Below are 70,981 nucleotides of genomic sequence, written 5' to 3'. Positions count from 1 at the left end.
CCCACTGTCAGTATAGCACAAAAAATAATTATTAAAGTCCCTTGCCCACTATCGAAATAAAATACAGCCAGAGAGCTAAAAACACAGCCAGCCCATTGAGAGCCGACCGAAGCTGGGTAAGACCAATAATTCAAAACAGATGAATGGTACAGCAAATACTATGGGCTCAGTATCCCAGGCTGACCCGACCTTTGAAACTTGCTGAAAGTTATCCTTGAAATTCCCCAGAACTCCTTGAATAACTTCTGTAAAAAGGCTTATTTATCACAAAGTCATAAATAATATTTGCTAGGTATTTGCTTCATTTATCTAGAAAATGAATTAGGTTAGAAGACATAAGTTCAGGGGCTGAGCAGGGTGGGGGTGGGGCAGCCAGGGTTGTGGCGTGACTGCTCACAGTTCTGGGAAGGAACAAGGAGAAGCTGCAGAGTTCCATCTTCCATGCATGGGGGTTGGGGGTGTAAAGATAGGGCTGTTCAAGGAATCTGGTTCAATACAGCAGATTTTAATTTCATTGATTCTATACAGAGGTGGCTGTAGACGGCTGTCAAGAGACATAGCTCTGGTAAATAATTCAAGCGATACTTTTACAATTACCAAATGGTTTCTGTGCAAGAATCCCAAAGTCCCTACCCAAAGAGTTATAGATGTTTTGTGATTGGCTTCTGTGAAAGCTGGAGGTGTCATTCATTCATTCATTCATTCATTCAACAAATCTATCCAAAGGCCTTGTCTTGGTTCTGTAGGGGATATAGAAATACAAAAGACTGGGGCTCCTGGGGGCTCAGGTGGTTAAGTGTCCGACTTTGGCTGAGGTCATGATCTAATGTTTCGTGAGTTTGAGCCCTGAATCGGGCTCTGTGCTGACAGTGCAGAGCCTGCTTGCAATTCTCTCTCTGCCCCTCCCGCCTCTCTAAAAAAAAAAAAATATATATATATATATGTAAATATATATAATATATATTTAATATATAAATAATATATTATATAAATATATAAATTATATATATATATACATATATATATATATATAGGACTTAAGTTACATCTTTCAAGGAATCTTTGTCAGCAGAGAGACAGGAAAATACATGTGTAAGTGACTAAATACATGATGAAAGAAAGGAAGGAGCGAATGAACAAAGAGTGAGTGATGTAGGTCTAACACTCAAAATACCTAAAAATCCATTGAGATCCTCAGCCAGGCCTGGAGAAAGTTCTGGAGTTTTGAGAGGAAGCATAAGAAAGACACACAGCAGGGTGTCTGGGTGGCTCAGTTGGTTAAGCCTTCATTTCTTGGGCTCAGGTCATGAGCTGGGTTCATGAGCTTGAGCCCTGCTTCTCTCTCTCTCCCTCCTTCTCTGCCCTTCATGGGATTCTCTCTCTCTCTGACCCTCACTCACTTGTGCTCTCTCTTTCTCAAAAAAGAAGGAAGGAAAGAAAGAAAGAAAGAAAGAAAGAAAGAAAGAAAGAAAGAAAGAAAGCTTTTTAAGGTACAAAATCATTAAGGAACATTCTGTTTAAAGAGAAAAGTCTTATGGGTGCAGTGAGAGGAAACTGAACTAAAAACCCAAAAGCCCTAACTCCTCAAATTTTCTTTCTTCTCTAATCATAATGTAATTGGTTAATTTCCTCACTTTGTTATTTCAACAAATATCTAGGATACAATGTAGAAAGTGATAAAGCATCTTAGGATAGGTATAGAGAGAGCTGTAGAAACTCAGAAGGTAGAGAGATAACTTCCAGCTCATAGAGAGTGGGATGGTAAGAGGGGGCAGGATGAGAGGATTTCTGGAGGAGGCCCCTTTGAGCAGAATCTTGAAGTAGGATTCTGAGTAGGACAGAAGTGAATCCTTCTGGGCTGAAGGGAGTGTGAGGGGATTAAATATAGACATGTACAAGCCTTGGCCCCACATAGGCTATGAATTTAAAAAGTTGGTGGTGAATAGGGAGAGGTGGAGAAACTAGGGCTGGAAGACTCTGAACGATAGTGTTATAAGATGTAAGGAAGATTGTGTTCATAGAAATGAAGAGAAAGGGATGATCCATAGCTATTATGGAGGGTGATAGAAGTTTACAACTAATTGTGTGGGGATTGGGGATAGGAAGGAAAATGAAGGAATCCTCAAACAATAATGTTAAGATCATTTCCCATCTTGAGTGTGTGATGCTATTAAAGATAAACCTCAGTTTGAGCCTGCATGCTAGGAATTGGGGAAGGGTAGGGAAGTTAGGAAGAAGTGCCTGCTTGGATGGTATCATGAAAGGTAACCAACAATATCTTAAGCTGCTGACAAATGGGGACAAAGAAAGACACTGGGGTGTTTGCAGGGGAAGGGGAAGGAGCCAGTAGGGAGAGAGGCTGAATGTAAGGGAGTGTATGTGTATGCTACACATAGTTGAGGTGTAAGAAAAAGGATACGTGAACCTGCAGAAGGAAGGAATGAGATATGATGAGTGAATGTCCAGAAAGATTTTGGTAGGGAGAAGGGGAAGTTGAGAGTGCCAGTCCTCATCCTGATGAAGTCAGTGGGCAGAAAGATCTTAGGAAGTGGTGGATGCTGCCCACAGGTTGGCAGGGAGTGGGGGTCAAAACCTGTGTAATGTTTTGCCTCTGTTTTTATTCTGTACATAAGGGCAACAGGTTCATCTGGGGCTGTGGCTCTGCCAATTGTCCCCTGGAGTATGGAACTTTGAATTAGGCGATGGAGTTGTTTGTCTTTACCAGGAAGCAGGGCTTTGTGATAGGATGATGGCTAAATATTGAGAAGGCAGGTTTCTGTTTGGCCAAGAAGCTCTGCCTTGGGGTGCTCTGAAGATCCTGTCTTGTGTTTCTGTTTTTCTTCATGGCTTTCCTGTGTTAAATACCAGTGAACATCTGCTTTCTGCCTGGCTTAGGATTCTTGGTGGTGATGGATGACATCACTCAGGTGCTTCTTGTGGTTCCCATTCTTACTCTACAGCTGTAGAGCTACAAGGAAGCTTAGAGGTCAGTGGTTCTCAACCTGTCAATCCAGAAAACCACATCCAGGTCTAGTCTCCCGGCAGCTCCCAGCCAGAGAAGCCCTCCAGGTTCATGAGGGGAGCAGAGTGGTTCAACCGGACTGGTGCTTCTCCTCTCCAGCACAGATGGTGATGCTGGGCTTCAGAGAAAGAGTAGGGGAAGTGTGCCCCCAAAAAGGTCTGGAACTACTCATTTGGGGCAACCTCCAACTGGCAAAGTCATAAGTCTAGGGTTCCTGCATAGCACAGAGTAAAAGCTCAATAAATATTTGTTGAAATAACAAAGTGAGGAAATTAACCAATTACATTATGATTAGAGAAGAAAGAAAATTTGAGGAGTTAGGGCTTTTGGGTTTTTAGTTCAGTTTCCTCTCACTGCACCCATAAGACTTTTCTCTTTAAACAGAATGTTCCTTAATGATTTTGTACCTTAAAAAGCTTTCTTTCTTTCTTTCTTTCTTTCTTTCTTTCTTTCTTTCTTTCTTTCTTTCTTTCTTTCTTTCTTTCCTTCCTTCTTTTTTGAGAAAGAGAGAGCACAAGTGAGTGAGGGTCAGAGAGAGAGAGAATCCCATGAAGGGCAGAGAAGGAGGGAGAGAGAGAGAAGCAGGGCTCAAGCTCATGAACCCAGCTCATGACCTGAGCCCAAGAAATGAAGGCTTAACCAACTGAGCCACCCAGACACCCTGCTGTGTGTCTTTCTTATGCTTCCTCTCAAAACTCCAGAACTTTCTCCAGGCCTGGCTGAGGATCTCAATGGATTTTTAGGTATTTTGAGTGTTAGACCTACATCACTCACTCTTTGTTCATTCGCTTCTTCCTTTATACACATCCAGTAAATATTGATTGGCCATCTATGATAAATCATGTAAAGAGGAGATATTCTTGATGCTCTTGTAAGAGGAATGAATTAGTAAAAGATAGTCTGCCTAGTGTTTCCTTTAACCATTGAGGTAATTTGCAATAATGGCCACAAGGTTATCTCCTCCCTGGGTTTATAGCCTCTTGCATCTTAGCTCGGACTCTTTTCCCACTCAAAGTCTGGGCTTTGTCACTTGACTTGCTTTGTCTTCTGTGAAACCAGCAGAGGCTGAAAAGCGTATGTGCAGTGGGACTTGTCTTCTCTTGCTGTTTTTGGAGCCCTGGTACTGCCATTCATTGGAGAAACCTGGGCTAGCTCTGGTGATGTGAGCCATGTGGCACAGCTGCCTCTGTTGTCCCAGCCCACCTGCCCACAACCAGACATATGAGCAACACCACCTAACTTTTACACTCATTTGTTTTATGGCAATAGCTAACTGATAAAGCACTCCTCCTCATTATCCTTGAAGAGACTATGAGTAGTGAAGACCTAGTATCTTTCCAGCCAAAAATTCATTCAAGCACCGAGGCATGCCATAATTACAGCCCCGAAATAATTCTGCAGGGGGCAGCTATAGATCTTTTTTTTTTTTTCCTATCATGTTCATACTTTCCTGAAAACCACTTGCTCTCTTACAATCTCTGGGCATGAAATCAACAATAAATGCTTATTGGATTCCCAGTCACAGATAAGACAAGATGCAAGGTGGAAGCAGGCATTACCAGATTCTCAGATCTGATGGGAGTGGCTACACCAGAGGCAGGGATGAGTATTTAAGGGAGCACATTCTGAGACCCTTATCAGGGAGCAGAGGAGACCTGTTGCTTCAACGAAGGAGCTTTACAGAGACTCCATTCTGGCCAACTCAGGGCACCTCTGTGGGTCACTCTGCCCACCCCCCCCACCCCCCCAGGAACTTTTATCCTTAAAGGGCCAGACACTACTATCCAGCTAAAGACACCGAGGGAAAATATCTCTGTTTGCCCCTTCAGGAGTCTTCACTGGGTGAGAGCAGGCTCTCAGCCTCCAGGGCATGAGGGCCCAGCTGAGGAGTCTGTGCTTTGTTGTACAGAGAGAACAGTTCCAGAGGGTGAGGCTGATGCCTGCTTGTGAAGTGCTGTGTGACGCTGTGGTCCCTGCATTAGTGAAGGAGAGACGTACAGGGGTAGGAAAGGGTCAACACTGTGCTTGGTACTGGAGAGAATGTAAAGCGGATAAGGAAATGATGTTGACACATAAATAAATGGTATTGATGATGATGATAGCAATACTGTGATAATAGGAGCCTCAGTTGGAATTATCATATAACCAGCTCTGTTAGTATACGTGCTAGCGCTCACAGCACTTCAAAGCTGGGTTTGCACATGTCCTGCCTTGGGTCAGCCTACATCAAGGAAATGTGGAATTTATGTTCGGCGCCCCTTTCTCTGGGTTCTCCCTCCTCCATCCTTCAGTCACCCCAGTCACCCTGACAAGCCCCTTGAATGTCCACCGCCCCTGTCCTCAAATCGCAGTGTCCCTATCCTCTGTCATAATCCTTATGGGCTCTGTTCTCTACCAGCAGACAGTTCAGTCCAGATAAAGGCAGGCCCGCTAATCTGTTGGCTCACGTGGTCCCTGTCCCGGATAACATAACTCATTACCATAGATACTTTGCAGGGTTTGTGGAGAAGGCCCCGGAGAAGCAAGGCTTGGGCTGGAATTCAGTTTGTACCTGGGGGTCATGGAGAAGAACCTGAACAGACGGGGTCTCATTAGCTCTCCAAAGGTCACAAAGGTGGCCATTTAGGCTTCTTCCGTGTGTCTGACACTGTCCCCTGGGGGTAGGCAGTCTGATCTGATGCAGCTGAAAAGTCACAGGCCTTGGCCTCTTGTAAGCTCTGTGACTTAACAGTTTGCTTATATCTCTGGACCTCAGTATTGCTCAACTTGAAAAATGGGAAGATCACATCTACTGTGCAGACTTGCTGTGAGCATTAGAAAGAATAGACGAAAAATGTTGACCCACTGTGGATCTCCTAGAGGCAGCCCTGGGAATTGGGGGGGTCTTATTTAAAAACTTGGGGTACGAAGATGCAGAGCACCTCAAGGTACAAGGCTGCAGACCTGACTCTGGAGCCGGAACCTGTGGGCTCAAATGCTGGTTCCTCTACTCACTAGATGTTCTATGAGAAAGATACTCTTCGGGGCCCCCATTTTCTCTTCTGTAAGGGGCAGTGGCAGTCCCTATGTCATAGGGATTACATGAGGTATTTCAGGCATGTGATGGAGCTGGCACTGTGCCCAAGGGAAGGGGATGCTCAGAGGGGACAGGCACTGGGGGTGAGGTGAGGACTTATGGCCTGGCTATTTGCCTCCCTCCTTCTCAAGTTCCTTTGGAGCTGCTGCTCTGGGCAGGGGCACTGAGGAGCATGCTGGGGGGCCTGGGTTCCTCCGCACCTGCCCCATACTCTTCAGCTCCATGAGGCAATGTCTGGGATGTTCTCAGGGTCTGATGGGTCCAAATAGATCTCCTCAGGAGCCAGAGCAACAGCCTGAGGCCTGAGAACTGCCGGGACACCTCTCCAGGAGCAGTGACCAACGCTCAGAGAGAGGTTTGGGATGCAGAGGAAGGCCAGGGGACTCGCCAGTTGCTTGGCTCCTACTGTGTGCCCGCGGCTGCACTAGACAGTTTAGTAAACAATATCTCCATGTATCCTCACAGCCACCCACTGGGGGGGCTCATCGCTGCTGTATAGATGAAGAACCCAGCACACGCTACATCCACTGTAGCAACCAGAATCCTTTCTTGGGTGGTGTGGTCTTGCAGTGGCCTGGGGGTGGCTTTAGTCAGTTACCAGGGAGAGGAAAATAGGCGGTATGAAACTTGGTTACCTGGGATCCTCTGGGGTGCGGTTTTGTGAATCGGGTCAATCAATCAACAAATACAGGCAACCTCCGACTTGCAGAACAGGTCGAGGGCAGCCTAGAATTGAGAATTGCTGTGTTTGCTGATTTGGGGCAGAGTCACTAGCACTGCCTTTAGTAAAATTGCTACTGAGACCCCGGATGTTTAAGCACCCCTCCTATCTTTTTTCCTGGAAGTCTTTTTCTTTAATTAAAAAAAAATTTTTTTTAATTTTATATATAGAGAGAGTGCAGGAGAGGGGCCAGAGGGACACAGAGAGAGTCTTAAGCATGCTCCACGTATGTGGAGCCCAACTTGGGACTTGATCCCACGACTGTGGGATCATGACCTGAGCCAAAATCAAGAGTCTGATACTCAATCAACTGAGCCACCCCTTCCCGGAACTCTTTTTGATTACAATTCTAATGTCAGTTTGTTTTCTTGGATTGTGTCTCTTTTTCCTCCAGAAAGGGTACAAAGATCTGAACAGACAAACAAACAAAAACCGAAATATACAACCAAAACCTGAGTGAAATGCGAATCTCAGCGATTGTAGTTCTGGTTAACTGAAGCACCACTGTTGAATGTGGCTTTTCTTGTTGGTCCTGGGCATTGGCTTTTGTGTGTCTGTGCAGCATGGAGAATTTGTCACTGCCAGTGACAACCAGGGACTTGCTGGCTGAGGCGATTGTGTCTCCTGCTGTGTGTGGTCACAGTTAGCTTCCGGGGTGTCTGGGTTGTGGGATAAAGAGGCCCAGCACGTTGGTCTGTCCCTCAGTGATTTCCTGTGGGGGCAGTGGCCCTTGAAGAAGAGGATTTCACGGGGCAGGGCCACCCTTGCTCTGCCTTTGCATATTTTTTCCTCAATGAGCCCAGACCTGTGTGATGAATACCACAGAAAGGAGGCCCCAGGCAGAGGAAGAGGGGAACTTTTCACCATCCCGTCTTCAGTAGCCAGGCCTCTGGGTACTAAATAGGATGCTGGTGGATCCCCAGGGCAAAGGGACTTTAGTTTATTCATTTATTCCTTGTTTCTTCCTTTTTTCCTCTTCCTTCCTCTTGCCCTCCTTCCCTCCATTCTTCTTTCCGTCCTTCCTCCCTTCTTTCCTTCTCTTCTTCCTTCCTTCTTTCCTTCCATCCATGCAACCAGCCAACTATCCATGCTATTGTGCAACAATTGTGGGGAAAACAGGTAAGACCAGGCCCTTGCTCTTTAAGAGCCTCCAATCTGGAAAGACGAATGAGAAAAACATACACACAAAGCAAGGTAGAAATACAGCAGGGCCACATAGCAGAGTATCAATTGCCATAAGCATCAAGAAAGAAGTCTAACTGATGGGGGTCAGCAAGGTGGGTGATTGAGTTGAACTTGGAGGAGGGGATAGATGAGGCGATTTCAAATGATGGAGGGGACAGGATTAGATTCTCAAGAAACAGGAACAGAAAAGGGAAAGGTTGGAAGGTGGGAAGCCCGTGGGTGTTCAGGGAAAGGTGAGCTTGTTTGGTTTGGCCAGGGAGCAGGAGTGAGTGGGAGGTAGAGCCGGAGGGATAGTTGTGCGCCAGTGCAGAGGGCCCTGAAGTTAGGCCTGGTGCAGTAGGCATACAGAATCCACTCTAGGCTTGTGGATAAGGATGTACCATGTACAGAGTGGTGCTTTGGGATGGCAGAGACAACGGCATCAGGAGATATTCTTTAAGGCTCTCCTGAGATGTGCAATGGGTGAGACCACACTACGCTCACTCCTTGACCTTGTGACCAGCCAGCCACTCCCCTTCCCAGTCGACATTCTCCCTTCCTGTCCCAGCACTTTGGCAGTGGCCAGTCAGTGCCACACATGTTTAGGTGTGAATCCAATGAGAAGGCACTGCCTGCCAGGCATGACGAGATGAGTCAGAGATGGGCAGCCTGTATGGACAAGAAACGCTGGCCAGAAAAACTTTTCAAAGTCTCTAGCAGGAAGGGTTTGAGCCAATTCAACTTTTCCAGTGACAAAGAGAGGCACCTCTTGGTGGGTGTGACTGTTCCAGTCATGTCTGTCCTTTTCAATGAGAGGTTAGCTTACTTCTTATGGTATGTTTTAATGAGTTAAATAGTTGTCCATAATAATTATCCCTCTCCTCCAATGCTTTAAATGGGCTCCATTAAGCATGCTTTTGGTTTAAGGAATACAAGTCTCCCAGCATATAAATTCTGTATCTTGGGAGGTTAACACACTGAGAAATGTTGAGCCCTAAGACCTCAATCCAAATGGATTCCTTAGGTTAGCGAATCTGGATGCTACCAGCTTCTGAGTGATTGGCACCCAGAACTGAATGGATATGGATATTTTTTTTAAAACAAACATTTAACAAGCATCTACTATGTGCAAAGGTCTAAGCTGGAGCTAGGGCTGGGGGCATAAAGATAATCGCACGGTAGTCACTGTGCTGGGGACACTAAGAGGGGCCTGTGAGTCAGTGAAGAAGAACAAACATCGCTAACATTTTGCAGGTGATGGGGATTATTTGGCAGGCATTATTATGCTTTTAAATGCACTATCTCATTTGAGGCGCCTGGGTGGCTCAGTAGGTTAAGTAGCCGACTTTGGCTCAGGTCATGATATCACGGTTTGTGGGTTTGAGCCCCCATCGGGCTCTGTGCTGACAGCTCAGAGGCTGGAACGTACTTCAGATTCTGTGTCTCCCTCTCTCTCTGCTCCTCCCTCACTCGTGCTCTGTCTCTCTGTCTCTCTCAAAAATAAATAAACATTAAAAAAATTAAATATAAATGCACTATCTCATTTAAATGCATTAACACATCCCTATAAGATCGCTAGTAGGATTTATTACCATTTTAGGCTGAGGAAGCATGCTCAAAAACATATGTAAATAGTGTGAAGAATCAAATGATGGAGGGCTCGGGAGGAAGAGAGCAAAACAGATGGGAGATGGCAGATCCCAAGCGTGGAATCAGGGAGGGTGGTTCGCCATAGGACGGACTTGATCACCTAGCATCCCCAAGCTGGCATGGTGCTTGGTGCATGAGAGGTACTCAGTCCCTGCTTGCTAGATTTGCTCTTCTTTTCTCAACAGTAAATTTAGGGAGCTGGACCAAAAGAAGCAACTGTGGAGGCCTGCTAGGTTTGTAGGGTTAACTGAATGAGACTGGACCCAGGTCTCCTGCCCAGATGGGACCTGCCAGCTCTTAGACATAATCGAGGATCAATGTAATTCTTCCACTTGGATGCCATGATAAATTTTGATGCAGCCTCAAAGCTGGGTTGAGAATAAATGCCCCTCTTGGTGGATTCTGGGAGGATGCTACCATGAGAGTGCATGTGTGTGTATTTGTGTGTGTGTGTGTGTGTGTGTGTGTGTGTGTGTGTATGTGTGTGTGTGCACACATATGCTCAACCCAGCTTTCTTAGCCCCATGCAAACATGGAGGGCTTCCTTTACTTGGAAGGTCTGTGACAGCCCAGCCTTCCATTCACAGGTTGGAGAAAGGGCATTAATCTTCTTGACATGGCATTGGTAGGGGGAGGGGTGTTGGGGGCTGGAATTCCTCAAACTGGGACATCCCTGTGAGCAGAGAGATCATTGTCTTCCTTGGCTGTGTGAATAAGCTTTAGTTCATAAGCCCAGGGCATAAAAATGTCAGGAGGGCTAGAAGAAAATCAAGTAGCATCATAAAAAGCAAATATCATTTCCCCTTTTTCTTCTTACTGCTCTTGTGGGAGTGGAGCAGACGTGGAGGGGACTCTGTGCTTGTGGAGGGACTTTGAAGTGTTTTCTGGGAACAGACTCCCATGTTCTCAGCAGGAGGTTCCACAGTGGGCAGGGTGTGAGGGGAAATTCATGTGGCAGAGAGGGCAGGTCTGGTGAAGTTTAAACTTGTGAGCAGAACATAATTTGTACAGCCAAAGCTTTTTCACACTCCTGGCAAGCTGGTGAGGCCATCACCTCTCTCTCAGGGAGTCCTCTTTCCCTGAATGTTCCTCCCATGTGATTCCTCTGTGTTAAGCTGGGCTCCACAGCCACAGAGTGGGGGGTTAACCAAGAAGAATCCAGAGGCTAAACAGGCCCACAGAGGTTGTTCCTCCGGAATGAGGTCCCATACATCTGGAATGAGAAGGGCAGGGTTGGGAGTGAGGAAAAGTGAAGATGGTCAGGCACCCAGATACATCAGTTACAGAAACTTAGGACAAAGGGGTAGGTGACGATTACATGATCTGCCTGCACCCCTCACTGTCTCATGAGTAGGCTGTGTTCTTTCCTCACTCCAGCCTTCCCCCGCCTGGAACACTCTGCAACCTCTTCTCCAGCTGGCCCTCCTGAAACCTCTAGCCAAGTCCAACTAAGAGTCACCCCACATAACTCCATGCCTACCTGTTCCCGGATTGTTTCACATGTCATAGTCCTTGCCTCTGAGGCCTTTACCCTCTTGTGGAGGAGTTGGGTCTGTCCTATACTCGCAATTTAGGTCTCAAGGGAAATGTCACTTCCTCTGAGAGACCTTCCCTGATCTGAGCCCTCCAGATAGAATCGTCCTGTTTGAATTTTTCCATATCACTTCACATTTTCTTGACACCTTGTTTTTGTGTGTGTGTGTGTGTGTGTGTGTGTGTGTGTGTGTTTATTCTCTCACTCCACTTAGAAAATAAGGCAAGAATGCAACTTTTCTGCCTCCTTCACCACTATGGCTTTGGCTCCTGGCACACTGTAGACCTTCCAAAAAAGTCCGCATTGAATAAACTAACAAAAGAATGCATCCTCTTTCTCCCTAGGAGGATAACCAGCATGTGTCTGCTAATAGAGTGGATAAGTGACTCACAAGAAAGAGCTAATGGTGGCATGGTGAGGAAAGCAAAGGAGGGAGCAGAACAGAGGGGTCCAGGAGCAGATCTAAGACTAGGACTTGGGGTTCTTAAATCCATCCTGTGCACGACTCTGGGTAGGTGGCTGGATGACACTCCCAGTGCGCCTTCCTATGATTCTAGAGCTCCGGAGGTGAGAATGTGTGAACACTCTGCTTGGCCATCGGACCTGCCTGGGCAGTCTGAGCCCTGCATACAGGGAAGTGCTGGTGTGCCTGGGGCTGCCAGCCTCTTTATGGAGCCACTGGAGCAGGCCTCGTTAGTGAGGAGAGGAAAAGGGAACAAAGAGCAACCTTCCCAATTATTAATAAGGCAGCAACCCCATCCATCTTAATGAGACAGGGCGGAAAAAATCAGCGGCCAGGCAGCCAGTACACAATAGGATACAATAGAGACCCTGCTTTCTTTTTTAAAAAGAGAAAAGAAAGAGAGACAGACAGAAAGGAAAGAGCTGTGCAGATTGGAAAGCCGTTCCAAACACCCACCTCCATGCACTTTGTAGAAGGTGTCACCCTGCTCTGCAGCAACAGCTACCTGAAAAAAATGCAGAGGGTATGGTGGTCCTCCGCTGCTCCCTCCCTTTGGCTGGCGGGGATGGGACAACTTCTCTGGCAAGCAGGGAGTTGAGTGGCACCCATCCTAGCAAGAGCCTTTGCTCCCTGGGTGCAGTGTGGCCAGGATGAAAGTGAAGGTCTCTGGCCTGGTGACACAGGACCTGATACGTTAAATGGGGGCTCAAGAAGGTTTGTTAACCTTTTCAGTTAGTAGCTTCCCACCTCCATCTCCTACTTTCATGTCCTGTCAAAGATTTTCTGCGCCCTGGATCTCAGTCTTCTACTTGCCAAATGTGTGGCTTCTGGCAAATTGTTTAACATGTCACCCTCTGTTTCTTCCAAACTGTCTTGCCTCCTGGGCTCATTGAGATTTTATTGTGCTAACATACCTACAAATGATGGCCAAAATGGCTGATACAAAGAAGGCATTCAGTGACTCTTGACGGAATCAGAATATGATTCTCATTTCAGCTTGTGGACGGGAGAGTGAGGTCTTCTCCAGGAGGCTAGAAACATTTTGAGGGTGGGTCTGTCTCCTGTTTATTTTGCTTCCCCCAGCTGAGCCCAGGGCCCAGCACAGGGTAGCTGAATGAATGACGGAAAGGCAGGAACTATAACCACTTTATCAAGATGAGACGCTGATCAAATGTTGGTCATTCCCTGCAAGGTGGAGAATTGTCCTTTGTTCTGGAGATATTCCCTAAGTGTGGAAGCCCTGCCAGCCCCAGGGATCCCTCCCTCCCCACACAGCAGGTCCCCATGTTGCCAGGTCCAGCTGGGAGCACCAGCAATGATGTTCCACTTCTGGCTGATACTCTCTACCTGCATCAGGGATGGGCCTGGGAAGACGGAGGCACCATGCATGGTCTGAGGTCTAATCAGAGCCCCAAGAGGTGGGTGGCACAGAGACTGGGCTGGAGCCCTGAAGCACACAGCTGGGGCTGCACAGAAGGAGAGAAGCTGGTCCCTCCTGGCTGTCTCTGCTTAGGTTGAGGCTTCATTGGTGCTATTCCATGGGGACATCTAAAGCATTGTGGGGCAAGTGGAGGGCAGAGGAGCCATTGGTGAGGCTAGTGACATGCTATACAAGGTGTCTCAGATCTGCACCCTACACCAGGGTACAGAGGTGGGGCAGGAAAGCTTCTGAGGAGAACAAGGCTCTTCACTCACAAGCTGATGCCCTCCAGTAAAGCCAAGGTTGGATCGCAATTAGAGCGAGGATTCCTGCCAGTGACTGTGGAGCTCTGCCAGGACCCTCATTAGTTTGGCGGGAAATCCTTGCAAGCCTTCCTGGATCCTACCACATGCCCAGACACGTTCCCCGACGTTCAAACCACCAGGCTCTCTACCTCCTCTCTTTCATTGGATGACACATGGTTTGTCCAGCATTTCCTCAGAACAAACACCCCCAGGCCTCTGCACACTCGGGTGCTCTCTGTGGTACTCAAGGAGGCATTTTTACTATCCCTCCCGTCTTGGGACAGGGTCCAGTGCAAACGGGATAAGTGTGTTTTGTGTGGCAAGTTATTACAGGATGAATTCCAGCGGTCCGGAAAGGATGGCTGCCAAGAGCTCCCCTGGTATATGACCTTCAAAGTCTCCCCTCCTGGCATGACTGTCTCATGGGTGGATTATGCCAGGGAGCCCTTGTTCCACACTCAGTATGGTTGCAGGGTGGAGGGACCCAAGACAAGTGGCTTGGCATCCACAGATAACCCACTATATGACCTCAAGCAGACTGTTTAACTTCTCTGAGCCTGTTTCTGACCTTCTTATGCCCCATGTTCATAGTTAGAGGAAGTGGAGGAAGCTCAGAATGTCTTCTCTTAGGATGATGCATGGTGCAATGATCAGATGCCCAGACTGGACCTGTGCTGCCCTGGGAGAATGAGGGGCCCAAGATTGCAAGATTCAGATGGGGCAAGATGACAAGGAGCAGTTGAAGAGGGTATGTATAAGAGGGAGGTAGAATGCACATCAAGTACAGACCTTTGCACATAGTAGGCACTCATTAAATATATGTTGATTGATTGCTGGCCCAAGAGTTCTGATTCCATACTTCGCTTCTGTGTGGTCCGGAAGAAAGATGTAGAATATGACTGCAAACGCATCCTGACCTGGACAATGGGGGCAATTATCCAGAAATGTGAGCCATCGCTCACCCCCCCTCCCACACTAAGTCTTTTGCAATAATTGTCTGACATTTCAAATGAGGCAGGATTTTTAAGAACCTATGTAATTGAAACTGGTATTAGAGACTCACATTGTTCCTTGTGCTATCATTTATGCTATCCACCTGTCTTCTCTTCTTTAAAATTAATATTTATATTTTTACCTTTTTTTCAAAAATTATGATTATTGTAGAAATTTTGGAAAATGAGGAAAAACAAAAAGAAGACAGTTTAAACTGCCCATAATTCCAACAAGCAGAGATAATTAATGTTTCAGTGTACCTATTTCCAGGCTTTTTAGCTTTTTTCCTTCCTTCCCTGCCTCCCTGTCTCCTCTTTCTACTATTCTTTCCACAAAATCTTTCCACAAAAAGGCTTTTTAGCTTTTTTCCTTCCTTCCCTGCCTCCCTGCCTCCTCTTTCTACTATTCTTTCCACAAAATCTCAATGATACTACATATATGTTTTTATTCTATATTCTCTGTCATTCATTCATTCATTCACTCATTCATTCATTCATCATTCAGCAAGCCTTTATGAATCGAGTGCTTATCAGGAATACCAGGGCACTACTCTATAGGATACATTGTGAACAAAACTGATGCAAATCTCTGTCCTTGGGAAGCTTACATTTTGATAGTGGTGGTGGTGAGACAGACAATAAAATAAATGAGCAAAACATGTGCTTTGTTAGAAAATCATAAGAAGTAGGTAGGGAAATAAAGTAGGAGAAGGGACTAGGGTTTGGTGGAAAAGGGAATAGGGAGAAGCTGGGTGCAATTTAACTAGGAAAGACCACCCTGAGTGGCTGATGTCTGAGTCTGAACCAGCAGGGCAATATTCTCTCCGAAGATCCCCCATTTTCAGGTTCCAAACTTCAGCATGACTTTTTCAGGTGTATAAAAAATCTAGGCAAAATTCGTGTATCAGTAATGCAATAGCTAAGGAGAAAAATGCCAAGAAAAGTGCTCAAAGCCTATGACCAAGTCCTGGGTCTTCTCCTCGGGGTGATCTGAGTATGTCCAGGGCAGGAAAGAGCACACTGTGGGGGAAAGAGGGTTTGGTTTGGGGGGGGCGTTGCTGGTACCTGCTGGTCACAGCTATGCCAACATGTCAGCTCTCTGTCGCCTCCCCTCTTGGACAAACCTGTTTAGGAATAAAAAAAAAAAATCACATCACAACAGCTCCATTTTGGGTGCTGGCATTGTTTTTTTCACAGTGATTTTTGCCAACGGTCATAATTACCACTAACATTTCTATTGCACTCTACAGTTTTCCAAGCTCTGGTGTTTCTGGAGTTCCTGATGCAGTATGGGACAGTAAAGTGAAGGAAGTGTGGTCAGAGTTTGTGTTTCCCATGAAATTTGAAAGTTTGAATGGGTCTAGAGCCTCTCAGCTCCTCTTCTTCATAAATTAAGGACCTGAGGCTCAGAGAAGTGAAGAGATTGAAAACATCACTCAGGACCTCAGGCTGGAAAACTTTTTAGCTCAATGTTGCGTCCATGAAAACAGGTGTCTCACATAGGGTTGATGTTATACGGCATCATTCCCTTCTAGCAGCCAAGTTGATTTTTCTGATGTAAAATTCCAAACGATCAAGATTGTTTTGGAATCAGCCACCGGTACCAGGGGCCTCAAATTAAAAATGAAACCTGTCTTGCCTGTTTTAAGTAGCAGTTTCTTTGCCTCCTTCTGGGCCCATGTGGGCTCTGTCTAGGGATGGGCCTGGGTGGCTGGTGTCAGCCTCAAGTATCATTCCTGGGTTGCTTTGAGTGGTGGTGGTGGGGGGCAGGGGGGGCGGGGGGGTGTCCCAGGAAGTCACCTGGTGCTGGTGCCCCAGTGCCCATTAGCCAACCCCATATGAAGTCCTGAATATGGACTTTGTCTGGTGAGCTCCACTGAACTCCGAATGGACTAAAGCCAGTCATTTGGCAAAAATCAGCTCAGTTGCCGCCATTGTCCTTAAAGAGGCAGTGCTGAATGGGCTGTGGACTAATGTATTCTATTATGCCCCTCAGGCTGGCCTCTGAGTGTTGGGGAGAGGGCTGCATTCCACACGCGCTCCCTCCCTCCCCTGCACTCTGCTCTCCAGCCCTGCACTGGCCCTAGGGAGGAGCTGCTCAGACAGCCCTGGGGCCCTGGGTATCTCACCTCCCAGGAAGAGCGCTTGATAATCAGCTGTGGGGGAAGGTGCCCCATCTGTAACCCCTGCAGTAGTAGGAAAGGGTGTTGAGAGTGGCCAAGAGTCCAGTAAGAGAGCCAGGAATGGGCATGGAAAGGCTTGGCTGCTGAGAGGAGCAGGCATGTTGCCCCACATCCCTCCCCCACATCCACCCATCATGCAGCCTGTGTCTGCTGCCCCCTTTCTCCTGAAGCCAGTTGACTATCAGGAACATCTTTAATCTGGAGAACATGATGGCTCATGGGATATATTTCAAGCAGCCTGCAGATCTTTCATTCCAGGGTCAGTTATGCCCAAACCAGGAGAAATATGATGTGTGAAAGACAAGGGGAGAGGATTTGGAGACAAAGAGCCTGGGCTCACACATTTATCATATATGCCCTTTTAAGCACAAAAGAGAGGCTTATATGAGTCTTGGGACACTACCTCTTGCTCCTTGTGTTTTGCAAATCTAGGTCTCTATCCAGGATTTCCCTTCACCTTGGAGAGCTGGAGGGGACCTCAGCCAGAGGAGTGAGGACAGAAGCCAGCGTGTGGCCAGCTGGTTTAGGTGTCCTCCCTAACCAGATGGAAGTTTGGAAGTGTGAACTTCCTGGCTCCAGGACTGGGTGAGCTCGTTCTTCAGAGCCTTCTCTCCTTTCTGGACTTTCACACTCTTCCTGCCCAGCACCCTAGTTAATCTGCCACAGGTGTACTTATTCTCACTGACAATAGCTACCCCATCTTTGGAAAGCTATCAGAAGGCTGAGAGCCTACTTGTTTAGTATAGTTTGGGTGGGGCTGGGGCTGAGGAGGTGGACAAAATGATGGGGAGAGAGAGAACTGTCAGCCAGTCTGACAGAGTCGTTAGACCTGAGAACTATGGGGACCTGCATATGCTTAATGCCACAGTGAGGTAGGTTCCTGGTCACTTGTTCTGGGGCCATGGCCCTAGTTGGCTGCTCTGAATTGCTGGGCAGTGAGTGGGCAGATGAATGCTCCCAGATGAAGTATGCTGTCCTGACTGAATGTGACATCTCAGCCCGAGCTCTTCACACCCTCTCCCGAACCCTCTCTTCTGCACTCAATCCTGCTTGATTGCTTTGATGTGTGTCTTTCCTACCTCTATGCTTTTTGGGTTTTGGGAATACAATAAAACCTTGGTTTGCGAGCATGATTCATTCCAGAAATATGCCTGTAGTCCAAAGCACTCATGTATTGAAGTGAATTTTAAGAACCATTGGCTCATTTGTGATCATGTGACATTCAGTGTCATGTACTACTTGCATTGCAAGACATTGCTAGTTTATCAAGTTAGAATTTATTAGAAATGTTTGCTCGCCTTGTGGAACATTCACAGAACAAGTTACTCGCAATCCAAGGTTTTACTGTACATCTTAGATGGCTTCTCTTTCTCATGTGACTCAGTCCAGGCAGAGGTTATGGTCAGGAGAAAAGAGAGAATAGAATAAACTCCAATCTGAAATCCCTGCTAATTGCAAGGAGGCAATTTCCTTGGAGAGGGGATGGAAATAAAAAATCTGGGAATGTGGGAATGTGGGTGAGTTAAAATGGTGTAGGATGTAGAACACTTCATCCTCCAGAAAGAGTAATTTATTCTCCTGTCAAGGCGCCAATGATAATGGCAATAAAAGAAAACATAAGTGATGGTGGTAAGGATTATGTGGCAATTTAGGAAGGAGCCAGTTATATATTTATGGACCAAAATGGCTGGAAACCCTTCACACCCGAGGAGTTAATGCAGAACTTGGGAAGTGCTCCAAGGCTGAGTGGCTCTACTTGGGAAGTTGTTATTTATGGAGCTTTAAACGGGGTATTCAGTAATTTGGTGGTCTAGACTATAGTTAAAAATAAAGAACAAAGCGTTTGATGGACAAATTATGCTTTCTTGAGGGGTGGGGGCTATGGCTTTCTTATAACACTCTGAGTGTTAGAAGGATTGATAAAAGGCAATGTTTGTATAGTGACAGATATTAAATATGATAGAGTGTGGAACTGCTGGAAGATTACAGAAGCCTCCAGATATACAGCTGCTTAAAATACAGTGCGTGGGAAGAACACAGGGTCTGTTCGCTCCTGGCTGCTGTAGTCAGCTTCAGAGGGGCCAAGGGATGGCCCTTCTTTGCTGCCTAATCTTTACTTGCTAACACCTCTGCAGTGTGGCTTCCTGAAGAAAGAGGGTTGCCTGTCCACCCTTTCTGTTGGAAAACCTAATTTCGTTATTAAAGAGCTGTCTGAGGGGCACCTGGCTGGCTCAGTTGGTTGAACGACCCACTTCAGCTCAGGTCATGATCTCATGGTTTGTGAGTTCGAGCTCTGTGCCAGGCTCTGTGTTGATGGAACAGAGTATGCTTCGGATTCTCTGTCTCTCTCTCTCTCTTTGCCCCTCCCCCGCTTGTGCGCGCTCTCTCCCTCCCTCTCTCTCTCTCTCTCTCTCAAAAACAAATAAACATTAAAAAAAAAGAGAGAGAGAATTGTCTGAATGCTCTATACTTGCGGTGGCTGAGGAGCTTGTCTGTGACTTAGTTTCCTATTCAGAAAAGTGGGCCCTTCGAGTGGGATGCTAAATCTAGGGATACAGACACGTGCGATTCATGTTGTGAGACAAATCCCCCGACGCTTTGAAATAGAGTGCTTTGCAGCTATAGGAATCAAAACAAGAGAAAAGCAGGCATCTGGAAGAGTTTCTTAGGATGGTGCTTCTCAGTCTTAACTATGCATACAACTCACCTAGGAATCTTGTTAGAATGCAAATTCTGATTGGACATGTCTGGGGTGGAGCCTGAGATTTTGTGTTTGCTACAAGTTCCCAGAAGATACCGATGCTGTCAGTCTGGGGACCAAACTTTGAATAGTAGAGTCCTAGGAGACAAGCAAAAATTAGAACTTGAAGCCTTTGAGTTTTCTGTCTGCTTGGAGAGTCCCTAAACTATGGATCTGTGCTAGTTAGGTTTATTTCCAGCTGTAAGAAAGAGAAAACCAAAATGATTTTGTATTCGAAAAAGTGAGAGAGAGATTGTAGGTCTCACCTGACAAGCATTCCAGGGCAGGCCTTTGGGTCATTCCTTACAGACCAGGTTCTTTCCATCTTCCTGCTCCTCCACCATAGCGTGTGGGCATTTATCTTCATGTGTGTGGTCTCATGGTTGCCAGCTTGCTGCTGTATCTCTTGGGATCCCACCTGAATTCTGGGCAGGAAGAAGAGGGAAGGGTCAAGGTGCATGCCTTCTAAGGCCGACTATTTTAAAATGCTTTCCAGGGTGCCCCACTTACCAACCTGCACTTAATTCTCAATGCTTAGAGCTGGGTTATAAGACCGATCTCATTTGGTGACCCTAGGCCCGCTGCACACCTAGTGTGTGGCAGGCACTGGGCTAAGTCCTGGAGATACGTGGCCAGAACAGATATAGTTTCTGTCCTCAGGAAGCTTCTAGAGGAACTCTGGACATGTAAACAGGCAAGGGGTGTTTGAGGAGAGGTGCTCAGATAGCCTTGGTACCCAGGGGCAGACACATGCCTCCCTTGACCCCTTCTAGCTGAGAGGCTCTGAAGAGTGGCTGGCCAAGAGAAGGTGGAGAGCTGAGTCTTGGACAGGGGCAGGGCATCAGAATTACCTTAGGCACAGAGACACAAGGCAGCATGGTGCATTCTGGGAACTGCATATCCACTCACACCACTGTTGGCATTGTCCCAGTGTCCCAGTGGGATCCAGCCAGTACACACCTGTAGGGCTGCACAGGTGATTTTCATCAGACATACAATCTTACCAGTCATGCCATCCTAGATTTTAAATAATTTAAATATCACCGCTGGAATCATCATGGAACTCTGAAAACGTCTAGGCTCTAGAGAGGACCATAAGTAGGACTCCTGCCTTAGCAGGACACCCTAAATTAGCTTTTGTATAGTCTCCTCTTTCCATCTTTCTCTCAAGGTTATATAGTGAGCCCTTTATCTCTTGGCATGGTCTTTTCTCCCTTGGAGTCTTTCTTTTGGGCATCCACATGATGGCAGGCCAGCTATGCATGCTTTATGGGCAGCTGCCAGCACAGAACACTGGGGTCACCTCTGCAACCCTGGCCAGGCCAGGGCACCCATTCTTGCAGCATTCCCCCCCCCCCCCAACTTCTGACGCCTGTATGTACTCACTACTCTATCCAATTCTTTTTCTGTCCTGGGATCCCATAGGAAAACACCCCATGTACTTGTCCAGACCTTCAGACCTCTATCTCCATCCTCCCTCTCTTTCAATGCCATCTTTTCCTTCTAGCTGGCCTCTTGGAAGAGTCCAATAAATGAATTCATGATAAGACATTAAGGACAGCCGAAGGCTCTGCAGGCTTCTCTTCCTAAGGATGAACACTGAGCAAAGGCAATTCAGCCTAATGCAGAGTCAACAGAATTGGAATCCAAAGATCTGTGTTCATGACTTGAGTCTGTATGGCACCAGAGTGCAGTGGTGGGTGGACTGGTGGAAAGGGGCCCATCACTTGGAGCCGCTGGGTCTTTTATAAAATGGGAATAATGAGCTTCTCTGCCAGCTGTGAGGCTTTGTGTGAGGTTCGAAGGTGATAAGGCAGGAAGGGTGCAAACGGAGAAAGCCTGAAGGAAGACAGCTTACTCTACTGGGTGGGCACTGTGCCTTAGCCAGCGGAGGCCAGCCTGGTACAAGAGGCTGCCCCCTGCCCGGATGGAGGCCCCGGGTGATCACTTTCCCAGCCAGCCCTGGACTGGAGCTGGGAGTGAAGCTCTCCGGAGGAGGGGAGGAGAGCAGGAGTGTGATGATGGCTCTCTCCCACTCTTCCCCCTTAGCCCCTCATTCATATCCCAGCTGCTGTTGAGAAAGGTGGTGGAGCTGACTGGTGTGCCCGCCAGGAAGGATTAAGTCAATACACACAGGGCTCCTTGGGGAATGTGTCCCGCCTCTGGGCCACTGCCCTCCCTGGAGAAATCTGGGCAGATTTCTGGGCTTGCAGTCATAGAAGCATGTGCCAGTTCGCCTTCAAAGGGAGAGGGGGAGGGGTCCCTAAAGACTCATTTTTCCTTCCCAGTGAAGCCTTGAGCTCTGAAGCCAGAACCTCGCACCACGTGTTACAGAGCCAGAGCCCCTACCAGTGTCTCCTGCCCACTCCACTCCCAGGTGTTGTCAGAGGCTTCTGGAAACCTGGCTTTCCAGGTACCAGCCCTTGTTTTTAAGAGGATTGCCTTAAGAGGCTGGGGCTCAGTGTTCACTGCAGCGTCAGTCCCTGCAGGACTTACTGGAAGCTCTGCCCTCTTCCTGAAACAGCCCACTGCATTCATCAGCCCACCCGCTGGCTGCCCATCATTTAGAGCAGCCTACTCTGTGTATGCCCTGGGGAGAGAGAGGTGAGTCTGCGAGCATCTGTGCAGCAGGTCAGCTCTGGACGTGGACCAGAGGAGGGTCAATACAAAAGCCCCACACCCTCTTTACAGTCTTTGTGTAAGGGCTCATGATCATTTCCTTTAGAATTCAGATCTAGGGAAGATTTTTCTTTCCTGCAGACAAGGACAGCCACGTGAGTTATTCATGCTTGCTTTTTACCTTGGTTCTTGGGAAACGCAGTGCAAAATCAATGCTCAGGCATAATATCTCCCTTAGATTGGGTATTTCACATACCTGCCTCCTTCTACTATATATTGATGCACTTTTTGTGATGGTGGGCTTCACCAAGCACTGGCTGTGTGCCTGGAACAGTGATAGATGCTGGGGACGCCCATGTGAGACAAAATATGACAAGATTCTGGCCTTCCAAGGGCTCACAGTCATGTAGTAGATACCCCAAAGCAAACGGTTTGAAAACATCCACGTGAGTGCTATAACAAAGTGTGCACAAGTGCGCTGGGTGCAGGGCAGAGAGAGCAGTTCATCCGACTAAGGGTGGAGAAGGCAGGTGATGGACTGAGAGGAGGTCAGGCAAGGCTGCTGGGAGGAGGCGATGCCCGAAGGACGCGTAGTGGGTTTGCCAGATAAAATACAGGACACAGGAGTTCAGTTTAAATTTCACATAAACAAGGAATACCTTATAGTATAGGTATGTCCCATGCTCTATTTGGGACATACTTATACTAAAAAACTATTAAAAAGCATGTACTGTATTTTATTTTCCAGAGTAGTGGGACAGGCATTAATAGTTCTGTTTTACAGATGAGAACTCTAGGGCCAGAGGGATAACGTGCGAGCCATTCAGCCCGTGAAGAGCAGAACACAGGCATTACTCCACATTTCCTGACTCGGGGCCAGAATGCTGTCCTCTGCATTGTACCAGACCCACAAGCACCCAGCCATAGACAGGACACTCTCTTGCCCTGGATAATGGAGAGGATGCTGAGTGTATCTTTGGAGTGTCCGAAAAACCACGGACAAATGATAATGGAGCAGAATAGGAGGAAGAGGCTGAGGCTGAAAAGCAACCCCCACCTTCCCCCCTTTTTCTAGGAATGGGCAGGAAGGAGCTGTGTGTGTAAGAAGAGGCCACCAGGTAGGCACCTGGGAAGCCCCTGCGTGGTCCTGCTTGGCCCCAACATTCAGCTTTGGGCAATGGGAAGACTGAAGAATGCCTCCTTAAGCTGGTGTTATGAAGCAACAAGGAACACATTTCCAACTTTCATGTATGGGCAACTGGCAGTATGGGAAAATCAAAACTTTTTTGAGATGAAAAACACATTTCAAGTAGTATTTTGCTCCTGATCATTTAAACCGTTCAAGGAAAGGAGGTGTGCTTCCTGGCTCACAGCTCTCATATTTCAAAACCCTGGTTTCTGGGAGCTCTGTCACATCAATAGCATGTTTAAAAAATCTTTGTTCTAGAACTTTCTCCTCTACATACACAAATGCTTGCTATTAGGAAAAGGGAGACTGGACTTTGAAGCTCCAAGTTTTGATAGTGTGAATAAGGACAAAAACCTGTATGCACCTCTAAAATACAGTTTTCAGGTTGTTCTGCCTGGTGCTATTATATGATATGTGAACTGATTGGCAGTGGGCAGTCACTCTCCAAAATCTCAGGTGCAGGTTCTGGTCCGTCAGTGGTACTGAGACTGAGTCCTTCTTTTCCAGCTGGGTCTTTGGAGGAGCCAGAAATGTACTGGGTTTAGGATTCTGGGTTCTTAGTCATACCAACACTCCCTGTCTGTCCTCAAGATGACTGTGTCCTTGGCACAGCTCAAGAGGCCTCTCTCCCAAGCAGTAAGATGGGGTGGAGGGTTGGGGGTTGGGGTGATCAAAGTCCACAAGGAACAACTAGGTGCAGCCTAGGTCCTCTCATCAGTGGGACTGTGAGATTTTCTCCTTGAGACCCTCTGAGACTGGTGGAGGTCTACTACTGAAAGTAGCTATCACCCGGGCTACTTTCCAGAATTTTAATGGTGGAAAGACATAAGTTCCCACCATTTGGGGAAACTGCAAACATGAGTGAGAGGTCAGCTAAGCGTGGATTCAGAGATGAGAGGATGTTATCTACAAACACAACTCTTTCCAGTGCGTGAGTAAACAGACACATTTGGTTTGGAACTGAGGGCCTGGCTGTAGGAAAGAAAAGGACCCCCTACCAAACAGCATTTTTCTCTAAATGCCCCTTGAATTGAGAAACAGTTGCCCAGTCTCCTGCAGTCTATTCTCTGTGAGGAATGTCTTCCCCGGCTTCTTGGGCTGAGCATCACCAATTGTTTGGGGATTAACCCTTGGCCATCCAAAGTCTTGCTCTATCTCTCTCATCTCTTTCCCTCCATTCTGCCTGTCTTTCTTTGCTGCACCTTTCATGAGCTGAGAAATGACAGAGAGGATGACCGTGCAGCTGCTTCCAATGTGGACGGCTGAATCACAATCGCTGGATGGCCACGACTGCTTTAAGAACAGAGCCTTACTTCTTCATGAACTCTGGTAGTTGTACTTGGAATCCGTCCATCAAGAAATTAGGTCTGCAGCGTCCAAAGCAAGCTTCCCCAGAGCTTTACAAACAAGCTGGCCCAGCAAGACAACACCACCTACAGTGCCTGCCTTGAGCTCTGAGATCTGTGGCCCATTTGCCACATGCAGTAGTGTCACACTGCTCAGATGTGGGTTTTCGGCATCCTTGGCTTCCCTCCACCCACACTTCAAGATGCAGGCAGTGTAGAGACCTAGCAAACTTCACAAGATGTTTGCGGTTGTCACCTGTCTCAGGGGTCAGTCATGGTCACACTCTCAGCTCTCTGGAGATTGACCCTTCCTCTCAGGGTAATGTTAGAAATATACAAAAAAAATTCCCAGAGACTCCGAGGGCAGGGAGACTTCTGTTTCCTTGGGGGAGGGGTTGCCTTTAGAGAGGACCTGCTGTATATCTACTGATACACTCTTTTTGCCTTCTGCCTTAATGGGGACCCTGGGTTTTGACCCGAGGTTCCTGGGCCAGCTCTGAATGTAGCATGTGAGCCTGAGTGATGGACTTGATATTTACACAAGCCACACTGATAAGTGCACATGTGTTTTTAATGTTTTGGCTTTCTACACCACAAACATGTCAATGTGTATTTGTGGGCACACACAAGACTTGCTGTCAGGCTGGGACTTGAGTATGTCTTTTCTTTTCTCCTTTCCTTTCTTCTTCTGTCCTCCTAAAGCTAACACCTCTGTGAGAAATATTTCCTCCCACCTTGAGCAACATTGGGACAGTTACCTACTGCCTCCGGTGTTGTCTGAGGTTGGCCACCGGCCGGTTGTCCCACCTGGAAGGGTGCTGCATTTTTAAACCGGCAAGCGACTGGAAGGTTTAAACCTTCCCCTTTGGGTTTGCACGAACCGAGCCTGGACACCTGGACGGCTGGGGATTTAAAAGCAGACCTCTCTTGGTTCAGCCTTCCTGAGCCGGGGTTTGTCTGAAATGGTCTGTCTTTGTACTGCAACTACAGAGGACAAAACCGGGGAGGTGGGCTGCTTGTCTGGTGGGCTGCTGCTTGAAATTAGGAAAAATTGTATTAAAAAAAAGGGGGGGGGTCTTCAGTATGTCACGGGTTTGCAAGTACTGTTAAGGTTCCTGGCTTTTCATCAAGCCTACTCAAGTTGACCAGCGTTGACTGTCCTCTTTATCCACCCCACACTTTTATCTAGCCCCTCATTCTTTTCCTGTCCGTTCCTTCCATTTTCTCCTCTCCTTCCCCCACTTCTTCCGCTATTTATTTATTTATTTTTGGTTTTGTTTTTTAAGGGGTGTTGACCTGGGTTTAGTTCTAGTAAACGGATCCCTCTTGCAAGTGAAGCGATTGGTTAATTGCGCCGGTGACTGACGTGCTAAATGAGTGCGGCTCGCAGCAGCCGGGAGCTGATTGGCTGCGCAGGGAGTCTCCGAGGGCTTTGCAACAGGAGCACCGGGCACTCGAATCCTGCAGCCTCCTGAGTAAGTGCCGCGCGGCCGCCCGCCCGCCCGCCCGCCAGCCCGCCGCGCGTCCGGGAGCCGGGGCAGCAGCACTCGGCCCGCCGCGCGCGCTCCCCTTCCCCGCGCGAGCTCCCGCCGCGGCGCCCGCCGCAGGCCGAGGGCCGCCACCCGCCGAGGACCGGGCAGGAGCGCGCGGCCGCCGAGCCGGGCAGCGCTGGGGCCGGCGCCTTTTGTCCCTGGAGGTCCCTGGAAGTTTGCGGCGGGACGCGTGCGGGGAGGCGGCCGAGGCAGCCCCGACGTCGCGGGAGCCAGTGCGCCGAGCCAGCATGGGCAGCGGGCGCGGCGCTGGGGGCCGCCGCTGGGCCGCCCCGGGCGTGCTGCTGGCGCTGGCCGCCGGGCTCCTGGCCGCGGGCTCCGCCAGCGAGTACGACTACGTGAGCTTCCAGTCGGACATCGGCTCCTACCAGAGCGGGCGCTTCTACACCAAGCCGCCGCAGTGCGTGGACATCCCGGTGGACCTGCGGCTGTGCCACAACGTGGGCTACAAGAAGATGGTGCTGCCCAACCTGCTGGAGCACGAGACCATGGCCGAGGTGAAGCAGCAGGCCAGCAGCTGGGTGCCCCTGCTCAACAAGAACTGCCACATCGGCACCCAGGTCTTCCTCTGCTCGCTCTTCGCGCCCGTCTGCCTCGACCGGCCCATCTACCCATGCCGCTGGCTCTGCGAAGCCGTGCGCGACTCGTGCGAGCCCGTCATGCAGTTCTTCGGCTTCTACTGGCCTGAGATGCTCAAGTGTGACAAGTTCCCCGAGGGCGACGTCTGCATCGCCATGACCCCGCCCAATGCCACCGAAGCCTCCAAGCCCCAAGGTCAGGCCGCCCCCTCCCACGCGCGCGAGTCCCCCGACCCGGGCCGGCGGGGCACCCGGGGACCCGCCGCGAGGATGCCGCTGCCACGCTGATCCGCCCCCTCCCCCCACCCTGCCCCGCTGCTCCTCCCTGGAGTTCGGACGTGCTCCCTGGAGGTTGCTCTCAAGCTGTGCAATGAGTTTTAAAAAGTCCGAGGTGTCGCTTAGCACCTCTACCAGCCCAGGTGCACGGCGGGCTTGGCCGGCAGCGGTGGCCGCGCCTGAGCCCCAAGCAAGCTCCGTGCGGTGCCCCGGGCGTCGCTTCCTGGGATCCAGGGTCGCTGCCTCCACACCTGAGACAAAGCCTTATGCTCCACAGGAAAGGAGAGCCCTTTTCTCTCTGGGAGGGAACCGAGTCCCCATCGAAGTTTTTCACACCCGAGACGGGATGCCCCAGGAGGAAAACACCCAAACCCACAATGTAGGAAGCCCAGAAAGGCCGAGAAAATGCTAAGTTTCAGCTTCGTTTACTTTCATAGGTTCGACAAGGATTAAAAAACCCAAAAACCAAATACCTCTCGCTTCCCTCCAGCTTTCCTGAGCTAGTCACTGGGCCTAGGAACTCCGGGAGGGCTGAGAACTGGCTGAGAAAAAAAAAAAAAAAAGTTTAGAAGCTGAGGATTTCTGTTTCTCCACCCTTTTCAGGTGGTCTGCTTGGGGAGGGTTGGGGCTGGAAAGCTGGTCCTCCCATTCTTGCATACCCCCTGCTTCTCCCATTTACACAAATCCTCAGGTAATTAGAAAGATAAAAATGTAATTAGCTCATTGTTCATCTCTCCTTGGGGAGTGGGGCTCCGCAAATTGAAGACTTTCCTAACAGTCCCTGGAGGGGCCTGAGCTTCCTCTCAGAACCCCTCCCACTTAAAGGGCAGCTTTTGAGTGGGAGGGAAAAAAATCCCAGAGAGGCAAAAAAAAAAAAAAAAAAAAAAAATCAAAATAAACAAGCAAAAAATGCAGTGCAGTGGCCTTTTATAGGAGCGAATTCTTCAGAAGCAGAGTTGAGGCTGAAAGATGTGCATATAGTCTGGGATGGGGGCCCCTAGGTGCCCTCAGCACCAGGGCACATGTCTTGCGGGTTTGCTGATGAGGGGTTTAGGGTGGGGGACCGCCTGCTTGCTGCCTTGGCTCATCTCCAAGGATGCCTGAGAGAGAAGTGTCCTCTGAAGGGCTTACTCTTCCAGAGTGAGGGGGTAGCATGGGGACAGGGGGCCCCAAACTTGAATGCTCCTGCTTCTTCTAGGGAGGGAGGAGATCGGTCCAAAGTGATGGGCATTGGGTGGCATGGACCCCTGCTGGGTGGGAAACCTGGCTGTCTGGCTGCAGTGGCCAGGGCACCTCTGCTCCCCACCTCCTGGGTGTCTGCACAGGGTTAACCTTCGGGGAAGTGCGGCCCTTTGGGAGCAAGAGCTGAGCAATTACCTAGAGCAAACAAAGCACTTTGTGTTCGGCGGGTGTGGAGCCATCCCCTGCAGCCGGCAGGATTTTCCTTCTCCCCTTCCTCACAGGCCAGGAGATTAGCCCAGCTCTGCCCCAGCAGCCTCTGCTCCACTCCCGGTTGTCTGTTTCTGGGACAGCCCAGGCACGTGAGGTGGGGGCCCATTGGGGGAGCACCTTCAGAGGGGAAGATGGGGACTGCTTATAAAGGGGGAAGAATCCTCCTAACAGAACCCCTCAAAAGGCTGTGGTGGAAGTAGAGGAATACCGAATAATTGTTGTCTTGCCTTTGACTCCTTGGCTGCTCTTTTCACTTGTCTGCTATCTCCTCAGGGGCCTCGGTCCCATGCTCCTCTCCCCTCCGCTCTGTCCCAGTAGTGCCTAGGCAGTCACCCTCCCAAGGCCAGCTGCCCAACGGAGACAGACTGTGGAGGACCAGTCAGGTGTGGGGCTTGGGGACTGGTTCTCCCCTCAGTGTTTATGGTGAGAGGCCCTGCCCGGAGAGAGCACCCACTCCTCTCCAGTGCTGCAGCCCTTGGGTGGAGGGAGTCCCACAAGACTTCCCCCCCCACCCCAGGATGCCTGGCCACTGTCAGCTGAGGTGGGTCTGGGAGAGCTCTGTGTGTGTGTGTGTGTGTGTGTGTGTGTGTGTGTGTGTAAGGGTAGGTTGACACAGACCAAACTGCCACATGGCTAGTGGCTCCAGAATGGAACCGGTACTTTTGGGTGAGAATAAATACACATGCGTGACTTTTATTCTTCTGATTCTCTGAAATTAAAACCAAATTTTCAAAGCAATGTGTATCTCTGCATGCTCTAGGCTGGTTTCTGTTCACGTAATTGGTCATGTTTTGGGATATTGGGCAGGCTTTTGCAGCCATGTGTTATTAAAGATAAACTTGACAATGAGAAATGAATGAAAAGATGCTTTTCCCTCCAAAAGGTTGATGCCCCAGCGACACCCACATCTGTTATCGGAAGAGGCATAACTGTATAAACTTTCCAGGAAAGTCGTTTCTAAATCTTGCACTTAACATGAGACCTGTACGTTCCCAGGCTGTTGTTCCTCCTTCCCGCTTAGGTTTCACTGATTTAAGTTCTATGAGGGAGCACATCGTTTTAGTTTTAGTTTTTGTTGTTTAGACCTGTTGTGCATTAAATCAGCCTGGCTGTTTTAGTTGCAGATTGCAGAGGTCATGGTGCCCTTGTGTCTCGAGAGCCTTTCTTAGGGTCCTTTCTCCATGTTATCAAGGAGCTGGTCAGGGAAGAACTGCTGTGTGTGTGTGTGTGTGTGTGTGTGTGTGTGTGTGTGTGTCTGTGTATGTGAGAGAGAGAGAGAGAGAGAGAGAGAGAGTGTTTGTGTGTAATTGTGTGCATGTGTTTGTGTATGTATCGGTGTGTGTGTGAGAGAGAGTGCAAGCAAGCTGTGTGCGTGTGTGCATTGATTTTTGAAAAATCACTTAATCTTAATTCCAGTGTTGGACTTTCTCCTCTACTCCCCCTAAAATATTAATGAGCCACAAAACCTTTCAGTTTTTGGTTCCTTTGCTTTAAACGTTATTTTAAGTATACCTTCCAACAGTGATTTAGTTCTCCTTCTCAGATGGATGGTGGATTTCTCCTACTGAGACAGCCTGCAGGGCCCTGAGGACACGCCAGAGGGGGCGCAGATTAATATTGCATTACACATTCCTCCCTTCCCGGATCAGGCTGCTGCAGAGTGCCATAAGAAAAGTTGCGATGGGGGTTAGCCCTGTGGAGAGCACACAGAGCTCACCCCAAGAGCTCTTTCCACCTTGAGTGGCGCTGAAGGTCAAACATTAATTGATGAGACTGAGAAAATGTCCCTGTTGGCTCCGGAGCCCTCAGCTGCCAGTCAGATCAGGGAACTCAGAGGGTCCAGAGGAGATGATGGGGGTGTGCCAGGGAGATGGTGTTTTATATTCTCACAGCTGCTTGTTCGGTGAACACCATATTCATAGACACTTTCAGTATGATAACTTCCACTTAAAAAAGATAATAAAACAAAGAAAACCCCAAAGCACAGTTCACACTCCTAGTATAGGTAACATGTAGGACCTCCTTTCCCTGTTTTTTTCCCCATGGAAGCAAGAACCATAATGCAAAATTCTGGCTAAGTTTTTCCTTTTGTCAGAAACACCACCTCCAGAACCCCATTGCAAGTTCTGACTGAAAAGCAAATTTCCAAATTCTGGGCCCAAAGACAGTCATAGTCTTCTGCTTGGAGTGTAGCTGTGATTCTTGCTGCCCCGAGGACGTGGATGGTGGCCGGCCCTGGGTACAGAGTGAAGGTGGAGGGGTGTGGCCTCTGCTGGGCCATGAGGGGACCCTGCTTGGAAGTGGGGGTGACCGGCTGTGCACTAGGTATATCCTGGGGGCAGCCCTGGCCTGGCAGGGCTTGGCAGCAACTTCCACAGCGTCAGTATCGGGGGAAGCTTTGCCCATTTCACTGAGCCGCAGGGGAACTCCCAGGCAGGAGATGCTGCCACGGAAGCCACAGAAGCCACGGAAGCCACAGGAGAGGAGAGGATGGGGAGGAAGAGGACCAAGGGCCTCACCTCTTACCATTTTGCCTTGGGGTGGCTTTCCTGGGCTCCTCAGCTCCAGCCGGGCTTGGCCTCCGGTGGTTGGCCAAGGTGTAGTGCCTTTAGAATGTGTAAAATGCTTTCCTAGATGGTGGGTTCCACTCCTAGAGTTTGATAGGTGATGGTGGGGGTGGGGGTGATGGTGAGCAGCTGCCTCGCCCTTCTGGGGATTCCACTGCCTACTTTCTGCCTGTCCTCCCACAGAGGCACTTTACTTTCAAGGGATCCCCTCCAGCAGTATTTTGGCTCAGAGACCTCCGGCCCTGGCCTCAGAAGTCTCCTCCCCCTGTGCCTAATGCCTGGCAGTGGCCCTCATGCCTGCCACACACACACCTCCTCTTCAAAGCCCTTCACCGTATTGTGAAAACGCCTTCAGAGGGTCCCCCATCTGCCCCCCCCGGCTCTCCCATTTGGCAGCTCTTGCTACCCCGGTCCCCAGCCCCCACTGCCCCCCCATCCCCAGCCCTCACCTGGCAGGCAGGAACTTGCACTGCAATAGCCTTTTTGGAAGGGGTGTTCAGGGCCTGCGGCTGGAGTTTGTGAGTCTGGCTGAGTTTCCTTCTTGGCTCCTAGAAAGGGGTTCAGATTGATCTGCTGTCCTATTGGGAGTTTGGGAATGCGAAGGGGGCAGGATTCAGAGAGGGATGTTTAAGGGAGAGGGGAGAAAGAACCGGAAACAACTGGAATAGATGTGTTTCCCAGGGACCACCACACCTCATCAAACCGGAGTGCAGAGACCCGCCCTGCCTAGCCCTGGATAAGTTTGGGTTAAATGGTTGTACCATATTCAACAGGTTTTCAAGAAGCTATGTCTGTTTGGCTTTAGGTCCAGGGCTTCAGGACTCTTCTCTTATTCTCTAGTTGCCTTTCAGAAATTCCAGGAGACCTTTAACTACTTTCAGCCTGGCCCTGGGGCTGACCTCTTCCCCAGGGGCAGCTCCTTCCAGACACCCCTACCCCTGGAACTCACAGCTCCTCTTTCTCTTCTTTTCCTTTCCTAGGCACAACCGTGTGTCCTCCGTGTGACAACGAGTTGAAATCTGAAGCCATAATTGAACATCTCTGTGCGAGCGAGTTTGGTAAGAAAGCATCCCTGGCTGCCTCTAGGAGGTTTGGCATTGCCTGGTTCTTCCTGATCTGCATCCCTGGTGAACAGAGAGCCCGGTGACACATCTTTTTGGACCTTTATATTCTCTCCATCCATTCTCCCCGAATGGTTGCTGTTCTCGGGCCCGTGGGAATCTAGACAGGGTGGAGGGCTGGCTAGTTTTTATTAAAGTCAAACTTAGCTTTGGCCCTTCTGTGTGAGGGATCACTGGACAACTTTTGGGGACCTTCTCTGGGAGTGGAGGGAGGTAGACTTGTGGGCAGACGGAGAGGAGTTAGGTGACAATCCACTCCTTGGATGCCTCTAGGAGGTGCACCCAGGAGGTCCTGCCCACAGCTCGGTCTTCCCTCCACACAGGCTCTTTCTCTACCCACCCCTAGGTGTCAGCACCACCCTGCCCACACTCTGAAATGACTACACAGGGTGTCCTCCCAGGGAGGGAGTGTCCACCCAGGGAGGGTGTTGTCCAATGCTGAGGGCCATGATCAACTCCTTCCTGACACAGACAATTGACATTCCTCCAGTAGTGGGAATTGTCTTCCCTTCTTCTCAAGTCACTGTGCGTTAAAAGGGACTTCTAGATCAGCACCTGCAGCCCCAGGGGGAAGTGCTGTATGTGGCCTGGGGAGCAGATCTCAGGGGGCCTTTCAGGGATGGTTCCTTGTAGTCTGCCTCATAGGAGACCTGACACCCCGAGACTATCTTCTCTGGGAAAGGTAGCTGTCAACCGCATCCATTTGGAGGGCCGACTCCTTCTATTTTATATGGATGGTGAAAAGTGGCTTGGCTCAGGCCAGGCCCACTTTGCTGAAGGAAGGTTCAGCCTGGCACTGAAAGTTCATTTCTCAAGGTTCCTTAGCAGGAGAAACAGAACGGTAGGTAATGTGAGTCTTTGTCCATTTGGGGCTGCCAACTCCATGTTTTCATTAAGTAAACATAATAAAGTGTATGAAAGGGACTTGTTCTGGCAAAGTGCTGGGCCTGAGTCACACAAATAGGGCCTACACATGCAAGTTGAAGGAAATCATATAAGTGACGCATACATTCTCAGGATTGTCATCATGACTGAAGACCCCAGGTGGGAGAATTCAGATCCTTTGCCGCAGAGAGCTTCTTGAGGATGAAAATGTCTTGCGTGCTTTATTTCTGCACTAGGTGTCTCTGCCTCCTTTGTTCTTGGAGGACCGCAGGACCTCTAAGAAGATTAATCTGGTGTGCATTTTCCCTCCTGTCTTTGAATCACATCCTTTTTTCTTATTGCCGTTTTATTTATTTATTTTTTAAAGTTTATTTATTAATATGCTTTGTGTGAGAGAGAGAGAGCCAAGAGTGCATGTGTGCATGAGTGAGCAGGGGAGGGGCAGAGAGAGAGGCAGAGAGAATCCTAAGTAGGTTCTGTGCTAACAGCGTGGAGCCCGACTCAGGGCTCTATCTCAGGAACCGTGAGATCATGACCAAAGCTGAAATCAGAGTTGGGTGCTTAACTGACTGAGCCACCCGGGTGCCCCTGTTTTTGCCATTTTAAATGTAGCCAGATGAAATTGTAGAGTGTGCCTGCAGTGATGTGTGCAGACCCTGGTTACCCTTCCACCTACTGATAGTTATATTTGCTCCTTGATGCTCACCCCCTTGCTTCATCAGAGGGTGGTGAAAGCCCAGTCTAGCCTGGTACGTCTCCTGCTGTAGAGTCTGTGGGTGCACAGCCCCATACTGCATTAGCAACAAGTTTTTCTTCCACAAATGGAGCTGAGATTCCTTCCCAAAGATGCATGTGGACATAGAGGAAAACTCTCTCGTAAACCCAGACGAGAAGCCTTTTGCTGCATGGCTGGGGCAGAAAGAATCTGTTGAGATATGGCTGTGATCCCAAGGAATCCTTACAAGGGATACCTAAGTGGCCACATTTTGATTTCATGGGTCCTCTTCAGATATTATATATCAGCACACTCACTTTTAGGAGTTGGCCCCTGATATTCCAGCAAATCCAGGACACCGTATTAGAGTAAACTCTGAAAGGTAATATATCAGATGATGTTTTGTGCTCATATGACTTCTGTTGGGCTCACCTCCTGAGGGACAAGTGATGGCAAACTCTGGAACTCTGTGTCTGCAGGTGATTGACTGACTATACCTTCCTGTTCAGGAACTCAAATTCAATGTATCTGATCATTCATTGATTCATGTATCCCTCCATTCAACATTTCTTGAGTACAAAACACTGTGCTAGATACCATGTGCAAAAATACCTAACTTAGAATAAATTAGAATTTAATTAAACATTTTTTTCTTAAACACTGACCAAGCACTAATCAGTGATTCTCTAGAGAATCATGGAGTCATGACATAACTCACCAACTGTGGAGGGGGCCGTGGGAACTCAAGGCCAAGTTAATGTTAAGGAGGTGTCGGAAGAGAACCCATGTCTTCATGCCCAGAGTCTTTGTCTAGAACTTACCAGCTTAAACTTGTCGTCAGGTCTCCTCCCTCCATTCCCACTTGCTCACCACAATTCTGGTGATTAGGGGCTTTGTGGCAACCAGTCAAACTAGAGACATTCTCTAGAAGTGGGCCAAAGAGGCAAGCTTTGAGGAGGAATTTGAATGTGGAAGGTTGACCTTGCCGTGTAGGGTAGGGCTCTCAAGGGTGTCAGGTTCCTCACCTGGGGATGGATATCCTTTTCCCCACTGTAGTAGCTGCCTGCTGAGTCAGCAAGCCACCTGCTTACTGCCTATGGGAGGGAGGGGTAGATCTTATTTTAATAACCAATCAGGTCTTGGCAGATCTGAATGATTGGTTGTTTGGGATTGTTCCTTTTTCCCTGAGATTATTTTCTTCTCAGGTTCAGAGAATTTTTGAGGTCTTCCTGGACCCCATAGGTCATCGTATCACATCCACTTATTTCATAAATAAGGAGTCTGACTTTCCCACCTGGAGTTCTTTTACTCTCTGTCATGCTGCCTTCCTCATTTAGGAGAAGAACAGCCATTGGGCTTTGCCACGGAGGCCTTTAACCCCTCAGCATGGTGGGTATGGTGTATGCCAGGCTCCTTTGAACTGGATGCAAGAGAGACTTTTTGGGTGTTTTTGTTTGTAATGTTCTTATAAGGCAATAAATAGGATCTTTTTTTTTTTTTTTTTTTTTTTTTTTTTCACTCTGCAGGAGCTGAGCTTAGCTCTGCCCTTCTCAGCATCCTGGAGAATGCAGCCTTGTTGAGAAACTTGTTTCTTAGCTCAGTTCATTTCAAGTAAGTGAGGCAGTCAGCCACGCTGATGGGATTCAGTTAGGAAACAAAGAAATTCAGCAATGCAAGCTGACACACAACAGAGAAGAAAAAGAATGTTTTACTCCCTACTCCAGGGATCAAACTTTGCATTAAGTGGCCCTGACATCCCTGGTGGGAAGGCATCAGGTTGTTGGAAGGCTCTCTGTGAGCTCTAGGAAGAAGGGGGTGCATTCCTTCTGGGTCAGCACACACACTCGCCCTCCTGCCAATGCGTCCTCAGACTCCTGCGGCCTCCGTGGAGCTGGGCGTGCACAACCCGTCACCTCTTTCCCAGGCAGTGCATTTTTAAATCTCTGGCGGGTCTGCTTGGCCACTAGTCTCTCCACCTCTGCACTGTACCCCCTCAGTTCAGAGCGCATTTTTTTCCCCCAACAGGGAAAAAGCATCAGTAGAAACACCTGTGTGCTGATACTCAGGAATGCAGCTGGATCAGCCTGGATCAAGTACCAGATGTGGGAAAGCCAAAAGTTAGATGGTGCAGAGTCTCTGAATTCAACATGGTGGCCAGCCTGCCTGCTGCGCTTAAATCAGGACGCACTGCTCTGCCTTTTGTTCTCTCTGCTTTTCCTGCTATGTGACAAGAGGGTGCTGCTGCTCCGTTCTCTTAAACAGGCCAATATAGTATTTGCAAGCTGCCACACTAGTTATCTTGCTGTTAACAACTCATAGCCATCTTTCCTTCATGCTAGCTTATCCCAGGCGTGTGAGGATCTGATTTATAATTGCTGTGAGGTTAGGTCCCCACCTCTGGCCAGTCTCTCTAGCTTCTCCAAGTATCTGTAAAACACCCTTAAGCTTTTCTGGTAGAAATGTGCATGGTGCTTCTGCCAAGATAGTTCAGACCTTCCTCTTGGACTGGCTCCTCCACTTTTTTGAGCTTGAGAGTTCAGGTGGCAGCGTCCTTTACCCCAGTATTTTTTTGCTGTGGAAAAAAATTTCTTTGCCCCCAGAAATTTTCCTTGCCTTCTGGAAGGATTTTTTTTTTCCATTTATGTGTTTCCTCATAAAGAGTAAAACCATACTTTGTAACACCAAAATGAGTCAGATATGAAAGAAAAGAAATCAGCGCTCACTGTTAGCATTTGGGAGTATTTCCTAGAAAAGAAATATTTTCAGAGGTTCCTGAACCTTCACTAATTTGTTCTTGCTCTGCCTTACTCTTCTTTCAAGGTGTCTTGGCTGTGCTGCTGTTTGGAGGCACAGTGTTTTACTCCCAAGGGTAATTTGATCTCTTGCAAAAAGTTCAGCCTTTCCAAACTAAACCTTGGGTTTCCTCCTGCAGGTGAGGAAAGCTGGCTGCCAGCACAGTAATTGCAACATCTGTAAGCTGCTTGAGAGCAGAGTCTGTGTCCTGCACCTTATTTTACCTAATGTAAGATGCCCATTAATTATGAGATGCGCTATTCAAAGGAAATCTACCTCATGTTAAAATGGGAAGATAATCCGTGTCTTAGAATGAACAAAACAAGGCCTGTTTGTACTTAAATAGTTCCTGGAAAAGTGTCTTCTTCTCTACGGTCAGCATGAGATGCAAGTTCGTCAGATGAGTATTTGAATGACAGGATGGCAGGGATATGGAGACGGGACTCCTTTTTTTGTAAAAGGAGAAAACTCCTTTCCAAGTGACTGTGTACAACAGGTTAATTAATTTCAAGGAAAGTTACATGACCTGTTTTAGGTGAGTGAGTGTATATGTGTATATGTTAAAAAAAAAAAAAAGCACTCACATCCAGAAATCTAGTTCGTTTAAAGTAAAATTAAATAGACATGGGGAAAGGGCACTGTTACCCCCGGGGTGGAGTCAGCAGGCTGAAAACAACTGCTTTTTATTGTCATTGAAGATCTCTAAAATACATATCCCATATACAGATCTGTAAATACTTGGAAGGGATTGTTAAGGCATTTCACGAGCGGGAAAACCCACTCGGTGCTTTAAGTCCATGGGAAGTGTCGCTCATGGCCCGCAGCCTGTGTCTCTATGAATTTGACCATTCTGGGTACTTCATATAAGTGGAATCCCACAACATTTGTCCTTTTGTGTCTGTCTTGTTTCACTTAGCAAAATGTCCTCCTTATCATTTGATGTATGTATAAACTGTCATGGAGAAGGGGAGCAAGGAGGACAGACCCTTCACTTCACCTCTGGTCTCTGAAGCTTTTCTGGGCATGGGTGAAGAAAGGTGGGGGAAGGGATGAGATAACATAAGGGGGCTATTCACAGCCTGCACGTGTGGCCCATTCCTTTGGGTGCTGCACTGCTCGTTCGTATCCCTTTGCCATTGTAAAGACATGCTGAGCTGGACGGAATCTCAGAGATCAGCCAGTCCGGGGCTCATCTTACGGACTGAGAAAAATAAGACTCAGAGAAAGGAGTTAGTCATTTGATTGCCCAAGGCCACTCTGCTTGGCATCCATTACAGCTTCTGTTCCCACCAGCCAGTCCAGACTTCATACCCTTCCTCCTTCATGTACTCCTGTGCCTGTCACATTCCTGTCCTGCCAGGAGTGCTGGGGAAACTCCCTGGGAAGGGGGCCTTGGGTGCTCCTTCACTGCTTTCAGAGCCTGTGGATATAAATGGACTGATATGTGTGCTTGCACTGTGGAAAGAGCTCAGCAGTCATTGCTTACTTTGTGGAGAGGCAGGTAGTACAGTAGAAAGAGCATAGGCTTTGGGCCAGACAGACTTGGATTAAATCCCAACCCTATAAACTGACCGACCACGAGAAAGTCTCTTAACCTCCCTGAGCGTGTCTCCTCACCTGCAAAATGTGAGTGGTGATTCCTGTGTTACTGTGTTGTAGGGAGACTTGAGTCAATCAGGTGTGTGCAGTTCCTGGAACATGGCTGCTGCTCAATCCATAATAATTATTGTCTCTTCTTATTGGAAAGAATTGTTTCAGGATGGAAATTAGCCTAGGTGGGAGGATTCTGGCACGGATGAAATCAGCTTGTTTGGCAAAAGATGTTTTAGGAAATGGAATGGAACGTTCTGGTTAATTCTCTGGTTAACAGAGAATTAAACTGAAGCAGCCTTTTAAGAAGCCCATTTGGAAAAACTTTAAAAGCTTTATGCAGCTTCAAGGTGCTAGAGTTAACCAAACCAAAGCAAACCAAAGCAAACCAAAACCAAATGAAACCAAACAAACAAACAAACAAAAACCAACCTTGTGCATACCAGAAGTTAGATCTGGGTTTTAGTCTGATGATAGCCTTGAGGCACCATCAAAGGGGGAGTACCTGACATTTGTGACAGCAGAACTCAGGGAGCTAGGGCTGACTGTTTGCAGCTCCAGGACGCGTCTCCCGAGGTTGTTTGTGTGTGTGTGTGTGTGTGTGTGTGTGTGTGTGTGTGTGTGTGACTTTTAGAAATCTTATTCCTGGTGTGAGTTTTCCTATTCATAATTTGTTGGGTTCCATTTAGGAAAGGTTTTAAAGCCCTTGTGTGTTGTGGTGCCCTCCGCACTTCTCTTTTTCTCAGGCTGTATCTCCAGGACAGCCAATGCTGCTTTGCCTTGTGATATTTGTGAGATGTACCCACTCCAGCCAAAAAACAGGCGGTGTTCAGAGAAGCGAGTGAGCATTTAAATATTGGTGAATTCCGTCCAGTTTTGCAGAAATGAGCCAGGAGCTCCAATCTGTTTTTTTTTTTTTTAAAGGAGAACAAATGGCCAAAGAAATGTCAGGCCCTTGCCCTGCCCTAGCCTACTTCGAGCAGCCAATTAAACATGCATTAGCTTTGGAAGGCTTCTCAAAGGCCTATAGATTACGTTTGAAATCTTTGTTTAGTCTTTCAGGAACACTGTCACACGGATGATTTATCAAAGAAAGTTGTTTATCTGGCAGTAAAATAAACTCTGGGCCTGTTCAGACGAAAATTTCCCGTGAATTTCTACCAAGGTAAACACTGGTAACTGGCAGGTTGCAAATTCCGTGTGAAAGCCAGACACATACAATAAATATTTGAGCTATAGCTTTGCTGTGTAAGAGGCCCAGCCTGTCACTGGCACTGTCACTCCCGCCATGGCCCTGAGGACCTGGAGCAAGAACTGGGAGGGCCCATGTGTGGGCCTCCCTGGACTGCAGTGCCACTTAGCGCTGGCACTGGGGGCTTCCTGGTTCAGAGAGGGCAAGCCTCAGGATGGCTTCCATCAGCATCACACAAACAGCCTGTGATGTGTTACAAGGGAGGTGAACCTGAAGCAGCCAGCTTAGGTTTCTTGGAAAAGAGGCATTTGTTGTACCAAATTGGCAGGGGGCGGGGGCCTGTTGAATGATTTGGGAGCCGGGGCCAGGATGCGGTGGCAGGGGGCGGAATCACCTTGTGAATTCTGCTGAGCTTGAATTGTAGTGGCAAAAAGTGCTGCGGATGTGTCCCCAGGGCCTCTGGCTTTACTTGCTGGTGAGAGATCCGTCTGGAATAGAGAGGACAGAGCTGGCCCTGTAGGTGCCGCGGTAGTAAGTGCCCACGGCATGTTTGAGTGAAGGGTTGAATGAATAAGCTAATGGTAGTGAAAAGAAAGGAGATGAAATAAAGCCTTCTAGGTCTTTCAAAGGAAGCTATTGTGGTAATTGTTTATAGTGGCTCTTCAGGGAGGGACTACTGAATGATAAACAGCTCGTTCTCTGACCGTCCTGATCCCAGAGTCTGGAGCTTCTAGATCACCCTGGCCTTGGGCAGGGTCCTTATTGCAGGACTGCATTTATAGGTGTTCCTAGGCACATCCTGTGACTTAGATCCTGAGACTGAGGTCTTATTCTAACTTCCTTGGTGGGTCAGGGAGAGGAAGCAAGGACCCAGGAGAAGAGATGACGTTTGTGTCATTTGTGAGGACGTTTGGGGTTGAGGTCTGGGCTCACGTGCAGAGAGAGCATCCACCCTTGTGTTTAAATCTTGAGAGTGACTGGTGTTGGTCTTTCCGGGTGAGAGGGGTGGGTGTGTGTGTGTGGGGCCAGCTCTCTGGGGATTGGGGTGCAGGTAGAAGATGCTTCCTGGCTTGCATTTAGGGGAATTTATTTAGGGGAATAAAGGAGTATTTCTTCAGGGCAGGAATTAAGGGAAGTCATTTACAAATTCTGAAAGGGTGTCTGTGAGTTGTAAAGAGATTACAAAGTAGTGCTTTGGCAGTAGGGAAAACGAGGAACCCGCTTCCCTACACTGGTGTCACTCAGGCAGGATGACGAAGGCGGCTTTCTCGGGCTCTCTCTTGCCAGAGTGTCCGTCAGTGTGCTTCCCAGGACATCTCCCTCTGGAAGAACCTCGGATGTCTTGTCTTTGTGAGCCCTTTGAAAATCACTTCACACTGGTGTGTCTTCCAAAACAGATCCATTCAGTTTTCAGAAATGGCTTTATGGTGGAAGGAACTCTCTAGCTCTGTGTCCGTGGTGGCAGCACATGCAGAGACAGCTGGCACCTGGAGAGTGAGTCCCCTCTGGTAGCACCCCCTGTGCAGCAGTGGCTCCAGCCCGCCACGCTTACCTCCTGGCCCCAGGGACTTGTCTGTGGTCCTTCAGGGCTTCCTTCAGTCTTAACTTTAGGCCAAGGACCTGATGTTTTGTCCTCAACAAATACAGGAATCTGGTGAACGAGGCAGGCCCTTCCTTGGCCATGCTTGTTTGTCCGTGTTCTCTGGTAACTTCAGATGCTCTCATGTGCAGTTTCAACTCTCAGGCTTGAGGAGGGAGGGTCTTCTGTTGGGGCTGGAGAAATTCAGGGAACTTTATGAGAGGAGATGAGTATTCTAACTTCAGACAAGATTAATGGAGAAAGTAAAGACAGGGATTCCTGGTGTCAGGAGACAAGGGCCAGGGAAGGAGTCAAGACCCCAGACAAATAGTAATTCTTAAATGACAGAACCTAATTCAGGTAAACAAATATGAGTAGAGAATATCATTTGTCAGCTCTAGCAATTAAGTCGGCATCCTGTGTTAGGACTCAGCCCTGGCCAGAGACTTGGAGACGCAAAGGCTTCGCTGAAGTGTGATGGGAGGAGTTGGCTTTTGGGATGCCTGTGTACTCCACTGGGAAGGTGGGGGGTCCCCAGCACTGGGCCTGCTCCTCAGGGAGCTGCAGTTAGAATGAGCTGGTGTGTTATGGTGGTTACCCATTCAATGGGACCCCCCCCCCCCAGGTGGGGGTCAGCTACAGGAGGAAAGGAGATCAGTCATTAAGTATTGCTGTCTGCTGTGGGCAAGGTGCTGAGACATGGAAAGTGAGGCAGCTGAAGAGGGCAGCCTCTAACTTCCATGTAAGCCGTGACTGCTTCTACCAGAGGGTGGAACCCATGGAAAGGGTTACCGCCTTTTTTCTAAGATGCAGGGGTGCAAAGGAACTCAGATGTCTGCAAGGTTAGTGTCTTTACTCTTTTTTTTTTTTAATTTTTTTTTTCAACGTTTATTTATTTTTGGGACAGAGAGAGACAGAGCATGAATGGGGGAGGGGCAGAGAGAGAGGGAGACACAGAATCGGAAACAGGCTCCAGGCTCTGAGCCATCAGCCCAGAGCCCGACGAGGGGCTCGAACTCACAGACTGCGAGATCGTGACCTGGCTGAAGTCGGACGCTTAACCGACTGCGCCACCCAGGCGCCCCTAGTGTCTTTACTCTTAACCGTCTTCATTTAAAAACAGGTGTATGGGGTGTGTGTGTGTGTGTGTGTGTGTGTGTATGTGTGTGTTTCTTTCACAAATCAAATTATCTGCAGAAGGTATGCACTCTTGCACAGATTAAATTCAACACACAGTGGTTGAGCTTCTAGTGAGTACATGGCCTTGCTAATGCTTTGTATTGTGTATGCTGATTTTGGGATTGACACGCAGGGAGATTCCAGTGGGTACACACAAGTGTTTGTATCATTTCTTCCCAGGGCCTGGGAAGAGGAGAGTCCCATAGTCAAAGCCAAAGAGACCACCTCTTCCTCCCCATAGGTTTTCTGAACTCTGAGGTGATCTCTTGGCAAGGAAGGTAGCTGGCCAGAAGAGAGCTCATACCTGTGCAGATAAGTACAGGCAAGGGGAGATTTGTTGTAGGCCCACTTCTATCCTGTGGTGCCTTTTACACTGGATTCTAAGTGAGAAGCCCTGCATAGAGCCACCAGATGAGGTAAGAACAGCCTACTTTATCATGCCTCTATCTGACTGAATAGGAGCTGGTGAGTTGTGGAGGTGGAGGTGGGGGTATATCCGTAGGTGAGCTCATGGGAGACTGGGGCACCTCACCCTCCCCATTTCTGGGGCCATCTTGAGGCCAAAGCTTCAAGTTCGCCATGGGCTTCCTAAAGGTGCTTCTGTTCTGCCTCCCAGGCCTGGCACCCAGCACTTTTGTGCTACTCCATGTGGTATTTCCTGCCTTTGAGGTGCCTCAGTGAACTAATGGTATGCTAGTGTTAGAGGTTTAATAAATGCCTGGATTGAGGAAGTATTGTATGTCAGCGTTGGCACTGGTTAGTGCACTTGAGAATGGTTGGGTGGGATGATTAGGATGTGGTGGCTGCCCTCAGAGGGCTTACCTTCTGAGGAGACACAGAGGGAAACAAAGATACACATAATACCATGTCATGATATGCTGAAGTTTCTGTAATAGCTAGGGGGCTGTGGGAGCACAGGAGGGAGTGGGTCTTCCTGGGGAGGTGTCAGAGAAAGCTCCAGAAAGGAGATACCTTTTGTTGTCCTCCACAGAATTGGTAGGAGTTTGCCAGGCTGAAGAGATGGGCATAGGAAGAACACTGTATGTAGAGGGCTTAGCGGAGATCCAGACATGGAGGTAGGACATTATCTGCATATTGCGGAGCAGTGAGTCTTTTTGCCATTAGCTTATAAGGTAGGTGGAAGCAAACATTTAGAAATGAGATTGACAAAGTAGTCAAGAGTCAGTTTGTGAAGGGCCTTGAATGCCATGCTAAAGAATGGAACATTTGTCTTGTTGGCAATAGAGAGGCATCAGGAGCCTATTTTAAAATGTTACATTTACTTACATCTTAAAAGAAGATCTTGGGTAGGGAAGGAGACAGAAAGAGAAGGTACTTGGTAATCCAAAGCAATGAAGTGCTAATGGCAGAACTTTAGGCATCAGAGAGTGAGATACTTTGGAGAGGGGGTCTGTTGGGTAAGGGTGAGGAGGGGCGAGAGAAGAGGCCCTCAAACCACCTCCCTTAAGAGAGGGCACAGGACCTGGACCAGCTCTGGGCCACCCAGTTGAAGGAGCCCCCGAAGGCCGGCCTGATGAGGTCAGCACGTGGCCCGGGCAGCCAGGGAAGGGGCCATGTGCTGCGGTCAGAGCCCCCGGGAAACCTTTGTTCTGGGAGTGCGGAGCAGGAGCCAGAGCCCATAATCAGCTCGTGCTCGGGTCGCCGCCGAGCTGGTCATTACCAAGAGCAGTCATCATTAGGAGCTGTCATAAACTGCCCTGACTTTTCTCTCCAGACCTTGTTAGTGGCCCAGGCGGGCAGCAAATGTGGTGCTTCTGGAGCCAGCCCCGTAATGGTTGGACTGGTAACAGCATTACCCAGGGCCTGAGGGGCTGGGTCAGCTCAGGCGTCTGGAGCTTTCTAGAAGAGGGAGGTGAGAGGGGCTGTAGCTACAACAAAGCACAAGGGGAGAGGCCACAGATGGGCGTGTGTGGTGTGTGTGTGTGTGTGTGTGTGTGTGTGTGTTTGTGTGTGCGTGCACGCGTACGCTCATGTCTGCATGTGTAAGGCTAAATCTGAGGCGTGGGTGTAGATGCATGTGTGTGGCCATGGGGTACAAGCTGTGTGCATGTCTGCGTGTGCACTGCGTGTCTACCTGGTGGGCTTGGCCATGCCAGTCGGCCCCTTGCCCAGCTGAGAGAAGCTGGCCTCTTAGCCACTCTGGCTTCTCCAGGTGCTAAGTCTCCACTGGAGACTTAGTTTCCTCTCCCCACTGGCACTTTGGAGGGAGGCCTTTGAGAACAGGCAGAGGATGTCCCACACTTCAGGAAGGCTTTAGGGCAGTCCATGAGGGATTTCTCCACAGCACGTCTTTGTGCAAATCCAGGGCCATTTTGTAAGCTTGGGGAACACCCCTGTAGTCTTGGTGTTTTGTTTGTTACCTCAAATGCCAGTGAGGCCTGTTTTGTTGAGGTGCTAGTGTTTGCTAGAAGTCCATTTAGAACACTGGTTCTGTGGGCAGGAGCTACTTCCTTAGCAGAGTCCAGTGGTCGGCAGGGAGTGTCATAAAGGGCAGGGTGCAATCTCAAGAATTTTGAAAGTGTATTGGCAGGAGCGTGCATACCCTTAAGAGTCATACAGACCTGAATCCGAGGTCTCGTTCTACGTTCTACCACCTACTGTGTCTGCCCAGGTAAGCCACTCAACCTCTCTGAGACTTAGTTTCCCCAGCTGCCAAAAAGCAAAAATAAAAACTCTGTGCAGGAGATAATCTGTCATGTGATGGAAAACAACTTCCAGAGTCCTGGGATCTAATTCCAACACTGACACCTAATAGCTCTGTGACTCGTGCCAGTTCGTTAAAGTCTCTGGACCTGTTTCCTTAAGCAAATCCAAAGGATCACCTGACATGATCTCTAATGCTTCTTCTAGCTCTGAAATTGTACCATTTTTCCCCTCAAATACTCTGACGTGGTTTCCTGATTGGTTGTCTTTATTGGCGCCTCCCCACTCTCCAGGAATGTTCACTGGGAGCCCTGGGCCCTCATCTTTGGCACCTGCAGAAACAAAGCCTGCATCTAAGAGTGCACAGCAGAGGGAAAGTGAGTTGGATGCCCTAACTACAGAGTTGAGTTGGGGCTACAGGCCTACTGCAAAGGGCAATGCATTGTTGCACTGTGGATCAGCATTCCCCAGCAGGGCCTGGGTGGCCGCTGAGCATCCTGACCTCAGTGCCTCTCCTGAGGGGACTGGTCCCACATGGAGATCCCTCTCCTGCACATGTTCCCAGGGCTCTTGTTCTTCCCGGGGTCTCCTCAGAAACCCAGGAATGGAGGGCATGGGAACTTCCTCGCCTGCACAGGAAAGGAGAGCCTGATGGGGAAGCAGCTTGGAAGCCTGGTGCACGTGCTTTCTAGACCTCAGAACTGCATTCTAATTCCAGCTCCAGAATTTACCATGAGGCATTGGCCAAGTCCTGTTATTTTCTCATTTGCCGAACAGGGATAATTGTGCACACTTGTCAGAACTGGTGTGTAGACCCCATGAGACTGTATTGAAGCATTGACTGTCCTGGAAATGACAAGTGCAAATTCACATCCAGCCTGTTACTCTGTGGCAGCTGGTCACAGGTGCCATCTTACATTTCTGCATGGTGCCCCCAGGACAGGCTTTTGGTTCAAGTAGGGGCTGTCAGCATGTCCGGCATAGCCATATTTTCCCTAAAGCACTCATAACAGAAAGCCACATTTGGCTTTCCTTAAAAAAGAAAAAAAAAAAATGAAGGATGGATGTGATTTGCAGACATATCAAATCTGAACCAGGATGGTAATGGTAATATTTTTTCTCAGAGAAGTTTTAGAGATTTGGAAGTTTGTTTTAATTTTTAAAAATTTTTGAAAATGTTTATTTATTTTTGAGACAGAGTGTGCATGAACATGTGGGGGAGGGGCAGAGAGAGAGAGTGAGAGAGGGAATCCCAAGCAGCTCAGAGCCTGATGTGGGGCTTGATGTCAAGACTCTGGGATCATGACCTGAGCTGAAATCAAGAGTAGGATGCTTAACTGACTGAGCCACCCAGGCACCCTATGTTTTGGAGGCTATTTAAAGTATAGCTTATGTAGCCCATTTTTGGGCTCCTGGGGAGCAAATCTTAACTGAAGACTGAAATCCAAAGCACTGGGTAGGAAAGGACACTTGGAAAATCTAGGCCTGAAACTTCATGCCAGCCTGGCCCCCAAAGAGGGGACAATGGCCACGCCAGGCCCTGGTGCAGATGTGGCATATCTAGGACCCTCTATCCTTCAGTCAAGAGTAACTTTTATTGGTAGTCTCTATGCTGTTCCCCTGCACCGATGCCAGCATTCAGACTGAGGGTTCAGCACACCTTTGGTCCAGGATGCGATGGCAGATATTTTTTGCAGATAGGGGATGTGAAGTGGGGGGAAAGTGAGCTGCCGGGCCATTGCACCTAGGTGTTGTGGGGTCAGGTTGGATGCTTCCCACTCTCCAAGGGGCCTGGTAGTTCTCTTCCCAGATCCTCTTTCAAATGGACGAGTCTGTGTGTTTAAAGATGTCCGCCTCTTGACTACAAGTATCAGGAGGACAGTAGAGGAGAGACAACTGAGGTTGTCTGGTCCAGCAAATGGAAGATGTGTTCTGCATAGCTCTGATAGAACCTGGCTTGTTGAGGAAACAAAACCTTGATCAACAAGGTAGTGGGGTCTCAACCACAGGAGCTGTTCAAAGGCTGAATGGCATCTTACTGCGGTGGGTGAACTCTCCTCATCTCATGTCAGATAATTTTCCTGAGGAAGGTGGAGGATGAAACTGGAGCCCCAGCTCATTAGATCACCCAGCAACATGGAAAAAAGCACCTTGGAAATGTATTTCTATTCAGTCATGGGTAGACCCCCTTTTTCAGCAAGGAAAAGGACACTGCTAGGTGTGCAGAATCAATCCCGATGTCATTCCGATGTATGTGCCTGTGGTGAAGCCCAGATGGCTTGGAGCCTTCGGGTGGCCATGGCTCTTGGGGAGCGGTCCTCCCATTGCCAGAAGGGAGGTCCAGCAGACTGGGAATGAAGTGCAGACCCCGGGCTGGGCCTCCCTCTTCTCCTGCCTCCCTCTTCTGCCCTTGCCTTCATACCGGCAGAACCATCTGGTCCACCCCCACTCCCTGGTATCAGTTTTCCTGGTGACTTCTTAAAAAATCCTTTTTTGCCTTCACAGTAACTGTGCATGATGGGGGAGGGCAGGGAGAAGGTTGAGCACGAAGCTGCCCCTTCACTGGGAAAGGAGAATCAATAGATTGTGTTGATTTTTCTCTGTGACTGACAGCTCTTTGCCTGGAGCCTTCTTTTCTTACAGACTTAATGTGTCTTCTGGCAGATTTCCTTGTTTTGAATGATTACCTGAAGTAGCAAGCAGGCGAGCCTAGCAAAGAACTCAGCGCTTTTCTTTTGCTCATCATCCCCACCTTCTCCCCCTTTCCCGATGCTCCTCGGGGGTCGGTTCGTGAAGCGGAATCTAGTCTGGGCCAGCTGCAAACTCTCTGTGCTTCTTCCTTGCCCTCCACGTCTCTTAGAATGAGAAACACAGCTTGCACTAGAAAAGCTTCCTGTTCCTTCTATGGAGCCCGTGGCACAGACAGTCCTGCTGGGCCCATGTCCCAAGGAACTCTGGCACTGGACACCAGTGGACAGCTACGTTGGAAGTGGCCGGGGTCGGGGGGATCACTGACACCCACTCTGGGTGTGATCTGATGGCATGCTCTCTGACAAGCGAACTCACGGGAGCCCGTCCATCTGTCTTAGTCCCTGCCTCATCTCCAAATGCTCCTCACAGGCAGGCAGGTCAGGGGCTCACCTGGACAGGCCCCGAGATTGCTCAGTAAGTTTCCTGAGTTGAGGGATGGAGTGCTGGGCTGCAGCCTGCTGTTTTATCTGATCGGCAGCCCTGGGCCAGAACGAGGACCAGGCCTAGCTCCCCTCGCTTCTCCCCGAAGAGTGTGGGGCACTGGGGGAGGGGCCTCTGGTCCCGGCTTTCCTCCTTCAGCTCAGTCACATTTCTTGCAGGAAACGACTTATCTGATATTGAGCTGGGGTTGCACTTCTTCAGCCCGGATGGAGCTCAGTTTTCCAGTGTTTGGCATTTTATCCTGGCATTGAAATAGTGAGAGGAGGGTTGCTTGCATTTGGAGGTGGGAAGGGAGGCTGCATGGTCCCGTGCGCTGGAACCAGAGGGGCTGGGGGTCATCTTTCTGAAAGAGGGTGGGTGCAAAGAGACAGAAACGACAAGGACAAGTGTTGGGAAACTAGGGGATGGGAGACGTGGGCCACAGGCAGTTGGTGGCCCTGGTTCCAGTACCTGACCAGCTGCTGACAGCTGAGACCACAGTTCTCATTCCTCCCAGACTCTGTGACGAGATTGTGGCTGGACAGCCTCTTCGGTCCCCGTCCACTCTAAGAATTTGTTCTTCTATGTCCCAAGTTAGTGTTCTTTAAACACACACACAGGCCATGGAGCAGAACTTTCCCCTCATAGGAAGCCTTACCGTGAACTTCATTATAGAAAACTGGTCAACACAGACTGCTGGGCTGAAAGAGAAGGGGACCTGGAGGGGACTGGCTTGGCCACTACAAATTCCTGGGGCACGTGGGACACGCACTCTGTTATGAAGTTCCCGGGACCTGGGACAGGGTGTCTGACCTCAGGGATGAAGGGCTGGGATTATCCAATGAGACACTCATGCTCTACTTTCTTCCTGGATGGACCATCAGGGACTTTACCCGATGTGCCCTGGCCTAGCAGCCTCTCGGTACAGATGGTGACAGTTCCATCCAAACTGTGCTAACCTGCTAGCCTGCACTTACTGGTGGTCTCCACCTGCCCACCAAAGACTTTGGGGGTAGGCTCTGCAGGGACTCTCCTCCCTGTACTGCCATTGCAGGGCTCCTGGAGTGTGTCTCCACAGGCTCAGGCCACCTGTCCCTGCTGCTGCTGGCTGAGCTGGTGATCCCCGGGCATTGCCAGCTCCATTGTCAGGCCAAGGCTCCCAGCTCTTGGAGACCAGATGTCCAAAGGCCCTACAGCAAGGGTGCCTGGGCCCTAAGATGTCACACCTTCTCGTGGAGCAGCTCTTTGATGTGTTTACAAGGCATGTTTTCCCCACAGTGTGGCTGATCCACACAACGGCCATACCTGGAGCCACACTTCCCTCCTTACCTTAGGTCCGGCTTCTGAGTCAGGGCTAATGAGCCACGCTCACTCCTCCTGGACATATCTAGTGGCGTCATATCTTCACTCAGTGATGTGGCTCCTTGCAGTTCCCCTAGATGTGCCTGTTTATGTATGGGTTCCACTAAGGATCTTAGGGTTTTATTTTCTCCAAAAAATTCCATGCAGTCATGTAACAAGTTAATTGCAAACGGGTAATGGTGGTGGGGTTGGAGGATGGTGACCACAGCTACCACTTGTGTTCTGGCCCTGCTGGGACACCTGTGTACAGTGATAGGCTGGATGGAGCAAAGAAACAGGTGCTAATCAACTCTGTGCATTAGTTGAGCTAATTGGAGGAATGCATTTTTTCCTCCATCTAGAAGTTGTATTGATCTGGGAAGTTTTTACAAGCTCAGCTACTGATTTTGATCTGACTTTCTGATTCCTTCCATTGGAATGTCTTTAAGCAAATCTTGAGAATGGCTGAAAAAAAGCCATCTGGTGCCTGCATGTCGTCTTTCTAAGGATGGTTTCCCTCAGTTTCCCATCCAGCTACCAGGTCTCTCTGACGGGAAGACTTGACATATTGCCAGGAGAGGGCCTTCAAGATCATTCTGTTTCCATTTCAGGTGGAGAACCCACAAACTTTTTAGGGGACACAGAGGGGGAGAGAAATGTGATAGTCCTCCAGGAGGCTCTCTAATTCCAACACATCAGGAAATACTTTTCATTGTAACAAAGATGTGGCTGTGTCCTGGAATTCAAGAAATCAAGATATGGAAATATAAATGACAGAAAGAGAGGGAGGGCAGGGCAGGGGATCCATGTTGTCAAAGGTCACATCATAGAAAGCAAGGATTTAAATTTAGCAGGGCTCTTATCTGTGGAGTCATTGGAGTCTTTAGTCTTTGGGAGTGGGATGAAGAAGAATGAGATCGTGCATAGTTACAGAGAGCTTCTTGAAAGACTGTAGGGGAATGAATCAAAATTGTACAGCTTGGGTTAATTTGGCCTAAGCACAGTAGAAAACTATATTTACACCACTCTGCTTCTCCTAAAGTCAGAGGGGTGCTTAAAATTGAGAAGTTCAAATGAATGACTAAAGTATAAGCCATTAATTTATACACACATGCTTACTTACAGAATATATAAATTAAATGTATAATTTATTTTTGATTATGTAATTCAGTTTTGAAATGGCAATATATTCACCTGGTATAAAATAAAAATGTTCCAGGGTGCCTGGGTGGCTCGGTCAGTTAAGCGTCTGACTTCGGCTCAGGTCATGATCTCACAGTCCGTGAGTTCAAGCCCCACGTCGGGCTCTGTGCTGACAGCTTGGAGCCCGGAGCCTGTTTCAGATTCTGTGTCTCCCTCTCTCTCTGCCCCTCCCCTGTTCATGCTCTGCCTCTCTCTGTCTCAAAAATAAATAAACGTTAAAAAAAATTAAAAAAAAAAAATGTTCCAAACAGTAGAGATTTAAAAGTAACAGGAACAGTTTGCTTTCTCATACATGAGCGTATTTATTTAAAAAAATTTTTTTTGATGTTTGTTTATTTTTGAGACAGAGAGAGACAGAGCTTGAACGGGGGAGGGTCAGAGAGAGAGGGAGACACAGAATCTGAAACAGGCTCCGGGCTCCGAGCTGTCAGCACAGAGCCCGACGCGGGGCTTGAACCCACGGACTGCAAGATCATGACCTGAGCCGAAGTCGGACGCTTAACCAACTGAGCCACCCAGGTGCCCCGAGCTTATTTTTATATTGAGCCTACCAGTGACCCTGTGATGTATGGAAAATGTTATTATCCCTCCTTTTAGGTGGAGGAAGATGAAGCTCCAAAGTTTAAGTGACTTGCCCAAGGTCACACAGCAGAGTTGGAAGTCAAACAGGGCAGCCTGGGCCGGTATCAGGTTACAATCATGTGTAACTGATCACATCCCAAAAGACTACATTTCAAAACCACATTCTAAGGCTCCAGTTGGACATGAATTTTGGGGGAACACTATTCAACTCACTACAGGGTTCTAGAGCCAACTTTCCTGAGATTGAATCCTGGCTCTAGGTCATTTACTAGCTGGTGTCTTTTGGGAAATTATATGCCTAAATCCACTTGTCTTAAAAGGTGGATGATAATAGTACCTCGTTCATTAGGTTGCTGGGAAGATGAACTATAGGACCCTTAGAACAGTCCTGGCACTTGACAGTCAGTACCAGGGATCCCTGAGGCAAACTTGGTAGATGACAGTACAGAGTGGTCGTCAGAGGCGTTATGGACTCGCAACCACACGAAGCAAAGCCAGCTTCACGCAGTGGGTTATTGATGTGTGAATCTTGGAAAGGGTTTCCAATGAAGAAAGCATTGTCAGTCTGGAGTGCCTGACTTGATAGAGGAAATTCTAGGCATGAGATGGTAACCCAAGGGATGCTGAGTCCCACGTGCTGCCGCCTGGCTCCTGGTAGTTACTGGGAGGCAGGGAGCAGCTTGGCATAATAGCCAGTGGCTCTGATGTGTAGCTGCTGGAGACAGGGGTGTCATGAGACCCACTTTCTAACGTGACAGGCATGCTTGTGAGTGGAGCCACAGAAAACCAAGAGCCACGAGGTACATTGTTCTACACCTGAGGTCAGAGGACATCTGCATGCAGCCAGCCTGGGAGAGTCAGATGCAGACATGGAGGGCAGTCAGCTAGCTCCCCAGAAGGTGCTTGGGAAGCAGTGCCCCAGCACTGAGTGCTCAGAAGCTCTCTAATGAGTTGCTCCAGCAGCTCAGTAAAATAAAGATTGGTTGAACGGTAGGCACAGTATCTGCCTTTTGCTGGAGGAACCATGATCAGGGTAGACTTGAGCACGAGAAAACAGTCAGCAGCTTTGCACAGGGATCCTAGATCTTGAGCCTGCATCTTTATGCAATTCTTCATACCACCGGGTGTGTCGGCTCCTCTGACCACTGCCCACAGCCCCTCAGGCTACTGATCATAATCAGCTCTAGCGTGCATGCCATATTAAGAATAGTTTCTCAGCAAATCCTCAACTTTTTATGGATTGGCACTGTGGCTCTTGTTTATATGGTGTCTCTTTGTACACATCTGTCCACAAAAGATATAAACTGGTATTAGTGCTTGTATAGCACCCCACAGTTGACAAGATGCATTCCCACTTACCGACTTATCTGAAATCTTTGGATGGTAGCCATGAACTTAAACATTTTGTGTTCTGAAGTGACTGCAAGCGCTCTATGTTTGTATGCGAGTTGGGGGGTAAGTGTGTGTGTGGGAGGATGATTGGGGGTAGGGATGGGGGTAGTGTGATGAATGCCCTTGGGGCACAATCCCAGAGGCCTCCCCCTAGCTCTCTGGGTGGTGCACTGAGAACCAGAGAAAGGAACTAGGCAAAGTGAGTGTGTTTTTGGTGGGAGCGGGGAGAGGGGGACTCTACTGACCCTCTCTCTGTACTGGGCACACCTGTTGGGGGAACTGGGTGATCACAGGACTGTCCAAAGGGACTTTGGAGCCAGAGTCATTGCCCCTAACCCCTGGGACTTTGATTGTTCTCAGCAGGAAGGGATGCATCTATGTGGAGAGTACTTGGGCACGTTGAAAGACCTTGCCCAGAACTTGGTAAATACCCAGAAGGCATTTGCCACCTGAAGGGTAGGAATGCACTTGCTATGTTCTGTCTCTGCAGTTCCTGGAGTCTTTGCCTATACACCAGACTTCGTGTGGGTCTCCTTTGGGCCCGGGGTTATTTGTCCCTTCTCTGCTGCCCCAGGGGACCACAGCTTTCACAGCCATGTAAGTGTCAATCCTGAAGAAACAGCAGGGAGTTTAGTTGGGGGCAGAGAGGCATACGCATCCCCACTGCCTTTATTTCCCTGGCACCCTGGGCTCCTCTTAGGCTCCGGATCCCATGGATGGGGAAGGTGTGCGCCAGGGGTGTAGGTTCGGGCTGGACCTTGGTACCTGTGAAAGGCCACCGTTGGGCAGGTTGCTAGGGCGACTAGGTCTTCAGAGTATCCCTGCTGTTTACACAAAGACTAGAATGGTGGGGAAAAAAAGAAACAGAAAATTGAAGTGCAGAAAGTTGGGTAGATATGCAGGATCAGAAATGTAAATGAGTAAGTGCACGTAATATCAATGGAGGGGTGGGATCAGGTCTTGAGATGAGGCTTCTGTTTCTGCCTCAGAGCAAAACCATATGACGGTCAGAATGAAGGATTTTGGACACTGGCCTCTGTCTTTTGAGCTTTCTTAGCTTGGTACTTTGGAGAAGACTGTGATGGGTCAGAGGGGTGTTTCCCTCTCTGAGTCCTTTTATTCCTAGCATGCCCTTGAGAGGGAAAAGGGGGTACAGTGAGTCCTGAGTGAGAACATTCCCTCACCTCAGACCTGAAAAGCAGCTTGCCATAGTGAAGGGAAGATACCTCAGGACAGGGGTCTTCTGTTCTGCATATTATACCTCAAATAGCTTTGTGCCTCAAATCACTGACTGGGCATTGGTCTCCTCCCTAAACTGAGGGAATGGCTTAGGACTCATGGCTGTGTCAAAGGTTCCTACCAGCTGAATGGTTCTGTATCTACTGGACTCTGTTTTCCCCCAGCCAGGGCTGTCTCTTTCACCACTTTGGAAGGGTTGGGAGCTCCTGGGTTAGATAAAGTATGCCTTATTCTCTGACCTGTGCACCTGCTGGGTGGCTTGGGAGTCCAGAGAGGGAGAAGGTGGGGATCTGTCACCTCCTGTTCACCAGACTCCTCCCCACCAGCTCCATGCCAGTCACATCTTCATTTTTTAAGTTTTATTTATTCAAGTAATCTCTACCCCCAATGTGGGGCTTGAATTCATGACTCCAAGATCTAGAGTCACATGCCTTTCTGACTGAGCCAGGCAGGCATCCTGTCAGTCACATCTTTAAAACATGCATGCACTCTTTACATATGGGCTAGTTTCTTGCTAGGATGGCCAAACATTCTAGTTTGCCCAGGATGGTCCCGGTTTATTCCTGTTGTCCTGGCATAATGATCAATTACCTTCTTTCTGTCTCAAAAATGTCCTGGTTTGGAAGCTCACTTACATAGTTGGTCCTCCACCCCATGACCAGGGCATCTCTGTGGTGACCACCCATTGAAACTTCATGGCATAGCCAGGAATTAACAATTTTTTTGGTTGGGAAATCCTGGTCAAATGCACACAGGATTAATAGACATTAAATTTGGTGGTTCCTGGGATTTCTGTGAAAATCTGCTTCCCCTCCTGAGGCAGCAGAACCTCTTACAAGGAACAGAGAGTAACCTCTGAACACCTGTCGATGAGCCAGAGTCACGAACTGTAGATTTTAAACATGTTATTTGACCAAATCTTTTCCTGATATGACTTACTTCTTTTTTGGAGAAACTTTTTTTTTCTGATTATAAAATACATATTTATTGCATGAAACTTGGAAAATAGTGAAAAGCATATAAAGAGGTTTGACATCACCTATCTCCTCACCACCCAGAGACAGCTACTGTTAACATTTGGGATGTTTCTCTCCCCTGCATCATTGATGTGCACAATTGTGTGTAGTGACTTCTTTCCAGTTAATTCTTGATTGTAGGTATTTTCCATTCTGAAAATTACTTCACAGTTTTCCCCATTCTAGGCCCTTTAAAAGTGGAGACTCTTACTTACTGTTTCACTATATCAAATTAATATCACCTTAATTACTGGTACCATTCAAGAGTTTCAAAGGCACCTCTCTGTTAGGATTTCTTAGGGACAGTGTTCAGGATGAACTTGTTGGAGAACATTCTCTGCATGTTAAAGAGAAGAAATAGACCCAGAGGGCTGTGGTTGCCTGCTCAGGCCTCACTCGAGGTCTGCTTGTGCACAGGGAGCACCACCTGTGCCGAAGGCGTTGCAGAACAATGACCTTGCCTCCACCCCTTCTGGCAGAGTTAGTTTCCCTTCTGGTATTATTCACACACATATTTGAGCTAGACTCCCTGGGATTAAATTCTGGTTCTGCCATTGACCCGTTAACCATTCTGCCTCCCAATCAGCAAACTGCTTCTAATTAGAATATTTACCTCATAGGGTCGTTAGAGGCTTCATGGAGTTAATGTGTGTAGAATCACCTAGACCAGTGCCTGGCTCAGACAAGTGTTCAATAACTGTTGGTGGTGGCTCTTGTTATTAGTGCTAAAGCAGAGGTTTGTGCAAATAATTCCAGTCTCTCTAGTGAGGCTGTGAACTTCAGGGCAGTGAGTGTGCTGTTGATGTCTCTTTATTCATTCGTATATCCAGTAAATGTTAGCTTGAGCTCTCTGATGTGTTAGGCATGACACTAGTCAATGAACAGAGATGAATGTGGTCCTTGCGCTGCACGCATTCACAGTGGGGATGCGGGCAGGTAAGGCACACTCATGGGTAATTATCATGCTATGCTGAATCATGGTTCACACAGGGAGGGCCATGAAGGTCAAAGCTGGACCGGGATGGGGAGGCTTCAGGGAGAAGATGGACTGTAGCTTGGCCAGAAGGATGGGTAGAAAAAGGATGAATTTTGCTTCAAGTACACCTCCTGCCTTTAGAGAGATTAGCTGAGAGAACAGTAAAGGGATAAGAGCTAAGGTGGGCCTGCCCCAGTTGCCACAGGCACTGGACTCACACCTTCTTCAGATATATCCCAACCAAGTGTCCAGGGGCAGCCATGGGGTCAGGGTACACCCTAGGTCTCTTCTCCCATCTGTGAGATGGGATAGCATGAAGACCTGTCGGCGACCATGCTTGGAGTGTGTCAGATAATCTGGAGCCATCTTTAAAAAAAAAATTATTTGCATATAGTAGACACACAGCGTTATATTAGTTTTGGGCATACAACAGAGTGACACAGCTTCTCTATATGTTATGCTATGCTCACCACAAGTGTAGCTACCATCTGTCACCATACAGTGCTATTACACTGTCATGGACTATATTCCATCTGCTGTATCCTGGGGCTATCTTTCAGTTTAGACAACTTTGCAATGAGGGTTGGACTCTCAAGCCAATGTGTTCACTGTGGGCCTGGACTACTGTCAATTGAAGCGAGGTCCCCACATGATGTAAGCAGGTGAGGGCAATGGTTACCATGTTGAGATAGAAGGTACTTTCCCTTGGTTGATTGGTGTTTCTATATTGGCTTTCAAGACAGAGAAAGGAAGTATGATGACTTAGCAAGATTGCCAGTGCTAAAAGGAAACTGAGGTTAATTGGTCCAGGTGGCCTCATGAAGACCCAGAGAAGTAAAGTGATTTACACAAGTTTATACAAAAAGTTAGCGATGGAGTCTGAACCAGAAGCTAGAGTCCTTTCCATTGAGATGTGCTGTCTCTTGCTACCAAAGCCTTTGTGTTTGCAAGACTCACCTCTGAAGATCGGGGCCCCAAAGACCTTGGTGATTCTGAAAATGGTGCTGGATCAGTTTGCTCAAGGTCAGCTGGGTCTCGGACATATCCATGTTGAACTTGTTGACCTCAGCCAGAACTTCCGTGAGTTTGGAGGGCATAGAGTATGTCGAGCCTCCAGGATATGCAAACACCAGCCAAGAAAGAATCCCCAGAATGCACCGCTGTGAACAACCAAGGTGACAAATCAAAGACCCCACCCTATCCTTACCCTTGAATCCTTTCAGACCAGAAGCATTAACATCACTTGGGAACTTTTAAGGAATACAGATTCTTGGGCCCCATCCTATTGCTACTAAATCAGAAACTGGCTCTGCAATCTGCAGAGTTTTTTAAAAAAAACTTCTTTTAAAGTTTATTTTGAGAGAGACACAGACAGCATGAGTGGGGGAGGAGCAGAGAGCAAAGATTCCAAGCAAGCTCTGCACTGTCAACGCAGAGCCCAATGTGGGGCTCGAACCCATGAAACTTCAAGATTGTGACCAGAGCCGAAGCCAAGAGTTGGCCACGTAAACCCACTGAGCCACCCAGGGGCCCCTAGCAATCTGCATTTTTAACAAGTCCTCTGTGATTCTGGTGACACTAAAGTTTGAGGAGCTTTCTCTTAAATATCTCTCAGAGCTGGGAAAAGCTCATGGCTTTTCAGACCCACTCCCCATCTTTTTTATTCCAAGAGACCATTCCACACTCCAACTTGCCATTTAGGCAAACACGGCAGGCTGGAATGGAGAGGAATGGAAACCCAGTGACCTCGCGGCAGGAAAAACTGTTTGCCTTGGCAGGTTTGCATGGACTTGGAGCCAAGATTCAATCAATCCTAATGATTGACTGCATTTAAGCAATTCTCCCATTCTCCTCTGCCCCCTGCCTGGGGATGGGGAGGAGGGCTACAGGGCTTACTGGGAAGGAGAAGGGCCAAAGCCCCTCTTTGTCCCACTCTGAGGCCCGTGTCCCTGCTGCCACGGCTGCCAGTGCACACGTCTCCCCAAATAAAACCCCACCAGGCAACTCTTTGCTCTCAAAGTGGGGTTTTCATTTTGTACCATTAGCTTAAATCAGTGGGGATTTAACACAATCCATGAAATCAAGCAATTAGGCAGAGGGATTCCGGATAGCTGACATGGGTGCTGGTGTGCTGTGTGTGTGTTTCTGTGTGGGTGATGAGGAGGGTCCCGAAAGCTGCAGACTCTTCTCTCCTGTCTGCTGCCTCCACTCCCAACCTCCCCAAGACGTTTGGGGTCCAAAAACCAGGACAAATTCAAGTAAATAATTTGCCTCAAATAAGTCACTCAGGAGCATTTTCTACATCTATTGTTTTCTTGTAATGAGAGAAAAAGAAAGCTGCTTTCAATCGTTGTGTTTGGTAATGTATGTCCTATAGTTAGAAAATGCATGTAAGTGTTCAGCGTGTGGTTTGTGGTCAGGGGACAGAGTCTGAGTTGTTGTGACCAAGTGCAAGCCTCTTTCTTTGCTAAATGAATTAATGATGCCAAACACCGGCTCCTGCAGGAAACAGAGAGGTCTGTTAAGCCTCCATTGCAGGGTCTTTGTCAGTAGGACTCATTGGGTCAGCTTGCCCTGGTGCCCAGACCCTCTACTGCATGTTGGAAGGAGGCTGTGGTTTCTCACAGCCAATCCCTTACCCAGTGCCGTTAACAAATCTCATCTGCACTATTGCACTTGCTGCCTTGGGGTCGTCCACCTGAGATATTTGTGAAAATGGGGCTGGGAAGTAGAAATCAGGTCCTTTCTGTCATTACTGCTTAGTGAAGTCTTGCTGTCTGAACAGGCTTTTCCATTTAGAGGAGGGGTGTAAGCCAAGCCCACCGGGCTGCTACATGGGGTGCCCATCTGTGGGCCTTCCCGATTCAAGAGGCTGGTAACAGGTCATGTTGTAAACAGTTTTCCAGTATTACCCCCTGCTCCTCAAACCATCTACTGGGATCTTCAGCCCTCTCCACAGGAGAAAGTAACCGAGGACAAAAAGCGAGTTACTAAGGAGTCAGGGTGTGTGGTCTGTTACCTGCCCCGGGATGATTTGTCATTGCCCAACTGCCCCTAGAATCTGCCAGGACCCCATGCACCCCCTTTGCTTTCTTACTTCCTGTTCAGAGGAACTGTGGAATACAGCAGGGAGCTCTGGGTGGAGAGGCAAGGAGCAGAGCTCTTATTCAAACAAAGCCCTTGAGAAGCCCTAACTAATGCCAAGCTCCCTCGGTTGAATGGAGAGTAGAGGACCTAGAAATGTAATCTTTGCATTTCTTTTAAGATCTCACAGTTTTGGGATTGATTTAGAGTTTATATACTTTTAAGTTCTTTATTAGACTATAGGCCTTTTTAAAGCTTAAGTTTTTTTGAGTCAAAATAAATGCAATTTAAAAAGTCATGGTATTGAAATGTTTCTAACAAAACCTCTGCCTGATGCCTTTCCCACCACTAATTCTTACAACCCAAAGGGAATATTTTCCAACTAATTTAGCTACTTGTGATATTTAGCAAAATGGGGTCAGTAAATAATTTTTCATTTTAATTTTTAGTTATTACTGATCTTTTTTTATTGAAGACAAAGATTTATGTGTCTTACTTTTATTTCTGAATTTTAATTTTATTTTTCAGACATCATTTCTGAACTTTAATTTTTAGACATTATTTTTTGATTTTGTATTATTGAATAATTATTGATATTGTATTATTATTGAAGATAAAGATTTATCTGTCTTATATCTCCACTTCTCCCCATTTTGTATGGTAGAATTATATCACATTTTCAGTTAAATTAATACTCAATGATTAATTTGTTACAATAAATAAATATGATCCCCAGCTGAGCCATGTACTATACTGCATTTGTATTTCCTTTCTTTTGTACCTTTTTTTTTTCCTTTGAGATAGCAATTGTCTCATTTTATTTTCCCAGTTCTTAATGTTTATAGTATGAATTCAGCCTCGAACTTTTCTGCAGGTAATTTGCCTGAGCCCTCTTTCCTCCTGTTTCAGTGTGGACTGATTGAGCTTCAGGCCTGCCACATGGTCATTCTGGAAAAATCATTTTAAGACTTCCATTGCTTTTATCAGATGTTAGATCTTTGGTTTCCTGAATCCTGTGTCTTGTTCTGCACTTTTGTAGAATGCATCATGGAGTACCTTCCCAAGAAAAGATCTCTGGAAGACAACTTTGTTCTAATGATCGAACTTCTGAAGACGTCTTTATTCTGCACGCATACACTGATTGATAGCTTGGCTCGGTGTTGAATTGGGGAATTCTAAAGGCATTGATCCGTTATCCTCCAGCTTCTAGGGTTGCTATTGATAAATCCAATGCCATTCTGATTGCTGGATCCTTTGTATTTGATGTATAATCTCTTTTTCTCTAGAGGACTGTAAACATTCTCTTTATGTTGGTGTTTCTAAATGTCATGATTTGTTGAGCTGGGTAACTGTTAATCTGAGAACTCATGTTTATTTCTGGAAATTTTTGTGTATGATTTCTTTGGTATTTCTCTCATCTGTTTTCTTGGTTCTCTCTTGTTCTGTGTCATCTTCCTGTCTCCTATTTCCCAACTCTTTGTCATTTTGTTTGGCTTCCCTGGAAACTGTTTTCAACCACGTCTTAAAGCACTTGTATAGCATTGTTATGTTTTAAATTTCCTAATACTCTTTTTGTTCTCTGAATGTTTCTTAGTTTCTTTCTTTTATTTAAGTTTTTTTTAACGTTTATTTATATTTGAGAGATAGAGACAGAGCATGAGTTTGGGGGGGGGGGTGGGCGGAGAGAGGGAGACACAGAATCCGAAGCAGGCAGGCTCCAGGCTCTGAGCTGTCAGCACAGAGCCCGACGTGAGGCTTGAACTCACAAACTTTGAGATCATGACTGGAGCCGAAGTCAGATGCCCAACCGACTGAGCCACACAGGCACCTCTCTGAATGTTTCTTCTAAAAATTTTGTGTTCTGCTTTTATGAATACAATGTCTTATCTAATATTATCTTCGTAAAAGGTTTGTGTCCCCTAAGTGGTCTCTGTTGTCTCTGAATTCTCTTTTTCTTGTTTAGTTTGTATGTTTTGGTCTCTGTTGTTTGCCCTTAGAGGCTTTGCTTAAATGCTTGCTGACCTTTGGCTGACCATTCAAAGAGTGAAGCATTACATTGGAAGCTCTGTGTGTGCATGTATGACCTGTGATTTGCTGGGCCTCGTTTGAGAGTTTTGTTGGTAGGAGCGCTGTAGGTCTTTTCTTTAGGGCTACTAGTTTCTTTAGATAGAAACCCTTCACTCCTCTCTGGAGGATATAAATGCAGGGTTCTAAGACCTGAGGGACTCACCATTTATTGTGCAGACTTCACTTACTCCTTTGGACTCAGTGCAGTGCCTCGCCACCTTGCCCTTCCCTCGTGTCTGGTATGCCTAAGCCCAGAGTCTTCTGGTTCACACATTCTATTGGAATCAACCTTTTGGATGTTGCTGGAGTTGGTGAGGGGCTGTTACCAGATTTATGGCCCAAGCCTAGCGGACCTGAGTGTCCTTCTACAGACAACCAATTTTTATACTTAATACAGTTTTTTTTAACTGTATTTCTGAGGTCAGAAATACCCAGTGGCCCCAATTCATGAGCATTTCTGGGTCTTGCGGTGTGGACTGGCTTGTTTGTTACTGGCACCCCTATCTGTAAGCTGCTAAGCTTCAGTTTTTCTTCTCCCTGTGAAGCCAGGTTTCACCATCCATTTGCTTTCCATTATACTGCATGCTGATATGTTCTTGTTTTCTTGCATGTGTTTATAACTTTTTTTTTTTTTACTTTAATTTTAAACTGACTTCAGAATGGAATGGAAATGATTGTGTGTGCTCAATCTAATATGTTTGGCTAGAAGTAGCCAGTGGTAACTCTTCACAAACATTCCAGAAGCATGGTGGTTGCCAGTATGGCATACCTTTCCTTTTCACTTCCCAGTGGTTTTTAGCTCTTTGGAATTCACGCCCACCCCTTCGGATCAGGATCTGTGCCTTCCATAGGCCACCAGTGACCCCAAGTCACCAAGTTGAGTGATCTCACCTCACACTAATGCTTAAACTGCAGCATTTGGGATGGAGGAGCATGTCCTCTATTTGAAATGCCCTCCCCCTGTGCCTTCTGAGATACTTGGCCGCCTGGTTTTCCATCTGCGCCTCTGATTACTTTTACAATAACACGTCCTCTCTCCCTAATGATGGTGCTCGCTGAGGGCCCTCCTTCTCTCTTTTCCCTTCATTGTAATCAGCTGAGTCACGGATCTGGTTCCTAACTCAGCCCCTTTTCCAGTTTTTGCATCAAATCCTCCTTGCACTCCAGCAGCAATTCCACGTTATTGGTTGTATGAATGGCTGGCTCTCAGCCAAGGGTTGCCATACACCCCAGCACCCTGTTGAGGTAATTGGACTAATGGTGGCACCATTAGCATTAGAGGGCCAGGACGGAGAGGTGGTTTTGAAGAGAGTGTTGGTTTGCAATGGATGTAATAAGTTTCCTGTTCTCATTTTAGCCTCAGAAATATGGCCAAGCTTCATGGGGAAGCTACCAAAGAAGTATCATTTGGGAGCAAAAAATAGGGTTTCGGGTAACTAAAAGTGGGATGAAATTTAAATGTCTACCTGAACATAAGGGATTATTTATTTTAATATTGATCAGAAAGACCCAGATGAACCCTAGTGGCAACCTTACCTGGGGTTTTCCAAGTTTCTGGGTCTCTGAATTCTTGCTGGCAGTGACCAACCAGCAAGGTGAGAGGTAGGAGTAATATTCTACTCTCAGAAGATGTGAAGTTGTTGCTAAAAAACACTAAGGTGTTTTGTTTATTTGTTTTGTTTTAGTTTGGGGTCCAGGTGTTACAGGTAGCCGAGATCAAGGGCTGGAGGTAGTTGTAGCATTTTTTCCCAGGGTGAGAAGGGCACACAATGAAGGAAGAGAAGACTGTGCACAGCATGGGGAATCCTAGAGATGAGGTTGGCTAGACCCCCAGCATTGACCCACATGGGACCTCTGGATGGTAGTGCTGCAAGGCCAGCAGTCAGCACCGTATGCTTTACAGACGGAAAACTGAGATTCAGAGGGCAGAAACCAGATTTTGTGGTCACACAGTTAGAACCCAGGACCCAGTACTCTGTCTAGTGCCCCAGCTGCTGCCTCTTTGGCTTCTCCTCCCTGCCCACACCACCATTTGCATTGCAAACTGTGAACACAGTCTATGGGTGAATCTCTGGGGCTCAGGCACCCTCTGTGTAGTGGAGGCCGGGTAGGGGAAGAGGAAGTGGTGATCCATTCCAGGCTGCTCCTGGGCCAGCACCCACCCCTGTGTCAGAAGCCCCTGGATGTGGTATGGTGGGGGGCTGTGCGTATATCCACAAGGCACAGGGAAATCAACCTTGGCCGGCTAATCGCCTATCCAAACATTGTTGGTAATCTGCATCCCTAAAATAAACCCTTAAAAGATGGAAAGATGTTAGTAATTTCTGGCCATATGTGCCTCCTCCTTCCTTACTCTCCCCACCTCAAAAAAGAAACTGAGCCAAATGGCAAGAAATAAAGAGTCTAATGCATAACACATTTCCATCATTTGATTTCCCCTCTCCCCTCGGTGTCCCCCCACCTATGTAAACTAAATTCCTTTACACGGTCATGGCAAAGGAACATTAATTTTTGATTTGAGTTGTGATTAAAAGCAACACAAATCAAAAGAGTGAAATAGTTTCCACTGAAGCAATATCATTTTAAACCCAGTCATGGTATAATAGGAAAGAGTGTGGTCTTTGGGGTTAAGTGTGGGTTTTAATTCTGATTCTATCTCTCTTACATACTGTGGCTTTGTGTTGTCATTACTTGACCTGAGTCCTTCTCCTTGATTGTGATAAATAGTAATGATGCCTTCTTAGCATGAGTGCTGTGAGCATGAAATAAGGCGCTGCACATAAGCAGCCTACCCTGTGCTCATCTGTGGAGTGCGGCACTCAAAAAATGATGGCTCACTTCTCTGCAGAAAAGAAGGTGCCCACACTGTCAGCTGGGGCATGCACTCATATCTGCTGTTGATGCATTCCGGCGCTTCTACAGCAATGCTTGGTTGCCAGCCTTAGGTTTTGGGAAGTAGCTTGGGATTCACCTAATACCTTGGGGCCACCTTATTTAAAGGGTCTCGTGAAAGGAGCAGAATTGTTCTTACTGCCTTCTCCTCCCGTAGTATTCCTTTCTTTGATGAGTGGTTTCCCCCAGTCCTGTTTTCTCTGTTTTGCAGAGGGGAAGGCCAAGATGGAAACTTGACTTTCCCTAGGCCTGGGCAGTGAGTCTCCTCCTCCTGGTTCCTTCTTGAACTCCACTGAGAACCTTCCTCCTGCAGCAAGCCACAGACCAGAACAGTTGAAGTCTTTTCCCAAGTGAACCACCAGGCACAAAGTTTGTAAGCCAACAAACTAACCCAAGTGTAGGCCTGTGTGGGCATGTCTGGGGTGAAGCCCTGGACAGGTAGTTTCTATGCTTTCTGTTTGCCACACTCCTGCCTGCTGGTCCCCATACAACCTGTCTGCAGTGGGGGTAGGAATAAAGCATAATCAGAAGCACTGGGCAGTGGCCGGTTGGGTCAGGGAGAGCTTAAAGAAAGGAACTCATTGGGAAGCTGTGCTCAACTCACTTCCATGTGTGCTGGGAAGCCTGGACCAGCCTGAAAGGTCAAGGTTAATCCTCAGCAAGAGTCTTCTGCTGCTTAGTGCCCAGTTCCTGAACCTTCTGCTGCCCTTGGGAGTGAGGCATTTCTTAAGGGATACCAGGCCTAGGGTATTATATGAGGTTAAGTAGACTGCAAAATCTGGAACTCCTTTTGTAAAGAAAAGAAAGCAGTGGGAGTGGGTTTAATTTACTGACTTTGACACATTCATTAAAGGTTTGTTCCTAGGATTTTCCCCTCTCCTTCTTATTCTTGGGTTAGCCAAGGGTGTGTTTTTTAATCAAGTAAATACTGAATAATAAAGCCTTTGCTACAGCAGTCTGTTTAAACCAGGAGAAACTCTTTTACCATTTTGTAAACGAAGTCGTTTTGAAATGTGGGTGAAACCAGGAAGTGAGTCTGAGCTCTTCTCCCCTATTTTCTTGATCCATTTCGCCGGTCCTCTAAATATGGGGTTCATTATGAAGAATTTTGCTGCCATAGAGTCAGCATGGACTGCATGGTGATTAAAAGTGCACATTTAAGACATGGGTTTAAATTGAGGATTAGAAACTTTGGCCAAGTTAACTTAACCCCCTACACCACACTTTTCTCATCTATTAAATGGGGAAAATAATTATACCTTCCTCATGGAGTTGTTAGGTTTAATTGAGGAAATTCATGGAAAATACTTAGCACACTTCCTGGCATGCCATATGCTCTCATAATTGTTAACTACTGTTATTCTGTTCACATTCAAGCCTTTCCTCATGGAGCCTGGGTGGGAGTTTCAAGTCATGAAAAAGAGGAGGCTTGCTAATTTTGAAGTTAGAAGAATTCAGAGGATGCACAAATTATCTGGTGACTAGCATCTAGAAAATGACTTTCATCTCCTTTGGTAAATATCTGGGCTGGCCAACCTGAGAGGGGAGTTGAGTGTCATAGTGGCACCATATTTTTAGTGCATTTACATCTTAGAGAATGCCTCCACGCATCGGTTCTCGGCCTTTTGGCTAAGATCAAGTGCAGAATGCCTCCACGTGAATTTAATTATCTTCACTAAATTTCCTGTCCATACATTCACATTAAAATAATGTTAACTCAGGGTCTGTAGAGACAAGGAAAAGATAAGGCGGACACGGTGGATGGGCTCTTTCCTTTCCTGCAGATAGCGGTGCTGAGGAAGGGAAGCCCTTGTCCTGTATTAGACTCAGAGATCATCACGTGGATTTATCTGTCAAGACTTCACCAGGACTTGCTCTAATCTGTCAAGAGCTCAAAGCAGAGTTTGATTCTGTGTGGGTCTACCCAGTGGAAAGAAGCATTAGTGGCACCCGTTAGTAGTTGCTTTGTGGTTGACAGAACATCAGCAGTACCTGCTGTCAGAACTCCCTAGAGGCACAGTGGTAGGGACTATGATTTCTCCAATGCAGAAGTTGGACACTGATTTTTGATGCACTCAAGCATGACCATTCGATGTGCTGTTTAATTTCTCTATTGCCACATGTGCACACATAGATTTTGTCAGTCTTATTTATAGGATCCAACTTTTGAGGAATTTTAGGTCCCGTGGATGTTAAAAAACTAAACCAATGGCTTTCTCTTAAAAAAAAAAAACCACCTCCGGGTAAAATTTTTCTTTGAATCCTGAGGTCTATAGCTTTAGATTATGTGGATTATATTCAATTATATGATTCCCTTCTTCTCTTAAAGCACTGTAGGATATTTTGAGTCACTGAATTTTAAAAAAGAGAAATATCATTTGGTTCTGAAAATTTACTTGAGAATCTCATGGTGTCCCAGGGCAACTACTGAGTTACCATTAGACACCACAAAACTAGGGGGCAGACTCAGAACTTGAAAATTAACTGAGACCTTGGTTCTTACCTATAAAACTGCCTCTTTCGTTGACTTGCCAGTTGCCTTTCATTTCATCTCCCCCCTGAGCCATAAGTTTGGGTTATTGTTTCAGACGGAAAGCTGGGTTCTAAAATGCTTTTTCTCCCTCCTTCTCTCCTCTTCCCCAACCTTGCCTGCACGGTCTTTAGCGCTGAGGATGAAAATAAAAGAAGTGAAAAAAGAAAATGGCGACAAAAAGATTGTCCCCAAGAAGAAGAAGCCTCTGAAGCTGGGACCCATCAAGAAGAAGGAACTGAAGAAGCTTGTCCTATACCTGAAGAATGGGGCTGACTGCCCCTGCCACCAGCTGGACAACCTGAGCCACCATTTTCTCATCATGGGCCGGAAGGTGAAGAGCCAGTACTTGCTGACGGCAATCCACAAGTGGGACAAGAAAAACAAGGAATTCAAAAACTTCATGAAGAAAATGAAAAATCATGAATGCCCCACTTTTCAATCAGTCTTTAAGTGATTCTCCCTGGGTGGGTGGGGAGGGAGCTGTGGGTTGGGGTGAGGGGCGGGGCTGAGCATACAACCCTAGAGCCTGGAGGTCTGTGCTCACTGCCCCTTCGGTTGGTAGAGGACATTGTAATCCAGCTGGCTTTGCTCTGGCAGCTTTCCCACTCCTTCCCCTCCATAGCCACGCTCTAGACCCCAGTACCGCCAGTATTTAAAGCCGCATACCCAGGTAAGGAAAACCATTTAGATTAGGAAGTCTTTTAGGATCTACAGTGTGGAACAGCACATCGCTGAGGAAAAGTAGGTGCAAACCATTTCAACCAGAGACAGCCACTAAAAAAGAAAATTTTGCCAGTAAAAAACAAACAAAACCCCCAACCAAAAAGCATTGGGAAAAAAGTGAGAGACAGCAGCAAAAAAACTAAGTTCTGCAACTTTCTTTGTGTGGTCACAAATTGCTTGTGGATCTATTAGCTAATCCATGCCTTTGATGTGCTGCTTTCAGTTCCAGAAACTTCTGTCTCTGTCCACCTTATGCAGAAACAAACACACACCACACTTACAACTGAAGATCAATGCCAGAAAATTAAGTGCAGGGAAGAAAAGCACCAGGACAGTATGTAATGGTAAAAACACAGGGAGGTCATCTCTGCTCTGCCTCTCCACGTGATTGTCTTTTGATCTGAATCAGCTAGTCTCAGGTGCCATGGAAGTGGCAGTGAACATCAGCCTTGGTGCGTGATCTAGCCTCCAGACATGTGGAGGGCAGCATGTGCCTGCCTTTGTGTGAGGAAAAGGAAACACCGTGGGCACCAAACCCACGGCATGAGAGGGACGATGATTTTCAGACTGAGAAGGCAATGGTTAGTGGTTTTCAAAGAACATAAAGAGAAAACAAAGAAAAAAATATTAGGAACAGCCCAGCAAATTGTGAGTCAGTGTGAATTGTAATTGGTTGAAGAGCTTAGTGTTCTGATTTCATCCATTTGCTCATTTCACTTTTGTTTCTGTTTTTATTTCTGTTTTGTTGTTGTTTTTTTTTTTTTTTTAGAGAACAACAAAAACTGTGTTTACTTTTCAGTGTTTAAAAAAAAGTCAACATTAACATTTGAAAGACGTACTGGGCTGAGGGTCTTTCGATGCATTTGAGGCTACTTTCTAGCAGAGCTGCTCTCTCACGGGGCATTTGGGGTGGGAAGTGGATTTGCCTGAGAGCAAACCTTGTGGTCCTCTTTCCTGAGGAGTTCTGGGTTGTCCTGGCCCCAACACAGTGCCGGTCAGAACTCACAGTGCTTCCCATGCCTTTATTTCCTGTGAAGAAGTGGATTCCCTTAAACTTGGTTGCCTATAGATCAAAGAAATTCAGAACAGCCAGATTGCCTGTCCTCCTTGTACTTAAAAAAATTTTTTTTAAAAAATTTCTGCAGAGGGAGAGTTAAGTCAAAAATGTCTCCATCTAAGGAGAGAGTTTCAAAGACAACACACATCTCTACAGGTTTCCCTGAGTGCCCGAAGATGTTTCTTAAAACCCTTGTGTTTAATAAGTGATGTACATAAGCTCATTCACAGAAGCAACTTTACTCCTCCTGTTCAGTGTATAGGAAGTCATTCTAAGCAATTAATGTGAATTTGTTCCTCAAGCCTGATTCTTCTCTGTAACACCTGAAGATGGTAAACTAGTGGTTGTCCCTCCGGATGAATGTTTATACCCAATCCAGAAGCTGCAGTGAGGCTGGGAAGTGTCACCCCCATGGCCCTCGACTGACACAGAAACAGTGGAAGATTCTGTTAACTTCTGAAGACTCCAGTCTGAAAATTAGCATACCAACTCATTACCTACCTGAGGGTGATCCTGATATAATTAACCTCTCACCATTAGTGATCTTGTTATTTTAACACTTTTGTTTTTTGGTTCTCTCTGACCTTTAATCATAAAGTGTTGACGATCTTAAGTGATTTGCCTGTAATTTTGGATGATTTTCTTTTAAATGTGTATATACATTAGTTAATTAGAAATATTCTACTTTACTATTGTTAACTGAAATTCAGAACAATTTCATGAGTGCATGGATCTGGGCCTTAGTTTTGGTTGATTAACTCATGAGTTCATTGCTTATATGTATCTGCTCATTTTGACAGAGCATCATGCGACAGGCTTCTGCCCAAAGCTGGGCCTTGGGAAAGGTTTTGTGTGGGGTATTAGCTGTTACAGCAGAAAGAGTACGGAAGATTAGGCGGCCGTGCTGCGCAGCTGTCTACATGGGAATCCTCAGACAGGAAGTGACATTTTCAGAATGAGTTCAAAATAAATTGGAAATGTGAACTGCAGCTGCACGTTTTACCCCAACCATATGGTCCCAGGACTTTTGAATTTGACTGTGGATTTGAGATACACACTCTTTGTCTACAACACACCAGCAATTTGAGGATGCAAAAGGAGGCTGTGGGCTCAAAACTGCCTTCTTACCACAAACCTTTGTTGAGAAACAACAAACCATTGGTAGAACAGAACCAGTGTATAGACTATTGGCTTGGTCATCGGTTTCTAAAAGAGGAGGTCTGTATGTGATTTATAACTATTGCTAGTTCAAAGGTCATATTTGTAAAGGTGAGAAGCAATCCTGCTGGGTAGGATCCTGTGAAGTCATGGCAGAGCTCAGTTTAGTCTTCAAAGATAACTAGTTCTCTCAGAAGATAGAAAATGAGAACCCCAAGAACACTTCACCTTTAGAATATCCCATGTGACACTTGGTTCCTGGTCCTGGTGCATTAGCACCAAGGGCTTTTGGAGGCAGAATCCTGTCAGAGCTCCAGTTTTCACTTGGATGTGTTGATTACAGACCCCCATGCTCAGAGCTAGAATGTATATTTCTCATCAGACTCCAATTAAATCGTTGCTCTGTTGCAACTCCACAGCTGTCTCTGAAGTGCACCTTTGGGTAACTCCCACAGAATAACGTAGTGGCCATTCCGATCTGTCACCAGCGGATACATAGGGCACAGGTGAAATTCCCGTTTCCCCTAGTCCCCTCACATAGAGTCTAAATCTTTTACAAAAGCTTTGAATACTGTGAAAATGTTTTACATTCCATTTCATTTGTGTTGTTGTTTTAACTGCATTTTACCAGATGTTTTGATGTTATCACTTATGTTAATAGTAATTCCCGTATGTGTTCATTTTACTTTCATGCTTTTCCTGCCATGTATCAATATTCACTTGACTAAAATCACTCAATTAATCAATGATAATGTGAGTTGTGTCTTTCCCCCCACCGTCCCCAGTGATAGACCACTCACTCTCTTCCACTGCACATACATCCCCCTGCTTGAGTTTCTTCAGTGATGTTTTCTTGTCCTGGTTTTACAACTTGCAAATGATAACTGGGCCTGGGTGGGCTGGAGGAGCACCTGGGAGGCACTGCCTGATACCTTCACCCCCATCCCACAGTGATCATCTGCTCCTGTGAATAACTTCCAGAAGCGTTTCTCCCAGCTGTGTGTGTTTCAGACCAGAGAAAAGGTTAAATACTTGTTCTACAAAGACTGTGTTTTCAATGCTGCTGTTCTTTTCCGTGTTTTTGGTTTCAGATGCCTTTTCCCTTCAGCTAATTCTGGTTAAAATTACCAACTAAAATTTGAAAACTCTGGGATCTGGGGTCTTAGACCCACACGAGATCTTAGAGGGAACCATGTCCAACTGTTTAATATATAGATGGAGAAGGTGATAGGGGAAGATGGCTGGGGTTTCATAAGGAGTTTGGGGGTCCCAGGTCAATGGTGTTGCTAGAACCAGAACCCAGGGCTCCTACGGGCTAGACATGTGGGAATGACATCTGAGTTACTGTCCAGCTTCTCTTTGGACCCCAAGTATGGCACTTACTGAGCCCAAGCTGTTTCATATTAGGTTATATGCCTGTTGCCCAAGGGATTCCTCAGGGTGACTTTTAATTCTGTAAGCAATTACCGTGACAACTTCATTTGATGTCATTGCCTGATCAACAGGGCACTTCCAAACCTCAGACAACTGGCAATTTTACCCAGAAGTGAGCAAATACTGCTGGGTCACCCAAAACCACACCTAAGCACAAAGACACCATTTCTCAGGCATGGTAGGAGGAGGACTTAGGAAAATTCCATTAAAGTTGTGCTCTAGTATCTAAAGATCTTCCCATACGAATGTACACATGACTAGTGAACTAGTGATATGCTAGCCAGGTCAAGGCCAATATTGTCATTTTTCCTTTGTATTCCCTGTGGTTAATGAAAAGGAAAATCTCCTTTAGGTTGGGTAGCATGTCTTTGTGACCCCACTGAAGCCCCATCACTATGACCCATGATTTCCCACTGCTGTTTTGAATTTTTTTTAACATATCAGCAAAAAGATGCTGAAGTATGTACAAAGGCATCTTGGCTTGTGCTGCTGGAGTCACCCTGGAGTGTGGGGTACCCAAGGGTCAGGACTACTTGAGCCTTGTGCCT

At 47.4% G+C, this 70,981-nt stretch overlaps 1 protein-coding gene across 1 annotated transcript; it reads left to right on the top strand.

The window, feature by feature from the left end:
- Positions 1–26,204: 26,204 nt before the first annotated feature.
- Positions 26,205–66,515, top strand: SFRP1 (secreted frizzled related protein 1). Its single transcript, XM_047090367.1, has 3 exons — positions 26,205–26,748; positions 31,828–31,905; positions 66,193–66,515. The coding sequence occupies exons 1-3, from the start codon at positions 26,205–26,207 to the stop codon at positions 66,513–66,515; spliced, it is 945 nt and encodes a 314-aa protein (XP_046946323.1).
- The last annotated feature ends 4,466 nt before the right edge of the window (positions 66,516–70,981 follow it).

Source organism: Lynx rufus, unplaced genomic scaffold, assembly GCF_022079265.1.
Source record: "Lynx rufus isolate CCGP_SWC_20201006 ecotype Redwood Valley unplaced genomic scaffold, mLynRuf1.p SCAF_3, whole genome shotgun sequence".
NCBI lineage: Eukaryota > Metazoa > Chordata > Mammalia > Carnivora > Felidae > Lynx > Lynx rufus.
This window is presented reverse-complemented; position numbering and strand designations above follow the sequence as displayed.

What these genes read in the sequence shown, in the direction of transcription:
- SFRP1 (XM_047090367.1), top strand. Translation starts at nt 26,205, where the DNA reads ATGGGCAGCGGGCGCGGCGCTGGGGGCCGCCGCTGGGCCGCCCCGGGC. An exon ending in CGAAGCCTCCAAGCCCCAAG is followed by an intron (nt 26,749 to 31,827) that starts GTCAGGCCGCCC and finishes TTCCTTTCCTAG; the next exon opens with GCACAACCGTGTGTCCTCCG. An exon ending in TCTCTGTGCGAGCGAGTTTG is followed by an intron (nt 31,906 to 66,192) that starts GTAAGAAAGCAT and finishes CACGGTCTTTAG; the next exon opens with CGCTGAGGATGAAAATAAAA.